General features: G+C 61.0%; 3 protein-coding genes across 5 annotated transcripts; all 3 read left to right on the forward strand.

Moving 5' to 3' along the window:
* Positions 1–20,831: 20,831 nt before the first annotated feature.
* Positions 20,832–28,951, forward strand: SEPTIN5 (septin 5; the record flags this gene model as incomplete). Of its 3 annotated transcripts, XM_079718101.1 has the most annotated exons (12): positions 20,832–20,874; positions 21,026–21,036; positions 25,269–25,365; positions 25,468–25,554; positions 25,793–25,916; positions 25,995–26,129; positions 26,235–26,352; positions 26,441–26,542; positions 27,337–27,433; positions 27,518–27,653; positions 27,771–27,873; positions 27,982–28,951. In XM_079718101.1, the coding sequence occupies 12 exons, from the start codon at positions 20,832–20,834 to the stop codon at positions 28,036–28,038; spliced, it is 1,110 nt and encodes a 369-aa protein (XP_079574227.1). In that variant the 3' UTR covers positions 28,039–28,951. The 3 variants fall into 3 exon arrangements, with proteins under 3 accessions (XP_079574227.1, XP_079574228.1, XP_079574229.1); XM_079718102.1 differs by lacking the exons at positions 20,832–20,874; positions 21,026–21,036 and adding an exon at positions 24,576–24,662; XM_079718103.1 differs by lacking the exons at positions 20,832–20,874; positions 21,026–21,036 and adding an exon at positions 24,582–24,668.
* Positions 28,952–29,120: 169 nt separating this feature from the next.
* Positions 29,121–30,287, forward strand: GP1BB (glycoprotein Ib platelet subunit beta). Its single transcript, XM_079717952.1, has 2 exons — positions 29,121–29,216; positions 29,454–30,287. The coding sequence occupies exons 1-2, from the start codon at positions 29,207–29,209 to the stop codon at positions 30,059–30,061; spliced, it is 618 nt and encodes a 205-aa protein (XP_079574078.1). The 5' UTR covers positions 29,121–29,206; the 3' UTR covers positions 30,062–30,287.
* A 29,235-nt stretch (positions 30,288–59,522) lies between these two features.
* TBX1 (T-box transcription factor 1) lies at positions 59,523–67,004 on the forward strand. The gene is made up of 8 exons (XM_079718242.1): positions 59,523–60,122; positions 61,298–61,658; positions 63,490–63,591; positions 64,273–64,444; positions 64,835–64,990; positions 65,609–65,676; positions 65,759–65,859; positions 66,142–67,004. Exons 1-8 carry the CDS (start codon positions 59,939–59,941, stop codon positions 66,606–66,608), a joined length of 1,611 nt encoding a protein of 536 aa, XP_079574368.1. The 5' UTR covers positions 59,523–59,938; the 3' UTR covers positions 66,609–67,004.
* The last annotated feature ends 1,276 nt before the right edge of the window (positions 67,005–68,280 follow it).

Here is a 68,280-nt window from a genome sequence, read left to right on the forward strand (position 1 = left end):
ATACGGGGCTACATCAGGGGAAGTAGACTTAAAGGCAGAGAAAATTACTGGGAAAAGAGACTAACATTATGTAATAATAAAGGGTCAATCCACCAAGAAGACATAGCAATCCTAAATGTGTATGCATCAAACAACAAAGCTACAAAATATGTAAAAGAAAAACTGATACAACTAAAAGGAAAAATAGACAAATATACAATTGCAATTAGAGACTTCAACACTCTTCTGTCAACAATTGATAGAAGAACTGGACCAAAAAATCAGCAAGGAAATAAACAGCAACAGCATCAACCAACAGGAGCTGACTGACATTTAGTGAACATTTTATCCCAACAATAGCAGAATACACATTCTTTCCAAGTGCCCTTGGAACATACTCCAAGAGAGACCATATCCTGGGTCATAAGACAAACCTCAACAATTTCCTAAAGTTTGAAGTCATGAAGAATAGATTCTCCAACCACAGTGGATACAAACTAGATATCAATAAGAGAAAGAATAGGAAAACCTCCAAACACTTGGAAATCAAGTAACACACTTATACATAATCTATGGGGGAAAAAAAAAGAATCTCAAGGGAAATTTTAAAAAGTACATTGAACTGAGTGAAAATAAAATACCACAGGTCAAAACTTGTGAACAGATAAAACAGTGCTAAAAGAAATTTATAGCACTAAATATATGTGTTAGAAAAGAGGGAAGGTCTTAAATCCATAATCTAAGCTCAAACCTCAGTATGCTAGGAAAAGAAAAACAAAATAAACCCAACACAAGCAGAAGGATGAAAGTAATAAAAATAAGAGCTGAAATCAATGAGATTGAAAACAAAAATAATAGAGAAAATCAATGAAAAAAGAGTTGATTCTTCAAAAAGATCAATAAAATTGACAAAGCTCTAGCAGCACTGACAAAGATAACACAAATTGCCAATATCAGGAATGAAACGGGACATTTCTAGGATGCTGCAGACATCAGAAGGATAATAAGAGAATATTACAAACAACTCTATACACATAAATTTGACAACTTAGGTAAAATGAACCGATCACTTAAAAAAAAACAAAACCACAAACTACCACACCTTGCCCAATATGAAACAGATCATTTGAATAACTCTATTAAGGAAATTTAATTCATAATTTAAAAACTCCCCAAAAAGAAATCTCTAGGCCCATATAGTTTCAATGAGGAATTCTAAAAAATTGTTAAAGAAGAATTAACACCACTTCTATACAATCTCTTCTAGAAAATAGAAGAGGAGGAAACACTGCCCCGTTTGTTTTATACTGCTTGAATTACTTTGCTCTCAAAACCAGACAAAGACAATACAAAAAAAATAAAATCACAGAACACTATCCCTCATAAATAATCCTTAACAAAATATTAGCAAATAAAATTCATCAATGCATAAAGGTAATTATAAACATCATAACCAAGGCTGGTTTATTCCTGGGATGCCAGGCTGGTTCAATGTTTACAGAGCAATCACAGTAGTCCACCCTATTGACAGGCTAAAGAATAAGAATCACATGATCATAGCAATTGATGCAGAGAAAGCATTCAGCAAAATTTCTCTGCAATTGATGCAGAGAAAGCATTCAGCAAAATACCACACTCATTAATGATAAAAATTCTAAAAACAGAAATAAAGGAGAAACCTCCTCAACTTGATAAGGAGCATCTACACAATACCTACAGCTAGCATTATGCTTAATGGTGAAAGACTAAGTGCTCTTCCTCCAAGGTCAAGAATAAGACAAGGGGGTCTGCTCTCACCACTCATTCAACACAGTGCTGGAAGTAACAGCCAGAGCAATGAGGCAAGAAAAGGAAATAAAAGGCATCCAGATAGGAAAGGAAGAAATAAAACTGCTCCTGCTTGCAGATGACCTGACTGTAGATAGAAAATCCCAAGGAATCTAAAAACAAACAAACAAATAAAAATCCTCCTAAAACTAATACTTGAGTTTGGTAAGGTGACAGGACATAATATAAACTTTCCAAAAATTAATTGTATTTCTGTACATTAACAATAAACACATACCATTTGAAATTCTTCACAGGGACTTCCCTGGTGGTGCAGTGGTTATGAATCCACCTGCCAATGCAGGGGACACGGGTTTGAGCCCTGGTCTGGGAAGATCCCACGTACCGCAGAGCAACTAAGCCTGTGTGCCACAACTACTGAGCCTGCACTCTAGAGCCCACAAGTCACAACTACTGAGCCCATGCACCACAACTACTGAAGCCCGTGAACCTAGAGCCTGTGCTCTGCAACAAGAGAAGCCACCACAATGAGAAGCCCGCACACCACAAAACAAAGAATAGCCCCCACTCGCCGCAACTAGAGAAAGCCTGCGCACAGCAGCAAAGACCCAACACAGCCAAAATTAAATTAATTAATTAATTAATTAATTAATTAATTAATTAAAATTCTTCAGACGATGTTGCAAGTCTAACAAAACAGATACAGAATTTGGACACAGAAAACTGTACAACACTGATGGAAGAAACAAGAAATGAGTTATTGATACGCACAACCACCTGGATGAGTCGCCAGAAAATTATGCCGAGTGAAAAACACCAATCCTAAAAGGCCGAATGCTACAGGCAGACCTCAGAGATACTGAGGGTTTGGCTCCAGACCACTGAAATAAAGAGAATATTGCAATAAAGTGAGTTACACATATTTTTGGTTTCCCAGTGCAAATAAAAGTTATGTTTACACTGGACTGTAGACTATTAAGTGTGCAATAACATTATGTCAAAAAGACAACGTACGTGCCTTAATTTAAAAATACTTTATTGCGGGACTTTCCTGGTGGTCCAGTGGTTAAGACTCCACGCTCCCAATGCAGGAAGACTGGGTTCGATCCCTTGTCAGGGAACTAGATCCCACATGCCTCAACTAAAAGATCCTGTGTACCGCAACTAAGATCCAGCGCAGCCAAATAAATAAATATTTTAAAATAAAGATAAAAATACTTTATTGCTAAAAAGTGCTAACCATCATCCGAGCCTTCAGCAAGTCATAGTAGTAACATCAAAGTTCACTGACCACAGATTACCACACAAATATAATAATAATGAAAAAGTTTGAAATATTGCGAGAATTACTGAAATGTGACACGAAGACAAGAAGTGAGCAAATACTGTTGGGAAAATAGCACCAATAGGCTTGCTCTACACGGAGTTGCCACAAACCTTCAATTTGTCAAAAAAAAAAAAAAGAAAAAAAGCCGTATTTCACAAGTGCAGTAAAGCGAGGTGTGCCTGCATACGATTCCATTTCCATTTATATACTGTTGAAATGAAAATAATTATAAAAATGAAGAACAGATTAGTGGTTGCCAGGAGGTAGGGAGGGTGTGGGGACTGGAGGGAAGCGGTCGTGGCTATAAAAGGCCACAGCAGGGGTCCAATGTTGATGAACCGCCTTCTGTCCCGATGGAGCCAACATCAGCATCCGGGTTGAGATGTCACCACAGTTCTGCAAGATGTAACCATTGGGAGGAGCTGGGTGAAGGGTACCAGGGCACCCGAGGGATGGCATGGCACGGGGGTCCTCGCCTTGCACAGGGGCTGCTCGGGCAGCTGCCTGCCGGTCCCCCTCCCAGAGCCCGGTTATCTTCTAATCTCAGTGCAGGCCTGGCTCCCTCTTGGGTCACAGTTGCCAAAGAAATGCATTACAGCACAGCAAGTTTTCCACACATCTGAAGAGTGGGGCCCTCGGGGGCAGGGACCTGCTGAGGGGGCTGGGAGGTGCTTCTCTGCATCCCAGTCTGCACACCTCGCCACCAGTCGCCTCTCCGGGCTGGCGCTCCCAACATGCCCTGTAGAGAGAGACCCTGCCTGCCTGCAGCTGGGTGGACGGTGTGCACCAGAGGGGCCCTCTGCAAGGGCCGGTGGACAGACCCCCCCCCCACCGGTCGTCCGAAGGAAGTTGGAGGAGTGGGGCATTACAGCTACAGCGCCCTTGAGCCTGCAGTTTGCTTTTCAGTTTGTGGCCACAGCCAGCGAGTGTGGAAACCACAGCAGGACGGGCTCGAATGGTGCGGCCCAGGGAGTTGCTTCACCTCCGTGTCCTCACTCTGCATCTTTCCCTCCTTCCTGCCCTCCTTCTGTCATTGGCCCCTCGCCCTTTCTTCCCTAACAGCCCAAGGACCCCGGCCGTCTGCAGCCTACTGGGTGTGAGGCATCTCCCTGGGGATCTGGACGGCTGCTGACCCCACTACACTGTTCCCCCAGGACACTGGTCTGGTCATTCCACCCCCACAAAACCACCCTGGTTTCTTTCAACAAGTTACAGTGGGACCCTTGACCTCTTCAGGGCAGCTCCCCACCAACCCCACACGAGCGGCTCTGGCACCTGGGACTTTGTGCTGTTTCCAGCCACTGCCCTGCCCTCGGCCATCTCTTCAGCCTGCCCTTCTCCAGGTTTACGTGTCACGTGCTACATCAGGGAAGGGAAGCTCTGTCCCTGACCCCTGACCCTCTCTTTTCTGGAGCCAGGGTTTGCTGGCACGTCTTATCCCCCAGAACCAAGCCTTCGAGGCACGCCCCCGTCTGGGCTACTGCTCTGCAGTTCCAGATTGTTCCATGCTTGCAATGCCTGGTAACGAGGATGTCTGTCCATGCGTCTCCCCATTGCTGGAGATGTGTCCTCAGGACACATTCCCAGAGGTGGGGTTGCAGATGCCAGCGGAAAGGGATATGCAGTCTCGTTAGATCCCTCCTGACCCCTCCACCCCCACCGTGTGCAGCCCCGGCCTATAGGCATGTGAGGCCCACCTGTCCCCGCAGCCTCTGGCCGTGAGCTGTCCACCTCTGTGTGTCCGCTTGGCACTTCCTGGGTGTGAGTGAACCTGGGCCTCTGGCCCATTTTTACGTTGTGTGTTAGGCATGGTCTGTATTTTGCCCATTCTCCTGTTTTCCCACCTTGATTGTTAAGAGTCTTTATATGTTCGGGATATTGGCACATAACCCCCAGATGTGCCCTCCCCACTCGTCATTTTCATTTCTTATGCTCCCCTTTTTCATGGGCAGGATGCGATTTTATGTCACTGAATTTGTGTCTTTTCTTTTATTGTATGTAGAGTTTTGAGTCCCCATACCCCGCCTGCAAAGGAATTCACCCACATTTCAGTGTTTAGCTCCTGTGTGGTTTCATTTGTTAATTTTGATATGGTCCATTGCAGTTTCCTTTCGTAAAGGTGTGAGGTGTGCATCTAATTTTAGCTGTTTCTAAATGACTTCCCAGCTGTCCCAGTGTCATTTATTTTTAGGAAGCCCATCTTTCCCCTGATTTGTTATATATTGAATCTCCATGTTATATATTGAATCTCCAATTGAACTTGGGTCTGTTCCTGAATCTTTTATATCAATGCAAGCCACGTGCATAATTTAAAATTTTCTAGGAGCCATGTTAAAAAAATAAAGAGAAACAGGTGAGACGAATTTTAATATGTTTAACTTAATATATCCAAATATCACTTCAATGTGCAGGCAGTATAAACACATGATTAATGCATTGGCTGCCTTTTTGGCTCACAAGACTGGGTGTGCTATTCTCCATCAGGACCACCACATCCCAGGGCTCAGTGGCCGAGTGGACATGCAAGCGGCCGTGTGGACACGCAGGGATGTGCCATCCTGTCCCTCCCGCCCATCTGCTCGGGGCCCACCCTGCGCTGTGATCATTGTGAGAGTGTAGTGGGTGTTTGCGTGTCTGGCGGGGCCATATTCCTCTCCACACTGGGGCTGCCTACTCAATGCCGGTGCCTCTCTCCCCAGAGGACATTCTCATTCTCCAGAGGGAACTGTCTTTTGGAAGCACTGGGGGCAGCTGGCATTTTGGTGAGAAAGCATGAGAAATTTCTATTTGTTTGGGAACTTGTTCTAGGAAAATTTGTCTCTCTCGTTTTGCTAACGGAGGTCTGTTCATCTGCTAGATTCCGTGAGATGACTTCTTAATTTGAATATTGAATTTTCTTCCGATTCTCAAACCAGCTTTGAGGTAACTTCTTAGGAAATTTGACAAACTGTGAAAATAAGAATAGAAGCCAGTAATATACCTTATTATTGCTGTCTAATTACGTGAATGTCTGGCTTCCTAGGCTGCTGGGATGTAATTCTGAACAAAATTGGCTGTGTTTTTCTTTTTAGGACTCTGTGTCTGTGCTAATATCTCTGACTTTACATGCAGCAAACTTTAGTTGCCTTTCTGCAAACCCTGGCTTTTTCTGTTTGTTCCATTTCACTCTTTCCACCGTGGATGATCCTTCACTGTAAGACTCCTGCCCAGCCGAGCCCCAGACGTGGTTTTTGGCAGGGAGTTTGTGCTCCGGGCCTGAGCATTGCCGTGGGAAGGCCAAGTGCTTCCTGCCTGCCTCCTGCTCTGAATTCCAGACTCTGGTCTGGCCACTGGGGCGACCACACAGCTGGACCTCTGTGCGAGGCTGTACGAGGAAGGAAGAGGAGGGAAGAAAGCCCAAACTGACCGGGTTTGCAGACACTCGTCACCATTAGTCAGCTCGCTGCAGAACGGGACCTTCAGGTTCTCACCGAGAGTGGGGCTCAGGGCAGGGCTGCTGCGTCTGCACAAGGAGCTGGTTTGGGGCAGGGCCACTGGCTCCTCCCTGCCCAGCAAACGCCCCTCAGCTGGGTGGGGCGGTCTCGTCCCTGGGCTCCCTCTCTCTTCCTCAGCTTGGCCTCCAAAGGCGATCTAACCTAACCCTAACCCTAACCGAGTCCCAGGATTCAAGCTTCCAGAACATGAAAGTTCCCACGTCGAGAATCCCTTCCTGTTGCCCACTGATGGGCAGCTTCTCGGTGTCCCTCTGGGGCTCCTTATGCGTGTGCCAGCACAGATGTGCATGCATAAACATGTTTTCTGTTGGGCTGCCTTTTCTGCCTACAGGTCTGCAACTGTTTGTCTGGTTTTTTTTTTTAATTATTATAACACATCATGAGATCTGCCCTCTTAACAAATGTTTTACAGTTTTGTTAACTATGGGGACATCGTATAGCAGGTCCTAGAACTTAATCATCCTGCAAAACTGAAACTTTATACCCATTGAACTATTTTTTATTACTTATTTTTTTTAAAGAATTGTAGCAAAATACACATAACACAAAGTTTACCATCTTAACCATTTTTAAGTGTACCATTCAGCAGCATTAAGTACATTCACATTGTCGTGCAACCATCACCACCATCATCTCCAGATCTTTCCATCTTCCCACACTGATACTCTATACCTATTAAACACTGACTACCCCCTCCCCCAGCCCCTGGACCCACCATCTACTTTCTATCTCTGTGAATCTGATGACTCCAGGGATCTCATGTAAGTGGAATCACACAGTATTTGTCCTTCTGTGTCTGGCTATTTCACTATTTCACTGAGCATCATGTCCTCAGGGTTCATCCCCGTTGTAGCCTGTGTCACAGTGTCCCTCCTCCTAAGGCCCCACAATATTCCATCGTATGTACAGACCCCATGTGTTCATGGTGCTCCTGGCAGGACTCAGAGGTGAAGGAGTGGGGAGCGGGGAGAGGAGCCAAAAGGCCGTGCAGAGAGCAGCCTGAGGCCCTGGGAGCTGAGGGGGTGTACCAGGTGTGCCCAGGTGCACCCAGGCGCCCTCCTCTCCCTGGGGCCAGCCCAATCCTCATCCCACACACAATGGACACAGCCCCTGCCCTCATGCCTCCTTCCTCCTAGATGGAGGAGATGGACAGTAAATCCAGGTGATCAGGGAAACAGAGTGACCTTAGGGTCCAGTAACTCCACTCCGCTGGACATTTACCCCAGAGGAGCAAAAACATGTGTCCACACGAAGACATATCCTGACTGCCCGTACCAGCCTGTTCATAATAGACAAAGAGTAGAGACAACCCAAGTGTCCATCAGCAGACGGGTGGACCACAACGTGTGGTCCATCCACACAATGGAATGAAGTTCTGACACAGGCTGCCTCGTGGACGATCCTTGAGAGTGGATGCTCAGTGAAATAAGCCAGACACAAAGGGCCACATATCATGTGATTCCATTTATAGGAAATGTCCAGGGTGGGCAGATCTGTAGACCTAGAAAGTAGATTAGGGATTCCCAGGGGCTGGGGGAGGGGTGGGGAGTAACTGCTAACGGGTTTCTTTTGGGCGATGGAGAATAGTGATTGATGCACAGCTTTGGAATGTACTGAAATCCACTGAATTACACCCTTTATAAGGGTGGGTTTTCTGGCATGCAAATTATGCCTCAATAGGACGCCTTCTAAATGTGCTTGTGGTGATTGTTGCTCAGCCCTGGGAATGTCCTGGAAACCTTTTAATGGTGCACACTAGGTGGTGAATTGTGCGGTAGTGAATTGTCTCAATAAAGCTATTATTTAAAAAAAACATAGGCACACGACGAGGGGACTGGGGCGAGCTTGGTATGTTTAAGGGGAGGCGAGGAGGCCTGTTGGCTGAGTCTGGCATGAAGGAGGAACTGAGGCAGGCGTGGGAGCTGGGGCTCAACTCCTCCTGCAGGGCTGTGTGCATGGCAAGGGTGGAGCCTGAGGCCTGAACCATGGTTCTAAAGGGCCCCCACTGCGGGCAGGGGTGAGTGTGGGCCAGACCCAAGGCCTGCGCTGGGGTGATGCAGACGAGGGTTGTGCTGGGTGCTATTACGGGCTGAACTGTGTCCCCCAAATTCATATGCTGAAGCCCTAACCCCAGTGCCTCAGAATGTGACTGTATTTGGAGACAGGCCTTTATTTTTTAATTTTTTTCGGCCGTGCCACTCAGCTTGTTGGACCTTAGTTCTCTGATCAGGGATTGAACCCGGGCCTTCGGCAGCGAGAACGCAGAGTCCTAACCACTGGACCGCCAGGGAATTCCCAAGGTGGGCCTTTCAGGAGGTGATTAAGGTAAAATGAGGTCACTTGGGTGGGGCTCTCACCCAACAGGACTGGTGTCCTTATAAGAAAGGAGATCAGGACACCGACACACACATGCGAGGACACAGGGAGACTACGGTGTGTACTCGCCAAAGAGAGAGACCTCGGGAGGAGCCAGTCCCCGACAACACCTCCTCAGCCTCAGGCTTCCAGCCTCCAGACCGCAGGGAAGTGGATCCCTGCTGTCTAAACCCTGGGGCGGTGGTGCTTGTTACAGCAGCCCCAGCTCACTGCTTCAGGGCTGACAGAGCCAAGTGAGGCTTCATGAATGCATTTCAGGAGCAGAATCCATGCTGGATGTGGAGGGAGGGGGAGGGGATGAGCAGTGTGATTTGAGATTCAGATTTGAGCCACTGGTGGGTGGTGGTGACGCCACAGGTGAGACGGGAAAGCCGGGCAGGAGCGGAGCGGGCCCCTGAGAGTATCACTTGCTGCTGCCGTAAGCCGGACGAGGACACAGCCGGCCCTGGGCAGCCCCGAGCTGAGCTTGGTCTGCAACCCCTTTCACAGGCTCCCAAGCCAGGGTGAGGTCGCCTCACTGCCTGCACTGAAGCAAATGAAAACAAAAACTGAGAGGCACCCTTGGCCAAGCAAAGACCCTGCAGTGGGAAGGGAAGATGGCAGAGCCCAGGAGGCCGCCAGAGGAGGTGGGGCCGGTGGTCCCCAGACCATCTCCCCCATCCTGGACTGGACCCAAAATGCCAGGAGTTTGCTGCACGCAGCATGGTGTCTTTGGGGAGGGTCATGCAACTTGACCCCCATCAGCAGTGAGTCTGAAGGGTCTCCTTGGATCTGTGAGTTGGGAAGGGGAGGGGGCCGTGAACGCAGGAAGAACACTGAGACGGTCTCAGATTCTCTGGGCCCAGGAGGCAGAGGGTGAGGGTGTCAACGTCTTGGAGAGAGCCCCCGAAACACAGCCAGTACCCCCTCCGCAGCTGCCCAACAGCACTGGGCCTGTCCTCGGCAGCCAGGCGGGGGCGTGGCCGCCAGCACGGAATGCACCCCCTCACTCAGCGTCTCCCAGAGCCTGAGACGCTGTTCTCAGCTCTGACGTCCTCCACGGGAACCCTGGCCAACCCAAACACGCCTGTGTGGGGCTTTCTTCCTGAGTCAGAGCAGTGTGGCCGCAGGCTTTCCTCCTCTGTCCCTGAGCCCCGTCACCCACCCAGTCCTTAGCAGTCCTCAGCCCCCGGACCCGTCCCCGTCCCCATGGGGTACAGACTCTGGCACCCAGCACGATGTCTCAGAGGCACATGGGGGTCACAGGTCCCCACCCCCACGCCTGACCACACACCTCGGACGGCCACTCCTCCCCTCTGTCCCGCCCTCGTCCTGCAGGCTTCAAGGTAACTCACCTCGACGGGGGAGTCTCCCCACCCCTGATCCAGGTCACCCCCAACCGCTGGCCTAGAGACAGGTCAATATTGATTATCCAGGCTCTGAACAGAGAGAGAAAGCATTGGCGGAAAAAGATGAGCTTTTACAGACTGCATTTTCCAGGCAGTCATGACATGTCTTCCAGCCCACATGCTCTCCTGGAGCCTTGATGCCCCCTTGAACGTAAGGGAACTTATCTATATCATCGACAGTGGGTCACAGCACAAGTGATGCTGCACAACTTCCAAGGCTGGGGACTTGAGGCCCCCACAGTGTGGGATGCCAGGCCAGCCCCCTGCAGAGATGGGAAGAAGCTCCAAGACTTCATGGAAAGGGAGGCGTCCAGACAGCTGCTCCAGCTCTAGACCCTGCCTGAAATCACACGAACTACCCAGCTGAGCCCTCCTGAATTTCTGACCCATAGAAACCATGGTAGATTAAAAAATGACTAAATTGATGTTTTAAGTCACTATGTTTTGAATTGTTTTGCAACAACAGATAACCATTTCAGAACAGAGCCCAGAAAAGAGATCTACAAGAGAGCCAAAATCTTGATTTTCATCAAAGGTATCATGGCAATTCAATGGAGAAAGTTAAATGTTTTCAACAAATGGTGCTAGAACTGTTGGATAAACTTGGGTGGGGGTGCATTATGACCTCTACCTAACACCATACACAAAAATTAATTCACGATGGATCACAGTCCTAAATATAACACTGAAACTATAAAGCTTATAGAAAAACAGAAAAGAATATACTCATGACCTTGGAGTAAGTAGGCAAAGATTTCTTGGAGAGGCCAAAAGAAGCTTGAGATAGAAAATGAAAAATCCATAAATTGGAATTTATCAAAATTATAAACATCTGTTTCTTAAAAGACATCATTAAGAAAATGAAAACTGGGACTTCCCTGGCAGTCCAGTGGTTAAGACTCCAAGCTTCTAATGCAGGGGGCATGGGTTCAATCCCTGGTCGGGGAACTAAGATCCCACAGGCCGTGCAGTGTGGCCAAAAAATTAAAGAAAGAAAGAAAACCAAGCCACTGTCTGGGAGAAAATATTTGCAGTGAACATACCTAGCATTGGACTTATACCCAGAATATATAAAGAACTCCTGCAAATCAATTCTAAAAAAAATCCAATTTAAACGTGGGCAAAAGATTTGAATAAACATTTTATAAAAGAAGACATACAAATGGCCAATAAGCACCAAAGAGACACTCAGCATCATTAGTCATCAGGGAGATACAAATGAAAAGTACAGAGAGAGACCCCTATGTGCCGATTAGAATAGCTAAAATAAGAGACTGATAAGTGTTGGCAAGGATGCAGAGCAACTGGAACTCTCATACTCTGCTGGTGGGAATAAAATGGTACAACCCCTTTGGAAACAGTTTGACAGCCTCTTATAAAGTTAAACATTCAGCTATATGATTCAGCCATTCTACTCCTAATTATGTACCCAAAAGAAAAGGAAATATATGTCCAAACAAAGATTTGTACATGCACGCTCATTGCAGCTGTATTTGTAATAGCCAGAAACTGGAAATAACTCAAATGTCCATCAGTGGTGAATGGATAAAAAATTGTGGTATATCTATACAATAGAATATTACTCAGCAGTAAAAAAAAATAATGAACTATTGATACACTTATCAACATGGATTAATCTCAAAATAATTATGCTGAGTTAAAGTCAGATTTTAAAAATACATATTATATAATTCCCTTTATTTGAAGTTCTACACAGGCAAAATTAATCTATGGTGACAGAAAGCAGATCTGTGGTTGCTTGGGGCTTGGGGGGCTGATAGTGGTGGTGGGATTGACTGGGAAGGGGCACGGGAAACTATACGGGGTAATGACAGTGGGCTCTTGATTGAGGTTTCAGTTATATAGGTCTATACATTTGTCAAAATTCAATGAACTGAGCACTAAGATCTATGCATTTCATTGCATGTAAATTTTACTTCAATAAAATAATTTAAAATAAGCCAAAAAAGTGAAATGAGTGACCAATCTGTTAAATGGGTTAAAATAACAATGTTAGCTATTCTAGTTCCTTTGCTTTTCCATAAAAATTTTAGAACATCCTTGTCCATATCTACAAAAATTCATGCAGGGATTTTGATAGTTTTATATTTTGATATATAGGAATTTGATAGGAATAACTATGTATCAATTTGGGGAGAACTAACATCTTTACAATGTTGAGCCTTCTTATCCATGAACATGGTACGTCTCTCCTTTTCTTTAGATATTCTTTGATTTCTTTCGTCTGCATTTTGCTGTTCTCAGCATATAGATCCTATACATGTTTTGTTAGATTTACACCTCATTTTTTTGAAAGATTGTAAATGGCATTTTATTTTTAATTTTGGTTTCTTTCTTTTTTTTTTTTTTTTTTTTTGGCTGCACCATGAGGCTTGCAGGATCTTAGTTCCCCAACCAGGGATTGAACCCAGGTCCTCGGCAGTGAGAACAGGGAGTCCTAACCACTGACCACCAGGGAATTCCCTAATTTTGGTTTCCATGTGTCCATTGCTAGTATATAGGAACACAATTGATTTTTGTATGCTGACCTTGTATTTGGCAACCTTGCTGAAGTGAGAAGAAACAGTTTACCTGATTTCTTTACATTCCATGTATGTATATATATTCTATAGCCAAAGTTATTAAAACTGTATGGTAGTAGCAGAGGGATAGACACTTAGGCCAGTGAAACAGAGTAGAGTATCCAGAAATATCTACACATGCCCAGGTGATTTTTTTTTTTTTTTTTTTTTTGCGTTACGCGGGCCTCTCACTGCTGTGACCTCTCCCACTGTGGAGCACAGGCTCCGGACGCGCAGGCTCAGCGGCCATGGCTCACGGGCCCAGCCGCTCCGTGGCATGTGGGATCTTCCCGGACCGGGGCACGAACCCGCGTCCCCTGCATCGGCAGGTGGACTCTCAACCACTGCGCCACCAGGGAAGACCCCCAGGTGATTTTTGACAAAAGTTCAAAAGCAATCAAGGAAGGAGGCAACAAATGTTGTGGGAGCAAGTGGACGTTCACAAACAAACAAAAACTTCAACCTAAATTTTGCACTTTATATAAAAATTAACTCAAGGTCTTCCCTGGTGGTGCAGTGGTTGAGAATCTGCCTGCCAATGCAGGGGACACGGGTTCAAGCCCTGGTCTGGGAAGATCCCACATGCCACAGAGCAACTGGGCCCATGAGCCACAGCTACTGAGCCTGCGCATCTGGAGCTTGTGCTCCACAACAAGAGAGGCTGCGATAGTGAGAGGCCCGCACACCACGATGAAGAGTGGCCCCCACTTGCCACAACTGGAGAGAGCTCTCGCACAGAAATGAAGACCCAACACAGCCATAAATAAATAAATAAATAAATAAATAAATAAAATTTAAAAAATTAACTCAAAATCATGGACTTAAATTTAAAATGGAAAACTAAAATTTTAGGGAAAAAAGAGAAAAGCTTTAGGATTTAGGGCTAAGCAACAAATTCTTAGATTTGACCCCCAAAGCATGAGTCATGAAAAGAAAGGTGGGCAGGGTGGTCGAAGCAGGGACAGTTAGGGTATCGTGGCACCCAGAAGGTTCTCTGAAGATGGTCCAAGGTCCAGGGTGTAGGGCGGCCCACGGGGGGCTGGGCGTGCGGACCAGGTGTGGCGAGGCTGGGATGAGGTGGGTCTCAGGAATCCTCAGCCAGCTCCTCTTGGGAGAAACATCAGTTCAAGTTCTTTGCCCTTTTTGAATTAAGTTGTCTTTTTGTTGTTGATGGTCTCTCTTTTTCATTCTCAAAATAACCTCGAGGACTAGGTGCAGCTAAAACAGTCCCACTGGGCACTGGGAAACTGACGCCAGCCCGCTCCAGACCTCAGGACAGCTGGGCCACAGCATCCGAGGGCTTGGAGGGGCTCTGGTTGGACCCCTGGTTAGACTCGGGTTGGTTGTGGGACCTGTGGACCCAGGCCCTGGGCAGGAGGTCTGGCAGAGCCTTCAGGGCTGTCTTGGCAGCCAGGCCCAAACCTGGTGTGCTGGGCCCACTCCCAGCAGCATGCAAGTGGAGGACCAGCCCAGCAATGCCCCACGATGCCCTCACCCTTCTCTGCTTTTCTGGGGCCCCCCTACCCTGCTCCAGCCCTCATGCCCAGCCTCTCCTCTCTCCAGGCCTGGGTCAGCATCTCACGGGGGCCTGTGGCCTACTGGCCCCCCAGTGTGAAACCCAGGGAAGGAGGGAGGAACCCCCACTTCCTCCTACCTGTGCTGCTGTGTGATGCAGCCGGGCAGGGCAGCAGCCGCGGGGCAGGTGAGTGGCACAGTCCTGCCCACCCAGTGCCCTCCGCCTGTTGGGAGGACAGGGTTAGCCATCAGTGGTACCTCCTGCCTAGGAGACCAGGCCCAGCTGTCCATCAGGTGAGAGCTGGTGGGTGAGAGCCTGGGGCAGGAACCCCCCCAAGAAGGTGCTGGCACCCAAGGGCACTTATGAAGAGTCATGGTTGCAAAGATGAGCCTTTGGCAAGAGCTTGAGGAAGGGGAGTGAGGCCCGGTGACTCCTTTCTCCCTCGTGGTCCCTTTGGGTGGCCCCAGGTCCAGCTCCCAAATGCACCCTGGTGATGCTTCTTTGGTCAGAACGTGCTCGCCCAGCCCTGATGGGATGCTGGCTGGAAGCGTTCAGGCTTGTCAGCTGAGTGGGTCCTTCTCCCTCCATTCCGAGCCACTGGTGATTTGAGGCTCAGGGGCTCCTGTCGCTGCTCCCCCACATAGAGGGGACCCCGGCTGTGGTTCCCCTCAGCCTTGGAGCAGCCCCACGGTCTCAGCAGTGTGTGCCTCGGGTGGGCAGAGTTCTGCAGAGGAGCCCCTGGCGGCCTGCAGCCAGAACCAGGGGTGGGGAGGGGAATGAGCTGAAACCCTGGATCCTTACCATTCCCTGGAGTGGCCAGGGCCTGCTGCCCGTGTGCTTGGGGCGGGTGCTGTGGCTGGGCAGGGGGAGCTGGAGCCCTTCCCACAGCTGAGTCCATCCTGTTTACTCCCGAGGGATTTTCTGACCTGTCTCTGACCTGACGATCACATGACAGACAACAGACACGGGGCTGGGATGCCGTGGGGAGCTGGAGCCAGCCTTTGGAACCCCAACACTCGGCCTTCCCTGGTGGAAAGGCGGTCACGGGGGAGGGCGCCGCCTGGCTGGCTGCCTCGGGATCTGGGTCACTGTGCACTGCCTTTCGCAAGTGTGTGCTCTCATGGGATTTTTAAATGCATGAGCACCTCTGGGAGCATCTCCGTGTTAGCGCCATTTCCCATCTCCACCTCTGCCACTCTTGAAAGCCCAGAACTGCACCGAGGACAGACAGAGGTGCAGCATACAGTGGGGGAGGCCCTAGCCATCCCCCGGCCACTGCCACGTGCATCCCTTCAGAGGGCCAGGGGCACACGGTCAGGCAGCGCCAACTTGCTGAGTCACGCGGAACTGAGCATCCTCTCCCAGGGACCATGTCTCATCGTGAGTGGACGGAGTCCCCCCGACCCTTGCTGGAGAGGGGACGCCCACTGCTGCTCTGGGTCCCTCGGCTGGCCCACTGCCGCCGAGCACAGGCGTCCTTTGTCCCTCTGTCCAGCTGCCCAGTGAATGGGGAACGTGGTGTGGACCAAGGCTCTGCCCCCTTGGAACCCTGCTCTGTCCCCTGCAGCACATGGGCTGCTGTGGCAGGGCTGGCAGTGCCCTCCTGGCTGGGCAGCTGCTCTGGACTGTGTGTCCCTTTGATGGATGGGCCTGTCGTCCACCGGAGGTGAGAACTCACTTGTCGTGACCCCGTTACACCGATCTAACTAGAGATGAAGGAAAGCGTTCTCCTCAGCCCCTCCCTGCATACACGTGTCTCCCCCCAACCCCGTGCTCTAGGCAGCCGCCCCCAGGGCTCCCTGGGCAGGGCTGTCTGGGCAGAGGGCACCTGAGGCTCAGAGCCATGGGGTGCACCCACCAATGCGGGGTAGAAGGTGCAAGCAGGGGAGCCCAGGTGCCCAGGTGGCTGAGCCAGGGCAACAGAACTAGGGAGGTTGGGGTGAGGGAGCAGCGCCCGTGAGCAGTCAAAGGCAGGGGCGGAAGGCGGAAGGGGTGAATGGGGCTGCTTGACAGCACAGGTCACATCCCTCTGGGGGCCGAGGTCTGTGCTCTGAGGTCCCCATTCAGCTGTTTGCTCTCGCTGTGCTCTGAACCCCGCTTCCTGGTCTGTGCACCAGCACAATGCCCACTCCCAGCACATGGCAGGGCTGCCTAGAGAGGGCCGTGTAGGTGGGAGGTCAGGAGAGTGCCCTGTGCCTGCCCCCTCGCCCCCTGTGGAGTTGGGGGTGGGAAAGGTGACTCACCTTCCTGCACACCAGGAGCTACCCTGAAAGAGGAGGACCCCAGGACCCCAGCCTGGGCTCCCCCATGGCCCCAACATCACACACTGAGGAGCAGGGGCCTCAGAGGGGACAGTGCCCGAGCCAGAAGCGGGTGGACACCGCCCAGCAGTGTCCAGGATAGCGTGGCAGGCGAGGCTGGATGTGGAAACTGGCCAAGCAGGTGGGGGTGGGGGGCAGATCATGGTGGGTGCTCACCACGGGCGGGGCCCTGAGCAGAGCACCTCCCATCGACCAGAGCGGCAGGTCCTCCTCTTGGGCTGACACTGAGCTTGACCTGGGCCTGCTCTACACACTAGTCCCAAACCCGGCCACAGATTCCCAGGAACAACCCAGGCGACCACCTTGGGGCCAGTTGGGGTGGGCTGTGGGAATCACAACCTTGAGCCTTGTCTAGGGGAGTGGGCCTCCCCGTTGCTGGGGCTTCTCCAAGGGCTGTCGGAGCAGGAGGGCTGTCTCCAGGCTCCTGGTTTTGGGAGCCTCACGTCCCGGGAAGGGCAGGTCTGTCTCAAGCCCCACGCCGTCACCATGAGGACTGCAGTCCCAGCCACGTGGGGTCTGAGGCTCCGAGCAGGTCCGGATGCAGGGATGGGGGCGAGGTCGTCACTGCACATCAGGAAGTTTTCTCTCAGTGGATTAACTCCCTTTTGAGTTGACTAAGGTCCTTCCTTGTCCCCCTGAAGGGCAGTGTGTTTCTCCTCTTCCCGTCATGGCCCTTTCTTCAAAGAGGTGGTCTGACCTCCTCGGGCTGGCGTGACCCGCAGGCCCTTCCCTCCAGCCCCCCATGAGGGGGTGTCGATGACAAAGCTGCGTCCAGCTCGGCTTCTGCCCTCGTCCTTGGCCTCAGATGGACTGTTCTGGAGCTTTGTCACCAGTGGCCCCTGCTCCACCTGACACCCGTGTGTCACCTGGACAAACTGCTTACCTGCATTGTGTTCACGTCACAGTGAACCGTCGCCGTGGTTCACATGGAGGCACGAGCTCCTGTCTGTCCTATGTGACCACAGATGCCCACGAGCCTGTGCTGACGGAAAGAGAGATACGGCACTGGCTAAATGCAGCCTCTTGAGAATTTCCTAACTAAAAAGAGGTTTTTTTCTGAAAAGCGTCAAGCTATTTGTAGCCCAAGTTGGTTGAACAGATTTTTCTGGGTGTAGCTTATTTTTTCACTCATTAACTTATTTTTCTTATGAATTAAAAAGTAGCATTTTTCCCACCCAGGAACATCTTCCTTACTTGTCTCTGTACCACAGCCAGCATTTCTGCTCCTGTGGGGGGAGCAGGCTCAGACCCCACCAGGGAGGCTGGGTTTTCCTCCAACCACAGCCCTGAAGTGGGAAGTGCAATGGCTGGGCCACGCCCACCACGCTTCTTCCCAAAGTCACACGTCCCCAGGGTTGTGCCCTTTGATGGGCAGGGGATGTGTAAGTGTTTCACTTGGCTGTCAGTTGGCAGCGTCCAGTCTCGAGAAACCAGAAAAGGCCCTTTTGCCGTCCCACCTGGCAGAGCTGGAGACACGTCCTCTGAATCCGCTGGCCAGTGCCCAGGCTCTTACTTTGCCTGTCCAGCCATGGATGCTGTCACCTGAGGTCTCCAACTAGACGGGGCAGCCCTGGTGTCTGTGGTGGGATCCAGACTGTCCCCTGGACTCACAGTGGTAGGCGACAACAGCCCCAGGGCTCGAAGCGGGCCCCTCCCCCTTCCTGGCCAGCAGCCCGCAGTCACCCCACAGGGATTGCACAGGAGGCCTGACCCAGGCCTACCTTTGACGTCTGCTTCCGGGAGCGGCTCCCCGTCCTCTTTCCATCAGCTCCATGCTGGTTCTCCAGGCCTGAGATGCTGGGCTCTAGCCCCGCTGTGCTTATGCACACACTCCTTTGGATACACTTACTTTAATGAAAAAGACCCTGTTTATGTGGTGCCCCTCACCCTTTCTGGTCCCATCTCCAGGATTGTTTTAAAATCCGTGATTTGGCCAAGCTAGGCCCTTGACCTGCAGTCCAGTCCCCTCAAGGCCGTGTTCAAACTCCCTGACAGGGGGCTGCCTGGAGCCCTCCCCGACCCAAGGAGGGCAGCGCTGTTGGGCACTTTGCAGGGGCACATCTGCCCTGCTGGGGACAGGCTCCTGTCTCTCCTCCTATGTCCCCACAGGCACAAGCTTGCCTGGCTCTGTCTGTGCTAAATGTCGAACTGCCATGTTTCACTGCCCGATTGACCCATTTTGCAAAGCTCCAGGTCCCCTGAGACGGGGTTCTCACCGAGCCCCTCAGGGCTGATGAAGGCTCAGAAGTCCTGACTGGCTCTCAAAGTGTCCCCTCCGGCCCCACTCCTTTATCCACAATTCCAAATTCCCAAAAGATCTGAAACAAAGGTTTTCAAAACTTGGTGGCAAAGCCAGCCTTGAACCGATATACATTTACTAGGATCTTTATTTATTCCAGTTTGTGTGAACAGTTGTGTTTCAGTACAAAAATCTTTAAAAAAAATTTTTTTTAAACATTGTTTGGCCGTGCAGAGCAGCATGCAGGACCTTAGTTCCCCAACCAGGGATCAAACCAGCACGGAGTGAAAGTGCAGAGTCTTAACCACTGGACCACCAGGGAAGTCCCTCAGTACAAAAATCTTAATGTGCCTGATTACGGGGTGCAGCCCCAGGGTCCAATGAGGTATCATGTAATGTATGAGATGTACAAAAATTCTGAATTCCAAACACATGTGGCCCCAAGGCCTGGGTGAGGGGTGGGGGCAGTGGACCGTCCCCATACATTGCAGTGCTGGAGCAGGCGACAGTCTGGTAAAGGGAAATGGGCTCAACCTGGCCCCAGGATTTCGCACAGTGATGGTGCTGCTCTCGTGGCTTTTTCACTTAGAGGTGAAACAACTCTGCCCAATGCTGGTGCTCAGAGGTGGAGGAGCCCACAGGCCAGCAGAGGGAGGAAGGGGTGCAGGAGGGCAGGGAGGGACGGGGCTTCCTGCCTGTGGAGGGGGCAGCAGGCCTTCTCCCACACAGGACCCTCCCTCACCTGGGAAGCTGGTGACCACTGGCCCGACTGTCACCTTCTGTGGGACTGAAAGCTCCAGACGTGCCTCCTGGGGGCACTCTGGGGAGGTCCAGGCCAAGGGCACCTGGGAGTGTGGCAGTGACCGAAGAGACAAGAGGCACTTATGCTGGTGAGTCCTCAGCTTCCCATCTGTAAGTGGGGTGCAGGCCCTGACCTGCCCCGCCTTCGCAGTGCCCTGGGGGGCCCCCTGCAACCCTTCTCAGGGTGCTAGCAGTCTGCCTCTGGGTCTGCAGAGCAGAGGGTGCCGAGGTGAGCATTGGGGGCGCAGGCCTCAGGTTGGGCCCATCCTGTCCAGGATGGCGGCTCATTCCCCACCAATAGTCCTGGACAGGGGGCCGGCTAACGGCGCAGGTGTGTGGGCTTGCAGAGCTGCGCACACAGCACCGAGCAGCTGCAGGAGAGGAGCTGGGGCTGGCCCCCCGCCACGCATCAAGCTTTCCGCACAGTGACCATCACCTTTCCTGCCACGGCCAGGAGCAGGACTCCCCAGGCCAAAGCCTCCGGCGTCCATCCTGATGAGGTGAGGAGGGGCATCCACTGACCTCAGTGGGCAGAGCATGCCGGTGGGGGGGGACCCCAGGGGCAGGCTTTACAGGCGGGCCACACCAAGGATGGCCAGAGGTCAGGCCTGGACTGGGGTCCCACGAAGGCAGAGGAGTCAGCCCGGGTCTGGGCAGGGGGGCAGGTTGTGGGCAGGGACGGGGTGGAGGGCGGGGTACGTGGGCAGGGGCCCGGCAGCGGGGAGGGGAGGTGGGCAGGGGGCGCGGCCGCGGCGGTGGGTGCAGAGCGGGTCTCGCGGTGTCCGGGCGGCTGGAGGCGAGGGCGTCGCCCCAGGCAGCGGGCGCGGGGTCTGTAGGGGCGACTGGGTCCCCGCCCCCGCTGGCCGCGCCGGGTCGCGCGTGGGCGCGGCGGGCGCCGATTGGCTGGCGGGAGCGCGGGCGGGGCGGGCGGCGGCGCGGAGGGGCCGGTCACCCCGCAGCCCGGCCTCGGCCTCCGCTCGTCGCCGCCCCGCCCGCGCGCACGTCCCCCCGGCGGCCACCATGAGCACAGGCCTGCGGTACAAGAGCAAGCTGGCGACCCCAGGTGAGCCCGGCGCCCGCCCGCGCGCGCGCGCGCACTCCTTTGTCCCCGCCGCCCGCACGCCTCTCACCGTGTGTCTCGGTCTTTCCCCCGCCCGCCGGCCTGGGCCCGGACCCCGACCCGACCCCCGACCCGACCCCGACCCGACCCGCAGAGGACAAGCAGGTACGTGTGCGCCGTCGCTCACCCGACCCGCTGTCACCCATTGTGCCACCAACGCGCGGCGCCCCAACGCGACCGCGCCCCCGCCGGCCGTCATCCCGCTCTGTCGCGATAACCGATAACCGATAACCGATTGTCAGCCTGGGCAGTGCCGCCAACCCGGGGCTGCAGAGGGGAGGAGCGGCCGCAGTGCCTCCGGGCCTGGCTCCTGACCCTCGAGGCGTGGCGTGCGCTCCTCCCCGATGGGGGATGGGCCGGGTGCCCCTCTCCCACTGGTCCAGCACCAGCCTCTCCTTGCTGACCTGGCCCGTGGCCGTGTGCTGGGGGTCCTGTGTGAGGCCATGGTCATGAAAGGCTACGGGCTGGGGGAGGGGTCCGAGTCCACCAGCCAGGGCCAGTCCCTGAGCAGCCCCACAGGGGAGCCTCTGGCCACCCCACCCACTTCTCTGCATCTTATGCCTCCTCTCCGCACACACCAATGTGAGTGGGCTGATCTGTGGCCAGGCCTCTTCCCCAGACTGGGAGCCTCCAGGGCCTGGTCTGAGTCATCCCGGTGCCCAGCACCAGTCTTCAGATCTAGGGGGTACAAACTGATTTCTCAAAGGGCTAGCCTGGACCCCAGCCTCCAGGAATAGAGGGCCGGACAGGAGGCTGGCCTGGGCACTCGCTGTGAACCTAGCTGAGGTCAGGTTTAAACAGCTAGGAGACCCCAAGAGGGCGTGGGGTGGGTAACCGGGGGGAGCTGGGGGTTCTGGGGCAGCCCTGCTGGGGGCCTCTCTGGCTTGAGCTCAGCCATGTTTAGGGCAGAAAAGAAGAGCCCAACTCTGGCACCAGGGTGGCCTTGGCAACCCTCATCTGGGATGGGGGTTCACACCCTGGGTGGATGCTGGGTGGAACCCAAAGTCTTGGCCTAGGTGCGGCAGGCGGGCCAGGAGTGGCCCAGCAGGTGGGGTGGGGGCTGGGAGTCACTCCTGCCCAGTGCCAGGCCCCTAGCAGGGATACGCCCCACCCTGGGACGGGTGAGGCTCACAGGGAGGGGCCGCGACCACCTCACCCTGCTAGCAAGGGGCTCCCCGGGGAGCCTGGGCCAAGAGCTGCCTCCCCATTGTGGCGGGTCAAACAATGAAGGAGATGCAGGGACACACTGCCATCAAGCTATTGTTCAAGGGAGAGAAAGAGCGAAGGCCTGGGAGACCGGCCCCCCCCTTCTCCTGGGCCTGCGGGCACTCAGGGATCCCCCTGCTGAGGCCCGAGCCCCTTCAGGCCTGTCTGCCCCTCCTGGAGCTCAGCTAGGACCAGCCTTACCTGTCCCCTGCTCCCAGGACCAGAGGGAGAGAGCATTATGTGGGTGGGGTGTGGGGTCCCCTGGGAGCAGGGCCAGGGAGCCCGGTGCTTGGGGAAGGCTCCGCATGGGTCTGGGGGAGCCGGAAGCCTGCAGTAACTTTGCTGTTCCATTGTTGGTGTTACTGAGCCTCAGCCTGTCTGCACTCTGGGAAAGGGGGCAGGGGAGCTCTGTGGGCCCCCTCTGTGCCCACCCGTCTCAGACTGTGGGGAGGGCTCTGGTGGTCCTCTGTGCCCCCTCCCCCAACTCCCACCCCACCTCTAGCAGTGGTGGGGCCTTCATTGGCTCTGGCAGCTGGGGTGATGATTCTAAGAATGGAAATGCCTCGAGAGTGTCAGGCACCAGGAGGAGGTGGGGAGGAGGTGGGCGCAGCAGCGTCTGTGGCTCGGGAAGTCCTAAGGAGTATTTGTTGTGCCTCGGGGGCCAGAGAAAGGGAGTGGAAAGGCCCCTTCCTTGGGGATACCCCAGGGAATCCCCAGGCCCCATCTGGACGAAGTCAGGAGACAGGGCAGGCAGGCAGGGAGCTGGTCTTGTCCCCCTGACCCGGACCTCCACTGAGGCTGTGCCTTACCGATGGGGAAACTGAGGCCTTCTGGGGGCAACGAGCCCATCAGGCACCAGGCTGTGGGGTGCCAGCTCTGTCTGTCCTCCTGGAGATGCCCTGGGCCCGAGATGTCAGCCTGTCTGGGCAGGAAGTGGGCCGAGGGGCCATGTCTAAATTGGAGCGGGGGGTGGAGGCTGGGTGGGACTCAGCCCCAAGGCCCCTCGCAGGTCCGCGTGGTGGAGGGCTGAGGCCAGCGCGGAGGCTTTCTCAGAGCCAGGGCTGGGGGCGGGCTGGAGAGCTGGGGCCTGTGGCTCCCCCCACCTCTTCTCGGATGAAAGGCTCCCCTGTTCCCAGCAGTGGGCCCACCCCTCCTCCCCAGGTGCCAGCGGCCTCCAGGCCACACAGCAGCAGCATGAGCCTAGACAGGGGGACAGAGGCCCCTTAAGCGGGGAGCCAAGAAGGGAGGGCCTAGGTGGGGGAGAACTGTGGGGCCTCCTGTTCCCAGTGACGCACAGTCCAGGGACACGTCTCTTTGGATCCCCAGCTCCTTTGCAGGCCTCCCTTGCCACAGGGCTGGTGCTGGCTTGTTCAGATTCTGGTGGGTCCTGTGGGCAGGGTCAGTGAGGAAGGGTTTGGGGGCTCAGGAGACCCCTGTAGTCCCTGGGGTGGCCGCACAGGTGTGAGGGCTGAGCTGGCTGGAGCCCTCCAGGCCCTGTGTTGCCCAGTCCTGTAAGTGAGAGCAGGGTGGAAGCTCAGAGGGAGTGTCCCCCTTAGGGGGAAGGGTTCACTCCAGCACCCCCTACCTCTGCTGGCAGCAGCTGTCTGGGGGCAGAGGTGGCAGCGCAGGGCTGGCCGGCGGGTTTGTGGAGCTACGCACTGGCCACAGCTTCCAAGTTTGCAGAGGTGGGGGTAGGGGTTGGGCATCTAGTGGTCTGATCGCTCCCTTCCCCCAACGTAAGCCTCCGCGGGCCTGGGTGGGGAGGTGGGCTCTGCCCTCGCAGGTTCCCCACTTCTCTCGGCGGCCACGGCGGTAAGAATTCTCCAGACACACGCGCACACACGCGAGGGGCGGGCCGTGCGTCGATGGGTAGCTGGGGGCGCCTCTGTGACACCGCCGCGGGAAAGTAGGGGGACCGGGCAGGCTCCCGCGGGCGCGCGCGTGGATGGGGGCGTACTCGGGCGCCCTCTGGCAGGCGGGACGCGGCAGCGCAGACCCGGCCGTGGACCCGGCCCCCCCGCCCACCCGGCTGTGCAGTCGCTGGACTGACGGCCTGAGCCGCGCCGCTCCGCGCGCAGCCGCCCGCCAGCCCGCCGAGCTGGGCCCTGCCCTCCTCCGCTCCGTGGCTCCGCCCGCGCGGCCCAATTTCCAGGCGACTGTCTCCCGGAGACCGCGCGCTCCTCTCCGGCGCGAGGGCCCGCCTGTGCCAGGGGCAGGCCCGCCTGGGGCCGGACGAGGCTTGGTGGCCTTGGGATCCCGGCATCGCGTGAGCGCCGCCCCTCCGGGCTTCGGTTCCCGCTCCCGCGTCCCGTAACCCGTAACCCGGGGGCGAGAACAGGGCCTCGGGGCCGCACAGCGCGCAAGCCCCTGGCGCACGGCTACGCCGGGTGGGCCTGACGCACACTGGGCCCCAGCGCAGTGGGCAAGGTCCCGGGGTCGCTGCGATGGACTCGCTGGCGGCACCCCAGGACCGCCTGGTGGAGCAGCTGCTGTCGCCGCGGACCCAGGCCCAGAGGCGGCTCAAGGTGTGTGTGGAGAGGGGAGCGGAAGGTGGGTCAGCTGTGCGCCCGCCCCCCGCGCACGGACTGGGGATGCGACGGGGACCGCAGGGCCGGGGTCCTGGGGTGGGCGCCGGAGGCCGCGGGAGGCTGGGCGCCGCTGTCTATAAATAGCCCCTGCTCCGCCGTCGCCGCAGCCAGCCACCCCCGCGGCTGGATCGGGGCCAGACGGGGCCTCCCACCCCTTACACTCGGGAGGGGTGAGTATTGAGGTGGGGGCTTCTCCAGCCTCTGAGGGCCTTGGGCGTGTCTGAGGGGTCTGGGTCCTGGTGCCCTCTGCGCACCACCCAAGGGGGGACACTGCCTTGCCCGCTGTGCCTGCCACCCCCCTCCACACGCACACAGACTCCATCTCGGTCCCTGTGAAGCCCTCGCGGTCACCTCTACCCTCCACCCCCACCTGCCTTCCACCTCCAGGGCCTTTGCCCGCAGGCCCTCACCCACTTCTGCCATTGAGATGCCCCCTCCCTGGGGACCCTGCCCTGCTGCCCCCTGGCCTGAGCTGGGTAGGGGCCAAGGCACCGGGCTGCCCCAGGAACCCCAGCATGCCCCTGACCCGCCCGCCCCTGCCAGGACATCGACAAGCAGTACGTGGGCTTCGCCACACTGCCCAATCAGGTGCACCGCAAGTCTGTGAAGAAGGGCTTCGACTTCACGCTCATGGTGGCAGGTGAGTGGGCCGGCCTCCGGGGCGGGGGGGTGGGGCACTGGCAGCCAGGCTCTGTCTGGGGCCTGGGACCTGACCCAACTTCCTCACTGCACCTGAGGGCAGGGGAGTCGGGCCTGGGGAAGTCCACACTGGTCCACAGCCTCTTCCTGACTGACCTGTACAAGGAGCGGAAGCTGCTCAGTGCTGAGGGTGAGTGGGCCCCACGCGGCCCTGGCGCTGCCACCATCCCCTGCTGGGTGACCTCTCCGAGGGCTCCTTCCAGGTCCAGCCCTGCTCCTCTGTCCCCGAAGCATGGGTCTCCCGTTCAGGGTCCAGATCACCGCTGGGCCACATAGCCAGGGATGAGAACGAGGGTCTGGGCTGCCCAGGGTGGGAGTGAGGGTCACAGAGGCTGTTCCAAACCATCCCCCCACCCGCCCTGCCACAGAGCGCATCAGCCAGACAGTCGAGATCCTGAAGCACACGGTGGACATTGAGGAGAAGGGGGTCAAGCTGAAGCTCACCATTGTGGACACACCAGGCTTTGGGGACGCCGTCAACAACTCTGAGTGGTGAGGAAGCCCTGCCCGGTCTGCCCTGGCCCCCGGCCACCAGCCACCAGCCTGGCCTCATGTGCCCCCTGCCCCCAGCTGGAAGCCCATCACCGACTACGTGGACCAGCAGTTTGAGCAGTATTTCCGGGACGAGAGCGGCCTCAACCGCAAGAACATCCAGGACAACCGTGTGCACTGCTGCTTGTACTTCATTTCCCCTTTTGGGCACGGGTAGGTGGCTACCCTGGGCCAGGGGTGCGGGTCCTGCCCATCCCTGCGGCGCCCCCTCCCACCACCCCTACCCCATGAGCCCCTCGCCCCGGCTGCTTTCCACAGGCTGCGGCCAGTGGACGTGGGCTTCATGAAAGCCCTGCACGAGAAGGTGAATATCGTGCCCCTCATTGCCAAAGCCGACTGTCTCGTCCCCGGTGAGATCCGGAAGCTGAAGGAGCGGGTGAGCCTGTGCGGCCGCGGGGCGCAGCCGGGACTCTGGTGGGGCCAAGGGCACCAGCCCCTCACCTGATGGCCCTTGCCTGCCGCAGATCCGGGAGGAGATCGACAAGTTTGGGATCCACGTGTACCAGTTTCCTGAGTGTGACTCGGACGAGGACGAGGACTTCAAGCAGCAGGACCGGGAACTGAAGGTGAGGCTGCAGCACTGGTGGTAGGGGACCCAGAGGCCACTTTACACCAGGTCGGGAGGAGGGCCAGGGCCCAGGTCTGACCTGGGGGGCAGGAGTCCTTCGTCCAGGCTGTAGAGCCTTCACCTGGGGCTGGGGCTAGGGCGGCCCAGGTCCCCCGCTGGCTTGTGTAATTGGGTCCCCATGTAGTTAATAGGTCATGGAATGCTTGCCAGGATCTAAAGGCACAGCCACTGGCCAGGCCCCCACCCTGGCCCTGTTTTCAGCCCCCTCGCCATGCTTCACCCGCAGAAGGGACTAGTCCAATGGCCCCAGGCCTGTGCATGTCCTGGCTCCCAGAATTCTGAGCTCTGGGGGGAGGGGGGTGGCTTTGAGTGCCCCAGGGGTTAGAGTGGTGATGGCAAGCCCAAGCTGGGGACAGGTGGCCACCGAGCCAGGAGCAGTGTGGACCTTTCACCCCGAAGTCAGCAGGGGTATCACTAACAGAGGCATGGGCTCTGCCCTGGGAAAGGAATGGGGAGGCACTAGATGGAGTGGCTGTTGGTGGGGGGGTAATCAGGAGGGGGGTACATCTGATGGGCACGGCCCAGCAAAAGCCCTAAGGTGTAAGCTGCACCAGTTCTGGCTTCAGCTGGCAACAGAGAGGCCAGAGGTGGGGACAACAGGGTCTCTTTGGGGAGAGGTTGTTGATGGTGATTCTGGAGGGCGGACCAGGTGCTTAGTGCCCGTGCCCCTCTCCCACCACTGACCCCACACCCGTGCTAACTGGGAGTGAGCCCTTGCACCTGCCCCCCCAGGAGAGCGCACCCTTCGCTGTTATCGGCAGCAACACGGTGGTGGAGGCCAAGGGGCAGCGGGTCCGGGGGCGCCTGTACCCCTGGGGGATCGTGGAGGGTGAGTCAAGGCCTGGGGCACAGCATTTGGGTGGGAAGGCTCCCCTGGGCCGGCGCCTCACCCACTGCCCGCCCCTGCCCACAGTGGAGAACCAGGCACACTGCGACTTCGTGAAGCTTCGCAACATGCTCATCCGTACACACATGCATGACCTCAAGGACGTGACATGCGACGTGCACTACGAGAACTACCGAGCGCACTGCATCCAGCAGATGACCAGGTGCGTGACCCACCCGCCCTCGGACCTGCCCTGACCCCCACCCAGAGGTGTGGGAGCCACAGGGTATCGAGGGTCAGCCCAACCCCCAGCAGCTTATCCCTGGTGTCCACCCTGCAGCAAACTGACGCAGGACAGCCGCATGGAGAGCCCCATCCCCATCCTGCCACTGCCAACCCCCGATGCTGAGACGGAGAAGCTCATCAGGATGAAGGATGAGGAGGTTGGTAGGCAGCAGGGGAGGAGCAGGGGCTGGGGGTGGGGACAGGGCCAGGCCCGTCCCGTCGCACTTCTCACCCCACCCTCTGTTGTTCCTGCCCCCACCCCCCAGCTAAGGCGCATGCAGGAGATGCTGCAGAAAATGAAGCAGCAAATGCAGGACCAGTGACCCCACCACAGCCCCACTTTTCCATGGATATACTGCCAGTTTCCAGGCTGGCCCTTCCCACCCCTGGACCCCAACTGGCCTGGACTCGACCCCGGATTCGTCTGGATCGCCAACAGGCCTGGACACAGCCCCAATTCCAGAGTGGCCCAGACCTGGACTTTTCCCTACTGTTCCTGAACTGACCCAGAGACGCGGGGTCGCAGCCCCCAGCCAGCGCTAATTTATTCTCAGCATCAGCCCCTCCCCTCATTTGTATCTGCTTCCAAGGGGCCTGGACAATGGCCCCCACAACCAGCCCTCTCTGGCCTTGGGGGAGCAGGAGCTAAGTTGGGTGGTGACTTCTGAGATCTCCCCCCAACCCAGAAGGTCACAGCACTTAGATTCCAGGCCCTACTCAGATGGGCGGGTAAACCAAGGCAGAATAGGGGAGCAGGTCCGCGGGATCATGGGCCTATTCCCTGCCCAGTGCTGCAGAGTGAACTTGGGAGCCCTCACTTTGTGCTGAGGTGGGCCAGGTCCTTCTTACCTCCTCACCCACTCACCAAGTAGCTCAGCGGGCAGGTTGGACAGCCGAAGCAATTAGGATCCCTCCAGACCTTAGGAGGCTAGCTGGCTGCTGGGGAGGAATAATGGGGCTGGGATGCTTGTAAATGCCTACGCCCCTCCCCCGCGGCCATGGCCCGGCTCCAGGAGCAGTGGGTGGTGGGCAAACTGGCAACCCCCATCCCTGGACCACCCTTCCCTGTTGGTCGCTGGAGGCCTGTTCCCCCCAGCAGCACTGTTGCCCCGGGTTCCTGAGCCCTTGGTCCCCCATCCCTCCACCCGCATGATCCCTGCCCCCAAGCCCCATTCTCCAGTTTGTTCAGTTGTGAATGCTGCGTCCTGTCCTGGTGACAGGAGAACAATGTTGGTGAACGTCGAAGAGGGTGTCCGAGTGCTCCGTGCGCCCCTGGGAGTGAGTGGGGCGGAAGCCCGGTCGGCCGGCAGCCTGGCGATAGCGCTCTATCTGCGCTGCCGGCTTGGCCTACGGGTTATTTCTGAAGGGCGACGGGGCTGTGGTCGGTTCGGCGGGTGCGCCGGGGCCTGGCAGGGGCGGGGCGGCTTTATCGCCCGGTTCTGCGGCTGCTGCCTGGCGCTCCAGAGCTAGCTGGACCGCTGTCCTCTCGCCATGGGCTCCGGTGAGTCTGGGGTCTGCCCGGGCCCGGCCGCTCCCTGAGTAGAGTCCGGTGGGGAGGTGCTCTGTCCTCTGGGCTGTAGTCGGGAGAGGTTTGGGTCAGACTTCGAGGGCACTTCCAGCCGGTGTGCCAGGCTGTCGGGGTGGACAGGCTCGCGGGTGATGGGGGGGACACGCGGGTGCCCCGGGACCCCGCCCAGGAGCCCCAAGGGTCGGGCTCACCGCGGCGCTTCCCTTCCAGGGCCGCGCGGGGCGCTGAGCCTAATGCTTCTGCTGCTCGCGCCGCCAGGCCGCCCGGCCGCTGGCTGCCCGGCCCCGTGTCGCTGCGCGGGGACGCGCGTGGACTGCGGGCGCCGCGGGCTGACGTGGGCTTCGCTGCCGGCCGCCTTCCCGCCGGACACGACCGAACTGGTGCTGACGGGCAACAACCTGACGGCGTTGCCACCGGGGCTGCTGGACGCGCTGCCGGTGCTGCGTGCCGTGCACCTGGGCGCCAACCCCTGGCGCTGCGACTGCCACCTGGTGCCGCTGCGCGCCTGGCTGGCAGGCCGGCTGGAGCGCGAGCCCTACCGCGACCTGCGCTGCGCCGCGCCCCCCGCGCTACGGGGCCGCCTGCTGTCCTACCTGGCGGAGGAGGAGCTGCGCGCCGCCTGCCCGCCTGGCGCGCTCTGCCGCGGGGCGCTAGCGGCGCAGCTCCTGCTACTCTGCCTCGGGCTGCTGCACGCGCTGCTGCTGGCACTGCTGCTGTGCCGCCTGCGGAGGCTGCGCGCCCGCGCCGCGCGCCGGTGGCCGCTGACTACCCCGCTGGCGGCGGAGCCCGCGACCCCCGAGCCGAGCGACTGGCGCTGAGCCATGCGGCCGGCCCACTGACGGCCCCCGCTCCGGCCGCGTCCTCCGCCCACACGATCTCCCAGACGCGCCCCCCCGCGGCCGCGCGCAGGGGCCCCACTGCTGCGCGCGCACCGCTGGCGACACGCACACACACCCTGGACCTGGATGCCGAAGCGGGCCCGGGGCGAGCCGCTGCCCAGACCAGTCGAGCCCCCCACGCCATCTCCAGTGCGAATAAACCCTGCTCCCCATCCGACCGATCTCTGCACCGTGCGACTCGGAATCCCCCCCTCAAACCCAGAAAGAGCTCCGGGGATGATTCAAGGGGACACATCGCATGTTCATACACCCAAAATCACCTTCTGGTGCGCGTGCAAGGTCTGGGAGTGAACTCACCTGCCACCAACTCTCCCAGAAGTTCTAGTGAGAAGGCACAGAAGAGCTGGAAGTACAGTGCTCACACTGGCGGGAGTGAGGACACGGGGGACAGTGAGGACAGTGGACAGTGAGAACACTGTGGAGCAGTGAGGACACTGGACAGGACAGTGTGGGGACGGTGAGGACCCCACAGGAAGTGTAGTTGCCAGAAAGAGCAGATGCTCAGAGTGGCGGTTTCCGGGAGTCAGTCAGGGTCTTCCAGGTGGCTCTGAGGACAGTCCAGGGTGTGAGGTTTCCCTGAAGGCAGTGACTGCGCCACACAGGCAGCTTTCAGGGTATCAGGGATGCACTGGGGATGGTGAGGGCGGTCGGGTGGCCCAGCAGATGCTTCCTGGGCATATGAGCGAGAAGCTCTGGAGGGCAGGTGAGGAGGGGGCAAGCGTTGTGAGCTGGGGTCCACGTAAGTTCCCTGCAGGGGTGAGGAGGCACCTGGGGTTGCAGGGTCTCTGAATCGTGTCCTCCACCTGGCTGCCGCCTCCTGCAGGAAGGCACCTCTGTTTCTCAGTCCCTGTCTCCCTGTCCCAGCCCTGGACCCAGGCTGAGCCACCGGGGCCTGGAAATCCTCTGTGGGTGTCCCAGTGAGGCTCAGGCTGCTAATGAGGGCCTGGCGGACCCAAAGAGGGGCTGATGCATTTCCCACTATTGGGGTCCTGCTCCCACCCTAGGTGTGGCCCCCACCTGTCTGGCCCTGTGAACAATGAAGGCTGCTTGCTGTTCACCCCAAACAGGACCCTGACAAGGAGCCTCGGGCCTGAGCCCCAGCTGCCTGGCACAGGAAGGCCCCCGGCTCCTCTGACCGGGTCGGGGAGGCTGCCACTGACACGGCCTTTGTCCTGGCCTTTGTGGGACAAGACAGATGGCCCTCCGGTCAGGCTGATGCTATCTCAGGGCTGCCGGTGGGACGTGAGGCAGGAGCCACCCCCTCCTTTGTGGGCAGGTGCATGGCATCCGGCCCATTGTGGGCTGCAGTTGACTGTCTGGCCGTCCATCCAGCCTTATCACCACATCTGGGACAGCGGCCCCTTTTGTACAAATAAACTGCCACCCTACCTCCCCCAGGGAGTGTCCCAGAGCCCCTGGTGGGGGTCAGAGGTAATAGTCATTGTCAGAGCAAGGTCCACAGGCCACCCCCTAAATTCAGCCCCAATGTGATGCAGGAAGGGGGTGTCACCCCTACTTTCTAGAGGAGGAAACCAGATCCCAGAGGAGGGTCTCCCTGCTGGGCCCCAGAGCTTTCTCCATGGCTGCACTGGGAGCAGAGCTGAAACCAGGCCCCTGGGACCCACTCTCCTCCTCACTGAGGCCTTTGGGGGGCAAATGCAGGGCCCAGAGAAAGTGGCCTTGGGGTCCTAGGTGACCCCAAGCAAAGAGAAGGAGGCCCCCCTGGGCCATGGGATGAGGTCCCAGCAGGAGCTGTGAGAAGTGGTGAGCAGGAGCCCAGCTCCACGGCCAGTGTCCTGCTGAGAGGGTGGGCATGAGGGCCCTGAGGGCCAGGAGATGCAGAAGACGGGAGCTCCTCTGAAAGAGGGAAAAGGCTGGCATCACAGTGTGGTCAGACTTAAGGAAGAACTTCCCACTCAGACAACGGGGCAGTGGAACCACATGGTTTCTCCAGGCTTGCCCCTCCGTCTTGCCAGTTCTCCATGATTTTGATGGGCTCCAGCCAAGGTACTGACCACAGGGGGATGCGGGCCTGGCCTCGCTGGCTGACCTGGCCCAGCCTGCTTGGAGCCCCCAGTCCCAATCCTGACCCTAAGCTGACCCTCCACACACTAACCCTGGGGCCTCAGCCTCCAGAGTGTGGGGAATTGGAACAGTCCCAGCTCAGGGACACTGAATGAATGGCCCTGTGTATGGATGGGGAGTGGACACCCCTCCCCCAGCTCCAGGGCCTATGGTGCCCCTCCCTCCAGCACTGTCCTCCATCTCATGGATGACACACCTGCCCCAGGGTCCCTTCCCCACTGATAGGCTGGTCCCCTCTGGGGCCTCAGACTCCTTCCAGATGGGAACAGGTCAGGGTCCAACTCAAAGCTCTGCCAGGGCTTCCCTGGTGGCGCAGTGGTTGAGAGTCCGCCTGCCGATGCAGGGGACATAGGTTCGTGCCCCGGTCCGGGAAGATCCCACATGCCGCGGAGCGGCTGGGCCCGTGAGCCATGGTCGCTGAGCCTGTGCGTCCGGAGCCTGTGCTCCGCAACGGGAGAGGCCACAGCAGTGAGAGGCCCGCATACCGCAAAAAAAAAACAAACAAAAAACAAACAAACAAAAAAAGCTCTGCCAGCCCCTCATACCTGCAGCCCCCAGGCTGGCTGATTCAGGGCCCCCTGCCCTGCAGCCCCAGGATCCTCCGACCACAGACTGGCCCCCCAGCTTCCCGGGGGGTAGGGGGTGGCCAGTGGTGTGGCTCCCAGGACCGCCAGCCTTAGATCAAGGCCCAGCCCTTCCCAGGGCAGGCATGACCTTCCTGCTCTATGTCCTAACTATTCAAGGCCTCCACTCAACATGCCCTCAGCAGGGCGCGTTCTGGCCCTGCTCTGCCCAGACACGTGGTGCAGGACCCTAAGGCTGCCCCGGGGCTCAAACCACATCTTGGCTAGTGAGCGACGACCGAGGGGTTGCATAGAGTGAGCCCGGCAGGGCCAGACGGCGGTGCAGTTAGACAAAACCCTGACCTGCACGGGGAGCCTTGGTGTTTTCATCCCTGAAATGGGCTGATGCCTGTGTCTCGTCCTCCCCGGGCGCGCGACCCCAGCCCGGCAGCAGAGGGCGCTCGCGACCTGCAGGAGAGCCTGTGCGGGGCGCCCGGGGCGGAGGGGCGCAGGGGCGCAGGGCGCAGAGACACCAGGCTCGTCCGGGAGCGGTGCTCAGAGCAGGACCTGCCCAGGCTGGAGGGGGCGGCGGGCCCCGGGATCCGCAGATCGCGGCCGTGGGGGCGGGGCGGGGAGGGGGAACGAGGGGACGCCCCCGCCCCGCGCCGCCGCCGCGCGCTGACAGCCGGTCGCGGGGAAGATAAGGGACCTCTTCCGCCGGAGGGGAGTCGGGGGGGCGGGTCAGCCCAGGTGAGCCCTCTGCCCTCCACCGCTTTTTGGCTCCGTAAACACTTATTGAGTCCCTGCTGTGTGCACCGGGCGGACGGGGGTTGCGAGGCCGCGTGGAGGGGACCGTGAGAGGCTGGCTGGCTCCCGGATGCCCAGGGAGTGGGACATGGGATCCACCACCTCCTGACCAACCTGGTCGCGGAGTGCGGGTCCCCCGTGGGCGCCTCCTGCCTGCGGAGGGGCCGGCCGCTCGCTGGGCTTGGACTCGAGGGGCCCACGCGGACGAGGCCCTGGGAAGGGCTGGGGGCCAAGCCCTGGCCATGATGGGGGGTGGGCGCGCCGCCCAGACAGAGCAACAACACTGGCGTGGGTGGCGGGGCCCTGGGGGCCCATAGCTCAGCGCAGAGTCTGCGCCCACCCCCAGCGTTTCCGATGGAGGACAGGCAGCGGGTGATAAATCACCAGCTCCCACCCCCACCCACCGGTGCTGCCATGGAGAAGGGGGGCTTCGAGCGACAGAGACAGAGCCCGAGGCAGACAGAGACAGGCCTAGAGACAGAGACAACCCCAGAGACAAAGGCAGCTACAACCGCCCAAGGACACTGCCAGGTCCCCTTACCTCCCACCCCCAGACCCCCCTCCACCAGGCCCATCTGGAAACCAGCTGAGAGCCACCCCACCCAGCCTGCCAACCCCCAACACGGAGGAAGAGGAGGAGGGAGCAAGGACTTTGCAGCCATAACTCCCCTCCCCCGGAGGACCATAAATCAGCAGGGGGCTCTCGGGAAGACCTCCCCTCCAGGTTGAGGGGGGTCTTTGGGGTCACTGGCCCTGGTGACTGGGCCTGGCCCTCGCTGTATCCCTCCCTCCTTTAACAGTCCTTAGGGGATCCCCCTGCTCCAGCTCTCTCTTTCTGCAGCCCAGTCACAAACCCAGAGCTGTCTACACCCAGTGCTGTCTACACTGGATGCGCAGTCCATCCTCCCTCTTCTCTCTGTCCGCAGACAGGAAACGTCTGCAGGGAGACGTCCTGTCCTATCAGGAGACCCTGGGCTGGCCCTGCAGGAACTGGGGTCAGCGGTCCTCCCCAGCGAAGCCTCCAGGGGGTCCCCTCTGCCCCAGGGGAAATGCTATCTGTCCCTCCTTCCATCCTGCTTTCCTGTCACCACCACTCCCAGCTGCTGAGGGCCAGCTGGACAAAGGGTGCTGAGAGATGGGCCAGGTGGGCCCCCGCCACAGGTGTGAGCACCCCCTGGGGTCAGGCGAGGCTTGAGAGAGCCCACAGGATGCTCCCATGACCTGCAGGGTGGGCCCAGACCCCAATCCCAGCCGGACCAGCCTCAGCAATCCCTGCCCTGGGCGTCTGTCCTGCAGACAACCCGCTGGACCCATGTGGCAGAGATAAGGCCACCTGCACACGGGGAAACCCACAAACATCCACCATGACATCTTCCCTGGCTTGTCTCAAAGAGTGGTAGGGGCGAGGACAGGGACTTTCTTGTCTCAAAAGATCTTCGGAGCTCTGGGAATTCTGTGCCTGAGAGAGGCACTGAGTGTCCTGGGGGCTGGCCTGGGCCTCGTCATGCGGATGGTCCCCTTGACCCTCAGAACAAACCCCCTGAGCCCTGGGACGTCAAAAGCACTGACCCGGTGTGTGGAGGTGGGGAACGGGAGGGTCTCCTGGAGATGTCCAGGAGCTGCCTCACAGGGGAGGATCCAGAGAATGGAGGGGCAGGAGGTGCGCTGGGCTCAGCCCGTGGGAGGGAGGGGGTGCAAAGGCCCCCTCCCCCGAGCATGCTGGGGGAGGGGGGACGCGGTCCAATCCTTCATTCATTCTCAATTGTTCTCCCACCCGTGCACCCATGTGCACCCCTGTCTGGAGGCTGCCGGCTGCATGGGAGAGGGCTGGGGTGCAGGGCCCTTGGTCCCCAGACCTCCACCCAGCAGAGCCCCCCACCCCCCAGCCCAGGTGCTTCTCTCTCTGCCTCTGTGCCAATCACACAGGACCCTGGGACCATCCCCACAGGAACCCTCAGAGGTGGGAGGGGCTGGAAGGGGATCCTTCAAGCTTTACCTGATGGACTCCCGTGGTGTGGGCATACAGACCCCAGGGGAAGTAGAGTGTTCCCATGGCAGCCACTTCTGCCCAGGTGTGTGGATGGGCCGGGCATGCCCACCCCTGAAAAGGAGGCTGCAGCCTGGAGCTGGGGGTCCCGGCAGTGTGGGCATCACCCTGGGAATTGTATGCCCTTGGCCTCTGAAGGGCTTCCTGTGGGCGGCCTTGCTTCTACGTAGAAATCTATTTTGATGTGGTTTGTGTTGGGGAGTTTGCTTTTCTCTGTGCTTTGTTTATTTAAAGATGCTCTTGAAGAATTCCAGCCCGTCTGCAGATACTGAGGAAAGGGCTTCTGTCTGGGCAGGGTTGGGAGGGGCAGGGTCCCTGACAGCTGCCAGTCCCAGCACGCCCACCCATGCCCTGTGCCCACCAAAGGTGTACCAGCGACAGACCTAGAGTAGGCAGGACCCTGGGGATGCCGCCATCCAGGGATGTCACACAGAGGGGCAGTTCAGGAGGCTTTATGAGAAAAGTGGGGCAGACATGTTTGTGCGGCCCTGGGTCTCCTGGCACTAAATGCCTCACCTGGGCAGACACTTCTTTGTGGGTCCCTGGTGGGGAGGTCCCTATTTTATGGGTCTTTCTGCTGCAGACCCCTCATCTGGGGCCTCGGCTCTGCAGGTCTCTTCTCTGTGGGTCTCTGGTGTGGGAACCTCTGGCAGGGGGGATCAGTGCCACCTCTCCTTGTTTGGGGTGACATGGCTCTGCCACAATGGCCTCTGGGTCATCCGTCAGACCCTTCTCCCTGGGCTGAGGATCCACTGCCACCAGAATCCCTGGGGCCCACACTCCTGAGCCTCTTGTGGCGAGGCCAGCAGGAGCGACTGGAGCATGACTGTGTCCCCAGATCATCCATGGACAGGTGGAAGGGCATCAACGGCTAAGGCTGACCTGCAGCCTTGACTCCGTGAAGTTCCCTAGACCTCTTCAGCAATGCCGTTGTGAGTCCACTGAATCCTCCCTAAATCCTTCCTGAGTCTCCCAACCTTCCCTGGGCCCTCCGGGTCCTCTCCAAGTGCTCCCTGAGGCTCCCAGACCCACCTGCATCTCAGGCTTGGGCTACTGTACCCGGATTGGTCCTGGCAGGTAACTGAGGTTGGTGCCAGTGGAGCCCGGAGCCTGGCACCACCCCATAGGGTCCTGGTAGACAAGGTGGGCGGTGGGCACAGTGGTCTCAGGTGTGGCAGCAGGACCATGAAGGGGCCTCCTGAGTTATAGCCTCACTCCATTAGCGCCCGCGTCTGAGGTGTGTTCAGTGGCTGGACAGGCGGTGCCCCTGGGCCTCAGAGACAGTCAGAGCAGGTGGGCCCCAGGCACGAGTGAGGCGTCACCACCCCATACCTGTTCCCGATCCGCCTCCTCCCAATTCGCTCGCCCTGTGTCCTCCCCATGCAGCGGCCTGGGTCCCCTCCACCAAGACCCTCCTTGTGGGCTGTCTGGGGGTGAGGGAGACCCTGCACAGAACCTCACGTGCTCTGGGTGGCAAGCCGTGTCTCTGAGCAGCCAGGCCACGTCCTCACGTGTGAGTGTGCTTGTGTGGACGGGAGTTGGATGGTCCTGACTCCCTGAGTGAGCGGGTCCGCGTCCTCACACCTCCCGCGGGCACGCGTCCCACCGGCCCGCCGTGCCCCTGTGTGCCCTCGGCCGCCGCCCCTCCCTGCCTGCCGCGCCGTGTGTACACAGGCTTGTTTTCCCTGCCTCGCGGGCCAGGGGTGTGCTCGTAAATCGTGCAGCCGATGACACATTTATCCCGCGGGCGGCTGGCGGTGTGAATTTATGGCTGCCCCTCCCTCCTGGCCGAGGAGGGACAGGGGCCCGAACACCCCACAGGCAGGCACTTAACGGGCCGCTAGGCCAGCCGGGCCATTGTGGGGGCCACCAGGAGGGACTCAGGAGTGCTCTCAAGATCTGGCCGGCTCAGAAGCCCTGCAAAGTCAGGGGACAGATGGCAGCTGAGAGGCTGGGTGGGCTCTGCCTGGGTACAGGCTGCGGTCGGGGCTTCTAACCTGCCCCACCTCCGCCTCCCACCTATGAACCAGGCGGGACAGGAGGGGCTGCTTCCCTCTGTGTGGACTCAGCCCACCCACTGCTACTAGGCCTGTTGGAGGCATCGAGGTTCGGAGAGGATTGTCTGGAAGGGTGGGGACCCCAAGGGCAGCTGGGGCTGCCTACAGGGAGAGGGGAGGTGTGGAAAGTCAGGACGGGGGGCCCAGAGCACCCCGCCCTCCTCCTCCTTGTAAAGATGGGGAAACCGAGGCCGAGTGAGAAGGGCCCAGATTCCTGCTTCCCAGCATGCAATGCGGGGGTCCCAGGCGCAGCCCCCTCCCAGGGCCCTTTGTCCAGCGCAGTCTGCGCATTACGGGGGCAGACAGGTCCGAAGACGGGAGAGACGATGGAACAGTCAGGTCCCCTTGGGCCACAGCGGGGGATTGGGGCCCACTGCCTTCCCTCTGTCTGTCTGTCTGTCTCTGAAAGGGGTCGGGTCTCCAGGGGCCCCTCTGTCGGCTCTCATGCTTGCCCCCACTCTGGTCCTCGGTCCCCCACCCCCTACCCGCCGGCCTGTCAGGATGAGCGATGGCGGTGCCCCTCCCCAGGCCCTCAGCCCCAGGCCGGTTCCCGCTCATTAGCCGCTGACACTGTTTGCTTTCCCGCCCGGGACGCCCACCCCCGTCACAGGCCATTTCTCCTGGCGCCCCCCACCCCCGTGGGCCTGCCCGGGTGTCCAGGGTGCCGGGCGGACCTGCATTCGGCTCCCAGAGAGATGGCCAGACACAGCCCAGCCCCACCCTCACCTGCAGGCACCAGAGGACAGACCTGAGTGCAATAGTCAGGCCACAGTGAGAGTGAGACTGGGCCATGCCTCTGAGCCTCAGCTGGCCCTGCGGTGACACTCGGGCTGGGTCTCTGGTGACAGGCTCACACTCCCGTCTCTGTCTCTCTTGATCATTCGTCCCTATTTCTGTCTTTGGCTCTGGTCTTGCCCCCAGCCTCACCCCATGGAATGACCATTGAGCCACCATCCCCATGCAGAAGGCACCTCTCTACCTGGTGTCCCTCTGTCCCCCAAGCAGCCCTGGCACACAGTGTGTGGGTCAGAGGGTGAATCTATGATGCCAAGGCTTGGGGAAGAAGGCAGGCGGAAGGGTGACCAGGGCATAGCTGGGGGTGCCCCCTGGGCCCTGCACCCCAGCTCCAGAGGGCTCCAAGCAGGGGAGGCTGCAGATGGACCAGGGTTGGGGGGTTTGGCGTTGGCTCAGCCTCCAGGGCAGCCTTGGGGGCACGTCGGGGGTGGCAGGCCGCTTGCTGGCCCCCCTGCTCCCTCTCCATACCCTCCCTTAACGTCAACCCCCACCCAGTGTGGCCACAGCTGGGCGGCATCAGGGCCCACAGGCCGGTGGCAGCCAGTCCTTCACTTAAAAATGTGTTTGTGATTTTGGCGGCGGGGCAGATAACGGTGACGAATGGCCCGCCAGCCCCATGGGGCCCCCAGCCCATCTGGTTTGACTTTGGCCTGTCGTAGGGTGCCCCGGGGGCCCCACCCCTGCCCTCGGGCAGTAGCCTCCGAGTGAAGCCCGGGGCCAGCGTGGGCAGCCCTGACATACCTCTAACCTCTGCAGACATTGGTCCCTCTGCTGGGAACACCCCTGTCCTCCAGCGAGTGTCCCACTGGGGCGACCCTCCTGCCCCGGGCCCGTGGGTACTGGACACTGGCCGGTTCGGTGTAGAGGCCACGCCCTGATCAGCTCTCTCTCCTCCACGGAATGGGGAGCAGTGGGCACCTGGCATGAGGGTGATGGAGGTAGAGAGGCCTGTGGAGGGGGCAGGGCAGCCAGGGTGGGGCCTGGCTGCCTGGCCCGACGGGCAGCGCATGTGGTCATCGTCAGGAGGGATTTCTGACAGGCGTCCCGACCCTCCCGCAGCCGCTGAGGCCCCCAGACCATCGATTATCCCTGGAGGGCAGCTTCCGGGTCCAGGCCTGTGCTCGGCTGGGGGGCAGTGAGGTCGAGCCGAGCCCCTCGGCCCAGCCCCTCCCTTCTGCCCCTCTCTGGGCTTCTGGAGCGGGGGCAGAGGTGGAGGGCGCCTGCTCCTCCCCCCACAACCATAGGGGCACCCTGGGCCATCTCAGCCCAGGCCCTTGGAAGCAGCCGGACATGTGGTCGGGGTCCACTTGGTCAGTGCGACCCCAGAGACACGGGCTCCTGCATTCCCAGCGAGCCTTCCCGAGCCCCCCTGCCCAGGTTACAGACAGGGGGTGGACCCTGCTCTCAGTGAGGAGATAGGGGAAGGGGGCGCTTGGAGGTGCCCCCACCCATCTCAGGGGCGGGGGGGGTGGAGGTGGGGGTGGGGTGGGGGAGGGCATTGCAGGCCCAGGAGCAGAGCTGGGGGCCATCCCAGAGGCGCAGCCTAAACTGCTCTGTCCCCAGGAGCTGCATCTTCCAGGCGGCCCTGGGTGGGGACAGCTGGGGGGAGGGAGAGGGGCAGCGCTGCATCAAGACTCCTGCCCCCTCCCTCCAGGCCGGAAAATCCCTCTCCCTCAGTATCACATTGTTGAGAATTAACTTTGTTGAAATAAAAATTGGTCTTGGTATTAACTCGGCCTCGAGGATTTTCTCTGGGATCCTGGAGGCTGCAGAGGGGTCAGACGACCATTCCCAGAGCTGGCTGCTGGCTTGGGTTTCAGGGGCGCCAACGACCTCTTAAACCTCTCTGGGCTGTAACTCCCTGCCTCTTGGGGACACGGTTCCTGGGGCTGGGGGGAGGGAGGAGCTGCTCTGGCCCTGCCTCCCCTGACCCTGGCCATGAAGCTGGACAGCATGGACAGCGAGGATCTTGGGGGTCCGGCCCTGGTCCCCCCCACCCCTGATCCTCCCCACCTCTCCCCCATCTTTCCACATCACTTGGCAGCCGTGGCTGATGTCCACGGGACTCCTCCTCCACCCTCAGGGTTCTGCCACAGCCTCAGTTTCCCCCCCATAAAATGGGAGGCTTGGCCCAGCCTGGGTGCGGGAGGCCCTGCAAACAGATGGGCAGCCTGGTGGCCAGACGCTCAGAGGTGGCCCTTCTGGGAGGCGAAAGCCCCGATGTGTGGCCGTGGCCGGAGTCCTCTGGGGGTGGGGATGGGGAGGGGGCGCTGAGGGCTCATGGCCGTTCACAGCCTCAGCCTCAGATGGCATTTGGCGGCAGGCCGTGCACATGGCTGGGGTGTGAGGACAGAAACATGGGGTCACCCAGACCAGCTCCCAGGGAGGCAAGCAGAGACATGCGTACCACTGCAGCCACCAAAATGGTGTCTGTCTATACCCGCGCAGACCTGTGTGCAGCTGATCCGAGAGCCGCTGGGGGCCTCACCTTTCACATGGCCCCCTCTGCCTGGTGCGTCCCCCTGGGGCCTTCCACTCATCTGGAGGGTGTGTCTGCCCACAGGGATGCTGAGCCCAAGGACAAGAGCAGAGGATGGGACAGGCTGGGAGGAGCCTGCGGGGGCATCCAATTCTCCCCTCCCCCATCCCCCCACCTTCTGACACAAGGACACGTCTGTGCCCTCATAGTCGGGGGTAGGCAGGATTTCCCAGCCGGTGGTCCCCTCACAGCCTCCTCCGACCACAGCCCGAGCCGTGTGTTTTGGGGGGGTGGGGTGCAGCCTGGGAACAGGTTGGGATAGGGGCCTGGGAACGAAGGCGGCGGCCCCTGGGGACGCTCGAGCAGGGCCAGCTGTTGCTGCCTGGCTCCAATTCCCGCTCTGTGCCGAGGCTGGTCCCCCGGGCCAAGGCCGGTGGTCTGCCTGGGAGGGAGTGGGCAGGCTGGGGGGCCTGTGCCTTCTTCTAGGCGGTGGTTCCTGGGACAGCAGAAGTAGGAGGGAGCCACCTTCATGCTGTACCAGTCGTTCAGAAGGGCTCCCCTGTCCCCCAAGCAGCAGGTCCTGAAGCCTGAATCACCCGAGCCCCCCACCTTCACCTCACCTGGAGCCTGGGCCGACCACCTGCCGGAGCCTGTGTTCCATGCCCCTCGGGGCCTACCCCCAGGGCCCTCCATTCTACTCCCCAAGCCTGGCCCCAGCCTGAACACTCCAGTCTGGTCCTTCTGTCCAGGGAGCCTAACTACCAGGACCAGGGCCAGCCTAAAACTCCTACTCACCCTTCAGGACCCCATGCAAGTGTCCCTGTCCCTGGGAGCCACTTGAATGCTGGGCCCAGCACCAACCTGGTGTTGTCATCTTTTCAAGACTCCTTCCTAGTGGCCCTGCCCCTGCCCCAGGGCTGGACGCCAGGGTGGACACACAGCTCCATGGCCGAGAGGGAGAGGCTTGCTCCCTGGGCGTTGGTTTCCCAGCTGAACAGTCTTTGGCTAAAAGATTCCATGGGTCCTACTGGAGCAAGTTTGTCCCTCTAGGGGGACCCTGAGGCTGCCAGGACCTGTCCCTCCCCCACCTAAGTGTTCTGAGGAGGTAGAGGGGCTCCAAAGAGGTGGGGTTTGCTGTGGGCACACTGAGGGTTCCCCCAGCTGGCTGTCCCCCAGACACTCGGTTGGCTTCAGCTGAGGCCGAGGGCCTGGCATGGAGGCTGCTGGGTTGAGGCTGGGGGGAATCCTCTTATTCCTGAATCCCTCCCGCCTGCCTGGCTGCCCCCTGGGAAGCCCCGTGATCCAGGAACCTGATATTTTAAGACTTAAAGCAAATGTTTCTGGAGCCCAAGCTGCACTGAGGCGCCCGCCCGGTCCTTATTGGGGGAGGGCTAGCCACAGAGGAGAGGACCCCCCGCCCACAAACCAATCCTGCCCCTCCCTGGGCCACAACTTCTGGTGGCGGGAGGGGCTATGAGGCAGGAGCCCCCTTAAGGGGCCAGAGCCAGGGCCAGCTTCAGGACTGAGGTGGGGGGCCTGGTGTTGACCTCCACTCTGCTGGTCCCTCTCTCTGGCTTCCAGCACTCTGTGAGGCCCATCAGAAGCCCTGAGCCCTCTAGGGCTGGCCTTCCCTGACCCGGGAGCCGGGGATACCACTGAACTGCCCTGCTCTGCCACCATCAGGGTGGGCAAGTCCACGCGCTGCTCTGACCCACAGGCAGAAGCCACCTGGAGCTCAGGTGGGAAACCCGAAGTTTCCTGGTCCGTGGAGCAGGAGATCTGGGATGGATTGGCGATGTCTACCTGGGTTGCAGGTGTGAGAGGGGGGATCCATGGGCTGGAACGGGTTTGATGAAAAAGCAACACGCCCAGGTTTCTTAACCTCAACACCAGAAGGAACTCCCCAGTGCCTGGATGACAGAGTGGCCTGAGGCTCGGCTCAGGCCCAGCAGAGCTGGTCAGGGCAAGGCCCAGGCTCTAGGCCCTACCTGGACTCAGTGGAGCCATCTTCCTTTGGGAGAGTCTCCGAGGGCTTCAAGGGCTGGAGCATCATGGGTGGAGGGCCCAGGTGGGTGGGCGGACAGTGCAGGGCAGGGAGGCTTGGGCCTTGTTAGGGCAGACAGGGATAGGGCCTCCTCTGTAAGGAGTGTTCCAGACGCTGGACCAGCCCAGGCCCAGCTGGGAATGTGGGGAGTGGGGGGCAGATGTTCTGGGGATTCTTCCTGGGTTATCCCCATGACCCCAGTCAGCCGGGCCCCTAGCCCTCAAAGTACCTGTGCTGAGTCCCTGGACTGGTCCAAGCAGATGGGGCTTGGCCACACCTCCCTCCCCAAGCCAGCGAGCCCATCAGGGCCAAGAGTCTCCTCGGAGTCCTTCAACCATTTCACAGATGGGGGAAACCGAGGCCCAGAGAGGGAACAGGCCTTCCACGGCCACATGAGAGCCTACAGCCAGCCCCGCTGCGTGGACTTCTTCCCCCCGACCAGCCCCTGAGGCCCTCTTGTCTCGGCCTGTAGGAGGGACGGCACTGTGGACAGCTGTGGGAGTTCAGACCTGACTGTGAATCCCAGCATCCTGCCTCCAGGGCCTGGGTGCTGTCTGCTCACCCTGAGCCACGGCTCCCCACCTGACCACAGCCCTTCTGCCCTGGCGAATTCCTGTGCACCATCAAAAACCCAGTGGGGCCTGAAACTTGAGCCCCAGAATGTCACACACACACCCATCTCCATCCCTAGCTGCTAATTCCTCTCCCCTGACAGAGGAATTTCTGTGCCTGGTGCCCCCCTGGGAGGCCAGCAGCCCCCTTAGGTATTCCCAGGTCTGGCCCTGCTCCCTTACCTCAGTGGACAAGCCACCCTCACTGCCAGGCCTGGATTCCTGCTGTGAGAACAGACACACTGTCACCATGCCTTGGTTTCTCCAGCTCTGAAATGGAGATGTGGGTGTCAGTGGGTGATGAGCCCTGGGTGTCCTGAATGCTCGGAGGGAGATCAGGGTGGGCTGCCTGGAGGAAGGGCAGCCAGCTGCTCACTAGGCCCCGGTGTCTGCAGGCAGACCCCTGCCTAACAGCCCTGCCAGGTTGTGGGGCTGGGGAGCTGTGCCCACCGGGGTTGAAGCCTATAGAGCAGCCCCTCCCAGGAATCCCGGCTGCCCGGAAGCCACTGGCTCCCGGTGGTCACAGCCAGCACCTGCAGCTGCTGCCACCGGCAGCCCAGGAGAGCTCCAACCACCCCCTCCGTCACTGCTTCAGCTCAGCGCTGCCTTCTATTCCTCGGGCCTCGGTTTCCACGTGCATCTGGGAGAGCAGCAGGCGGGCAGGATTTGGGAGAGGACAGGGCGTCCTGGGCATTTAGGGTTAGAGTGGGGACAAGAGGTGGGCCATGGGGGGCCGGGAGGCGGGAGGAAGGAGGGAGACACTATCAGTCCCCTCCAGAGGCGTGGAGAGGTCCAGGGCCCCCACAGGGGAAGCAGAGGAATCCAGTTTTAAATCAAAGGGAGACTGATGCCGTGTGGGTGGGAGGTGCCCCCAGCGGGAGCTCCACATTCTGGGGCCTCGAGCCACTGCCCACTGCTCCCGAGGGAGCCAAGAACCAAACCCCCCTGTTTTCTGGAACTTGCCCACACTCCTGACCCTGTGACCACAGAAGCCCCATGGAGGCTGGGCCCCGGGTTCCCTGTCTGGCTTGCAGCCAGGCCAGTGGGTGGAGGCGGATGGGCGCAGGACCAGGCCTCCTCTGGGATGCCCATGGGGTGACCCCAGTGGCTCAGGGTGGAGTTCCCCCACCTGTCTGCAGGTGAGGGCAGGTATGGATAGGAGGTGGCAGCGAAGCAGGGCCCAGGGATGGCCTCGCACCCAGCCCAATCCCTTCCCTTGGCCACACTCCTACCAGGGCCCCCTCCTCCCTCACCCGCATTCCCAGGCCCCTAGCCCTGCTTGGGCTCCCAGGCTCCAAACCAGAAAAACGAGATGGAGAACAAACAAGCAGGCTCAGGCTGCAGCCTCCAGCACATCCAGCGTCCGGCACAGGTCTGGCCATGGAGCCGGGTCCCACCCTCCTGGGGCACTGAGGGTCAGGGTGGAGGGTTCGCCTAGGAGATGCAGAGTGCCGTGCCCCTGAGTCGGCCCCTCCTGCCTCCCCACCCTTCCTGCTGCCCAGGCAGCCTCCCCTGCACTGGCCCCGCTCAGCTCTCCAGGGGCAGGCTCTTGAGAGCTGCAAAGCCCACTGTCCTGGCTGCAGTGGGCTCCCCAGGAGTGAGCTTCTTGTCACTAGGGGTGTGCAAACAGGGCAGCCGGGGGCTGCAGAGGGGAAGTGCAGGCTGGCAGGTACCGCCAGTTTCCCGAGGTCCTTTTCAGATGGAGAGTCCTCAGACCCAAAACTCCCTCCTAGAACCCGAGGTTCAGGATTCTGACCTCTGGGACCGTGACGTGTCCCATGACGAGTGCAGTGCTGGCCGTGTCACAAATGCCTGCTTACTCCAAGGGGTCCAGGGGCAGCTGGGTGTCTCCATCTCCTCAGCCGCCACCCCCCTCACCCAGCTCCTGCCCCTCCACGCCCACCTCCTCCATGGGTCGGGCCAGACCATTGGACCCTGCAGAGGCCCCGGACAGGCCTCCCACCAATGCCTGCCACTCCTGCCCCAAGGGCCTTGCACAGGACTTCAGTCAAGCGAGGGAGAAACTGTGGGTTTGGATTCCAGCAACTGGGCTGACCCCAGCAGAAAACGAGGAAGAATCCATCTCCCCGAGACTGCTTGGTGTGTGCCAGTATACTCCAGATTCTTGGTTTGACCGTCTCCTCTCTACAGAAAGGAGTGGGAGGCAAGGCTTGTGCTTTAAGGGAATGGTAGAGGGGCCAGCTGGGCAGAACCACCTCCAAGGGTGGGCTGGTGGGTGTCCAGGACTCGCCCAGCCGGGAGGAATGTGGTGCTGGGCTCAGGACACAGGCCAGGGCAGGGCCTGGGGCCTAGGACTCAGACTGAGGGGCTGGGGAGGGCAGCCGAGAGGTTGCGGGGAGCACCATGGACTAGGTCCCTGGCTGAGCCCCACCTGACTCCCTGGGAGCCCTGACTGCAGCGGTGTGGGGCCGGACCTCACCTGTCAGTCTGGAGCAGCTTGAGGCTGGGGCAGGAGGTGAGGTCTGGAGAGGACTCCAGAATCAAGCTCAGAACAGCCTGGAGAAGAAAGGTTTTGGGCGGGTGGCCGAAGAACAAACACAGGGCAGGATGGGGCCTGAGGGTGGAGGGCACAGGGGATCCTGCAGGAGCAAGGGACATAGAGACATTGGACAGGGCTAGACAGTGCTCTGAGCATCCACTCTTAACCCCACATGGATGGATGGATGGTCTGTCACCACGTGGGGCCGCAGGCCCAAGGCAGAGGCTGTGGAGGCCAGAAGGTGCCCAGGGCAGAGAGGTGCGGTGCAGGGCAGGGCAGGGCAGGGCCGGGTGGTGCTGGGTGGGCCCAACCTTCCCAGGGACCTGGCAGCACCTCAGACGTGGGGTGGGGGAAAGGGTAGAGGTCGGCCCTGAGCAGGACGGGACGGGCACCCAGCTGTCCTGTGAGGACATGCTGCCCCTCCCGCCCCCAGGCCTCGCCACCGGACATTCACATGACCCATGTCTGGCTGCCCGCCCAGCCAGCATCCCTGCCAATCATGCTGACCTTCCTCCCACTAGCACCTGCTGGGGACTGACAGAGGTCTCTATTCCCGGCCAGGCGCCTGCTCAGGTTATATTTAGGCCATGGGTCGGGGGGAGGTGGGCACCGGGCTGCTGACCCCCTCCTGGGGCCCAGCGCAGGGCAGCTGGGCTGGGCTGCCTGCCCAGGCCCAGCCTGGTGGCTCGGGCTGAGCTCTGAGGAGCAGGTTGCTGCCTGCGAGCCCTCTGTCCATAGCTGGGAACAGGCTGGGGCCACGGGCTCTGCCATGTTTCCGGTGGGAGCTCCCGGCTGTGGGAGAGTAAGGCTGGCGGTGCTGGAAACTCGGGGAGTCCAGCCTCAGGGGGGGCGGGCAGGAGCTCCAGGTCAGAGGTGGGAGAGGCCCAGCTGGCCTTTTAGTTCCAGAGGCTCTGATGTCCATGAGGTCATTCCCTCCTGGGACCTCCCAGGGCCCTGCCTGAGGGGACGCCTAGCCCCAGGCCCTTCCTGCCTCCCCGGACTGAGCCCTCTTCCCTCCTGCTGCCCGGCAGGATGTTCCCAGGGAGGAAATGGCCCCTAGGAGGCCACCCCATCCCTGCTGGAGCCCAGGGCCACTTCCTGCCCCATGTGGGCCTTGGTCCTGCCCCCAATTCTGCTAGCCCAGGCCAGACCCAGACTTCCTGCCCCCAGCAGCGTGGAGGGGCAGGGCCATCCCAGCTTCACCCGGGCCAGCAGAGACGAGCCAGACTCCCCGGACCCGAGGGCCTGAGAGCCTCTACCTGGGACTGCGGGACCCTGACCACAGACCCCCCCCACAGACCCCCCCCATCAGACACCCCAGCTCTGGCATTACCTGCTGCCCCCACAGCCCACCTCCACGGGGGACTGTGACCTCAGCAGTCCCCAGCCCAGCCCTGGAAGCTGACAGCTGCTTTAGAGCATCTCCCCGGCCATGGCAGAGGTGGGTCCATCTGGCACCACAGGGCTGGCCTTGAACCAGCGGGCTTGCCTGGATCTGAAGGGTCCTATGGCAGAGGTCATGACCCTGCTCCGTGGGCAGCCTCATCTCCAGGGGAGGCCCCTCCTCGGCCCAGCCCTCCCTCTCCGCCCAGGCCCCTCACACCCCACTCGAAGGGGTTTCCTGGCCCTGCTGACCCCAGATCAGAGCAAGTTGCCGGCCACCCCCCTCCACCCTCCGCCCCAGGAAACACGCAGCTGGGGGTTGTGGGGCTTTGGGGCTGGGTTGAAGGAATCGAGGGCAGGGCTGGGGGCTCTGGAGGGAAATGGGCGGCCCCAGCCCAGCCCGCTCTGAGGTTCAGGAAGTGGGGGTCTCAGAAGCTTCCTCTTGGCCAGACGTGCTCCCAGTAGGGCTGGGCAGCCAGGGGGTCAGAGGCCTGGCCCCAGCTGCCCCTTCCTCTCTAGCCGGCCACCAGCTGGGTGGCCTGGGCTGCTACAGGCCTCGGGCTGGTAGCTGAGTGTCCCTCGGGCCCTGCAGGTGGCCGGCAGTCAGTGCCAGAAGGTCTCTGGGCCGCCCAGGCTGGAGGCGCGTCAGCACGGCCTCTGTGAGTCCGTCGGCACACCCGGCCCTGCCTGGCAGGAGTCGCCATCAGATGGGTGTGGCAGGAGTGCCCAGCAGGGCCCACCCCAGCCCCGGCCTGTGTTCCCTCCTGCTGGAACTCCCCCGAGCCTTGGTTTGCCCATCTGTACAACAAGGTGACAATCCCTGCCCGGATGCAGACAGAGAGGGTGCCAGTAGAGGCTGGAGCCCGGACCACTGGGGTAGAAGACCTCGGGCCCTCCGGGGCAGTGCCTGGGTCCCTGCCCTGTCGCAACCCTGAGACCCGGGGCCCACTGCCTGCCTCCCCCCCACCCCAGTGTGCCTGCCACACCTGCCCTGAGTGGGCTTCCCGAGCTGGCACCAGGCCCCACGCCTGCTCCCTGGCACGCACAGGGGCTGATAGAGGCTTCGGAGGAGCCCAGTCCGGCCAGGCCCTGAGTGCAGATGACTGAGGTGGGAGTTCTAGCCCTCTGGGAGACAGGTGGGCACCACGGAGGGGCCGGGGAGGACCCCACCCTCAGATACGTTGGCTCGCACCCCGCCCACAATGGGGGCCCGCGTCGGTGGGGAGACCGAGGCGGGGAGGAATGACTGGCCTGGGAGGGTCTCAGGGTGGGGTGAGGCCAGCACCGCAGCTCATGAGTGTGCATCTGTGGCTGTGTCGCAGGCCTCACTGGCCCCCACCCCTGGCCCACACATGATGGGCGGTCGTCCGTCAGCAAGGCCTGCCCCTCTGGCCATCCATCACCAGCCGTGGCCACGGGAGGAACGGCCTGTTTGTTTTGCCAGCTCCGTGTTGCTCCCTGGGGCGTGAGCCGGAGGAAATGGCTATTTCTGCCTGGGCGGGCGGTGGACAGCAGAGGTGTGGAGGCCACCAAGGGCGGGGTCAGGCTGGGCTGTGGTAGGACCCCTGGCCAGGCAGGGCCCCTCATAGGTGCCCAAGGCCTTGCCTTGCCCTGTGCCTCAGTCTCCCTCTGGCACCAGGGCGAGTGACACTGGGATTTTCTGACCGTTCCCATGGCAGCTGTCTCCAGCCAGGTCACTCACTCCTGCCCTTGCCACTGGGTGGGGTAGGCTCAGGTGTCAGCTGCCACCAGGTGGGGGGGTCCCTTTGTCAGAAATCCAAGACACTTGATGCTGGATGTCCACACTGGCTGCTGGGAGCTGCTCTGGGGCTGGGTTCAGGCCATACACCGATCGGTGGGGTGGGGGTGGGGCTGCCAGGAGGTCTGGAAGGTTCTAGGCACCTATCTGGAGATGTCCAGCCTCAAGATCAGATCCAGGGACACTTGGGGCCACATTAAAAGAGATAGCACATGTAGAATGGAGGAAGTGACATGCCGTACCAAGAGGACAGTGTCCAGACCCCAGGGCAGCATCCTCAGCAGCTACAGAGTGACCACCTCTGCCTGGTGAAGTATATTCATACAGGCGACACAGTGGCATGGTGCTCGGCGCCCCAGTCACCCATCTCTTCTCACAACAACCCCCAAGGCTCCAGCAGCCGGGCTGGGATGTGTCTTTCCCTGGTGCAGCCTCGGACCTCTGCCCTTATCCACGATGTATAACACGGTCACTCCTCACTGCCCGGCCCTGGGCTCCCGCTGGACCTGTGGATGAGGGAAGCAGGCTCGAAAGGCCACAGTCTCAGAGCCACGTGGCGTGGTGCCCGGCTTCCAGGGCAGGCGTCTCGCGAAGAACAGGCTCATGCTGTATCTGGAGGGCCTCGTCTGGAAAGCAATGCTAGAAGCCAAAAGCTGGAGTCAGGAAAATGCCCTCCAGACCCCATCCCCTCAGCCTTCCTCCAAGGTAGTCCTGACATCCAGACAGTTCTCCATCTGGGAGCAGCAGTCTCCTTCCAGAGCATTCCTCCCTTACACCCGGCTGCTCCCTCTGCCCAGGCAGCCTGCACATGTCTGCAGGGCATCACTGCCTCCTGTCTCCCCTGAAGCAAGGCGTTGGCTGGTCTTAGCAGATGTTAGGAAAGAATCTGCAAAAATTCCCTCCAAGGTGAGCGTGACTAATAGCGTTCTGTCCTGAGCGCGCAGGGAGGGTAGAGGCGCCCAGGAGAAGCCACGTCCGAGGCCACTTGAGGGGACTCTGGGTGCTGAGTTGCAGGGTTCTGGGGAGAGGAAGGCTCAGCAGCCAGGCCCACCTTCCCCACCAGCACAGGGTGACTCCTGGGTCCCAGCCCAGGGCCAGCACACAAGGGCAGGCTTAGCCCCACTTGTGCGTCACCTTCGTGTCTGGTCTCACTGCCCCCCATGCCCGGCCTGGATGGGAACAGTGACATGACCAGCAAATGCCACCCCCCCGCCCCCCAGGCTGAAGGACCAGGCAGAGCAGCAAAGCAGAGCGCAGGGCCCAGCAAGCACAAGGGGGGCAGTCCTGAGGCGGTGTGTTGGTCGGTGGGGGCAGAACCAGGGCACAGCGCCAGGAAGGAGGGGACACGTGCCCGGGACCTGGGCAGGCAGGCGCTCTACAGAGGGGCCGGCCATGGAAGTTCGGTGTCCCTGCGCCATGCTGGCTTTGTCGGGGCTGCCTCGGTTTCTCCAGTGGGCACCTCTGAGGCTCCCATTGGCCCCAGGGCCTGGCTGTTCTCAGTCAGGCTTGAGACAGCCTGTCGCCCATCTACACGCCGCCCAGCATGGGGCGGCCAGTGTGTTGGGTTCTGGCAAACACCCTGGTGGGAGGGGCTGGGTTGGCTTTGGGGCACCAGTGAAAGCTCACATCCGTCTGTCTGTCTGCCCAGCACAGCTGATGCCAAGTCCGCACTTAGCAGGACAGGGCCTCCCTCCTGCCCCATAGCATGGGGCCAAGGCCAGTCTCATCCACCCCTCTTGGCCTCAGTTTCCCCATCTGGGAGGTCCCTCCCCTCTGCTCTGGTCCCCGGGTTGCCCACCACTGGCACCACCTTGGGGCCCCAACAGCTTAGTGGGTTCAGGGAACCCAAGAGGGGGCTTCAGCAGAGGCGAGATTGACCCAGCCCCTGCCTTGCCAGGGAAGACAGCGGGAAGGGCCAGGCCACCCCTACATGGATGCAAGCAGGACCCTCTTGGCCACACGGGCAGAAGGGGTCGGGTGGGGGGGCTTCGGTGTCAGAACCAGCTCCGAGCAAGTCCAGGCCAGGGACTGGGGGAGTGGGCCCACGGGTAGGGGCCTCAGGGCCGCCAGGCCGCCCCCTCCCCGCAGCTGTCTCCTGCTCCTCAGGCTCCCACCTCCCCCGCCGGCTGGGACTCCTATTTCACTGAGGAGATTAAGACCACCTGGCGAGAGCCCCCTCCGGCCCCTCCCCTCGCCCCAGCCCTGCCTCCCAGCCCGTCGGCCCCTTGAGGTGCCCTCCTGCCCCCCTCCCCACCCCCACATTCCCACACGGCTTCGCTGCCCGCCTCTGTGCCTGGGATCACCCCGGCGCATCGATGCTCTGAGCCCCGAGCCCTCCAGTCCTCACCCATTGGGCTCCACCAGCCCTGCCTGGTGGCCCCGGCACCACCGCTGTCCCCACAGCGATCCCTGTCCGCGTCCTGCCTGCCAGGCCTGGGGTCCTTTCCGCTCAGCCTGTGCTGCAGCCTCCAGCAGTCCTCACAAGGTCTCGAGAGGGACCCAGGCCAGCCCCGCGCTTCAGGACAACAGCCTCTGAGCCTGGGCCCCGGGGGCTCAGGCGTGGGCCCTGTCCAGCCTGCCATGGGCGGCCGGCTGGGCCTGACGCTACCTCAGACAGACAGGAGGAATCTCAGCTCCTAAAACCGCAACTCTGAGCGTGCCTGTTTGTTTGCTTTTGAGAAATTCCAACCTGGTTCAGCAGAGCCGAGGAGGAGGGAAGGGATTTGTCTGGCTGGGGCGGGGCGGGGCTGTGCTCGAGGACACGGGAAACAGAGGCCAATGTGGACACCTGGGCTGGGCAGGGAAGCCAGGCAGAGCGGGCCCAGCTGGACTTCCTGGGGGCACGGCCAGCATGCCCCCTCCCTGAATCCCCGCCAGGTCCCAAGGCCCCACAGGAGCACAGAGACAACAGCTGCCCTACCCACAGTCCTGGGGGACCAGCTGGGCTGGGGGGCGGCCCAAGGAGCCTGGGGCAACTGTGCCATCGGCTGAGGAGCCACGTTCAGGAGCTGACGGGAGTTCGCTTAATCCACGCTGTGGGGCTTCCAGCTCTCTCCCCATTTCTCAGACAGAAACATTGAGGCTTGGGGAGGACACAGAGCACTGCAGGGTGAGGCTTACGGCTAGCCCAGCTTATGATGTCTGGGCCACACCATCCGCCCTGGCTCTGCCCGTTCTGAAGGGCCCATCTCCTCCAAAACATCATCCCCACCTTCTTCCCAGCAGCTCCTCCCCTAGAAGGGGAGTCCAGACAGAGCTGCTGGGGAGGGACCTGGCTGCCTCCCCTGGTCTCCCCAGGCCTCGGCCTCCTATTTGCCCACAGGGTCCTGGAGGTGGACCTGCCGAGGGTGGTGGGCAGAGGCTCTGGACACCAGGTTGGTGGTTCTGGGCTGATGGGGTCACCCAGCAGCCCTGGGGGCTCCGCCAGGGAGCAGAGGGGATGGAGAAGGGCTCGGGCACGGAGCCAATCCTCCATTGCCTCAGACCAACTTCTACCCGGAGCTTCTCCAAAGAGAAAGCTGGGCTGTCACAACGAAAACGTGGACAACTTGAATTTTTTTTTTTTTTTAATAAATTTTATTTATTTATTTATTTTTGGCTGTGTTGGGTCTTCTTTGCTGCACGCGGGCTTTCTCTAATTGCGGCGAGCGGGGGCTGCTCTTCGTTGCGGTGTGTGGGCTTCTCATTGTGGTGGCTTCTCTTGTTGCGGAGCACGGGCTCTAAGCGCACGGGCTTCAGTAGTTGTGGCTCACGGGCTCTAGAGCACAGGCTCAGTAGTTGTGGCGCACAGGCTTAGTTGCTCCACAGCATGTGGGATCTTCCCGGACCAGGGCTCAAACCCGTGTCCCCTGCATTGGCAGGTGGATTCTTAACCACTGGGCCACCAGGGAAGCCCCGAATTTTTTTTTTTTAATAGATATCTAAAGAGAGGCATCTTTTTTTAAAAATTTATTTATTTATTTATTTATTTTGGGCTGTGTTGGGTCTTCGTTTCTGTGCGAGGGCTTTTTCTAGTTGCGGCAAGTGGGGGCCACTCTTCATCACGGTGTGCGGGCCTCTCACTGTCGCGGCCTCTCTTGTTGCGGAGCACATGATCCAGACGCGCAGGCTCAGTAGTTGTGGCTCACGGGCCTAGTTGCTCCGCGGCATGTGGGATCTTCCCAGACCAGGGCTCAAACCCGTGTCCCCTGCATTGGCAGGCAGACTCTCAACCACTGTGCCACCAGGGAAGTCCGACAACTTGAATTTAAATTGCTAACTGAATCAAGCATTTAATGGAAATTCCAAGTCTGATATATTCGGTTATTATAACTGCTGTATCTTGAAGAAGAGACACGATACATCCTTTGATTATGGGGAGCTTGCCCTGGCGAGGCCCCGTTAACAAAGGTGCAGGAGTCCCCAGCTTGGCGGTCATTGCTCATGCCTCTGGCCCTGCCCCCGTGTCTTCCTTCCCAGAGCTTCCTTGCTCATCTTACCCACCAAGCCCGACTCAGGGCTGGGGTCTGAGCATGGAGACTGACCTCCCAGGGGATCTACCCAGAAGGGTCCCCGCTGAGTGAACTGTTATGGCAGACTCTTCCTGTCCCCAACGTCCAGGGCATCGTCCTGGCTATCGGACCTTCTCCCAGGGGCATCATTTGAGGGTGTCACTTTCAGGAAATAATCCCGCAAGAGCAGACTGAAACATTTTGATCTTCATTGTGCAGTGCCCAAGGCTTCACATGGACCTCGTCCAAGCCAAGTAAGGCTGAGGACCACCTGAGTTACTGAGGTGAGAGTCCTCAACATTGATGACTTGCTACAGGGGTCACTGTAGGGGATGCACATGCACGCGCATGCGTACCTGTGTATGTGTTCTGCACGTGCCTGTATGTGCACTCTGGCCCATGTTGGTGTGTGCATGTGTACGTGTGTATGGTGTGCTATATAAGTGTGTGTGCATGCACTTCTGTGGGTACGTTCACGTATGTGTATGGTGTGTGCATGCATGTACACTCGTGCCGTTGCTCACAGTCGTGTGTGTACCCAGTCAGTGTCCCCTGCCAGCCAGAGGAACCTGAGAAGAGTGTCTGCAGGTGTCCAGCTTCTGGCCTCTCACCCTCAGCCAACACACCCAGGGGCTTTGAGGGCCTATCCCTTTCCCTGGAGAGTGTGGATCCCCCTGTCCTGACCACAGAGCGGAAGCTGTGGGCGGCCTAAATCTAGGTCACCTGGGTCTCTGAGCCCCACCTCTGCCTGACAGCACCTGGGGTGGAGGGGCCAGTGTGGCCAGTAGATGGACAGACAGATGGACAGCCGGCTCCCCATGTGGCTGGGTCCTCCCACCAAGTGGGCAGCTAAATCAACAGGCTGAGAAATTGGAGAGGGGCCCAGGACCAGGCTGTGTGTTGGGCCGTCTGTTTGTTTGTTCTAGAGCTGTGGGAACTTCCAGCCTGCAGGGGGCCCTGGTGCCCTGCAGGGGGCAGGGGGTGCTATCACCCAGGCCCGACCGACCGACAGCCCCATCCGGTCCGGCCATCCCCTCACTGTCTCCGCCCATCTGTCCTCCTGGGCACTGGGCCCAGAAGACAGCACCCTCAGTGAGGGGAGTACAGCCAGGCCTGGGGCGGATGGGAGGCTGCACCCAGCTGTGCATGGCTGTGCAGACCCTGGCCCATCCCTCCCGGCTCGGAGGGGCTGGTGTCACAGCAGTGTGTGCCTCTGTTCTGCCTTCTCTGTCACCCCTCAGGTGACACCCTCCCGTGTCCGTGTCTGCCCCCTCAGTTGCCCTTTGTTCAATCTGCAGTCATTGGCCCCCCGGGGTACAGGCCCTTGGATCAGGAGGCAGGTGGCACTGGGGACCAGGAAGAGTCCCAGGTGATGCCACAGAAGGGGCGAGGGCGCCAGCCCCTTCCCTGGGCATGGCTCAGCTCACCCACCCAGCGTCATCTCCAAGCCACCAAAGAGCACACGCCAGGCTGTTTCTGGTCCCCAGCCTTTGCCAAGAACTCCATGGGTTCTGCCTGGAGCCTCCTCACAGTCTTCAGTCCCCCACACATGAACCCCACTATGCAACCGGGGCTCAGGGCCCAGCACGGGGTCCCCCACCAGAGTTTGGGGTAAGAGCCCACCACCAAGGAAGAGGCCTGGGTGGGCTCGCAGGGACTTGTGCTTCAGTTGGGGGTACCCCGAGGGAAGGGCCTGGGAGCAGTTAGGGGGCCAACAGAGCCACTGCTAGTCCAGGTGCATGGAGCCCCCAGGCTGGGGAGAGGGAGTCGCCTCCTTCAACCTGCAGCCGGTGTCACAAGAGACCAGGCCAGTGGGGTAGGGGCAGGGAAACCGCCCCTGCCCGGGATGGATGCGGCCTCACTACCAGCTCCCACAGGCCCTGGTCCCAGCCCAGCACCGCCCCCCCACCAGCCTCCACACCACCCAAGGGCCTGCAAACCCACGGTAGATCGCGCAGACCACGCTGGAGCCAGTGGGGCCACGAGCTGGGCGCGCAAGAGCCACCGGCGCAGACAGCGCCCGTTCCTCCCCGCCTCTTGGGTGGAGTCCATGAGTCCTCTTCGGCTCCCCAGCCAGGGGCCAGGAGATGGAGGCCACCCCACAACGGCCCCACCCGCCCACCTCGGGGGGTCGGGGTCGCTGCCCATTCATGCCCAAGCGGGCCACCCAGAAAGCCGCGTTTGTCGGCATTGCGGGCCAAGTGCTTTCGTTGGATGGAGGCAGATGAGACGCGCCTAGGGGCTGAGGTCCTGCGCGAGGCGCCCACTATGGGCGGGGAGTGGAGAGGAGGAATGGAGCTGCGAAGGGAGAATGGAGCTGCCCTGCGCACCCGCCTCTCCCGGCTCCACCAAAGTTCACCCCCTCCCGCCTCCCGCCAAGGCTTGGCCCCCCGGAGGCCCAGGCTCCCGGGCCACGGGGCCGGGGAGGAGCGGCTGCTGGCGGCAGAAAGGCAGGGTGCGGGCCGCTCCCGGTGCGGCGCCTGCCTGCGAGAGCACCGAGGCCCGTCTAGGCAGGCCCTGGAGGCATGCCTGTTCCCGGTGAATCGATCCTGAAACGAATGAACCGGGTCAAGAAAAGCCCAGCCCCTCTCTTTCTGAACCTCGGGTGGGGGAGATGGCTCTGCCCCGCTCGGTGCTCTAGTTCCTGGGGGACGGGGTCCCCAGTGCTCCACGCACTCACATCCTCCAGCCGCCCGCTCAGATCCATCTGTGTGCGCCTGTGCCCCAGATAGCGGGAGACCCAGGCTGGGGGAGCGGGTGGTGCCCCACCTTGTCTCGCGGAGCACTTGAGCACAACAATCGGTGGGCTTGGCGCCCACCAGAGATGCACAAGGGCGTGAAGGTCCTTCCAAGGGTGGGAACAGAGACGCCCAGAGTGAATTCTGAGCGCTAGGCATGGCACTGTCGAAGTGCCTTTATGGTGGTGGCAGAGTGAGGAGTGGGGTCCCCCCCAAAGCTGTGAGGGCTCCAGTCTTGAGGGCTGCCCTGAGGAAGCCACGTGCGCTCCGGGGAGGCGGAGCTGGGTGCAGCAGTGCAGCCCGACTCTCCAGGGGCCTCCTTCTGCGCGCTGGGGAGAAAACCTCCGAAACAGCGCTTGCTTCGGGCAAAACTCTGAAGATGCTGGGGCGGGGGATGAGAGAGCCTCCAAACGCAAGGTGCCAGGGGAAGCGCTGGGATGCATCCCAATGCCCACGTGGGACCCAGAGCAGGGCCCTCAGAGAGAAGCAAAGGCTGCAGCCCGGTCTGCACCCAGGATGGGCGGCTGCCTCGGCTCCATCCCGCCCCTGCCGCCTCCTGTCCTCAGCTAGACTTCTGGTCCCCGTACCTCGGGGAGGCCGGTCAAAGCCGAGCCTCGGTTTTAGGGCCTGTAAAGTGGTCTCATCTTAGTTCCCCCTTCACTGCCAAGTGGCGCAGCGAAATGCGGGTCTTGTCTTCAGCCCACGACCCCGGCGGAGGGGCACGCCGCGCCCTATGGAGGTAGAGTCCGAGCAGCGCACGACCCCCGGCAGCGCCCAGCCCTTCCGGCCCGGTCGGGCCGGCGCCCAGCCAGGCCTCCTACCTCGCGCTCCCGGAGGTGCGGCCGGCAGGGGGAGCGAGGCGGAAGGGAGCCGCGGCCGCTCCAGGTGAGGGATGAGGACTTCCCGCAGGCGGCGGCGCGCGCGGACGCGGTGTGCGGGGCGTCGCGGGACCAGAGGGCGCGAGCTCCGTCTGGGCGGTGGGGGCACTGTGGGTGGGGCGGCGGCGGGCGGTGAGGAGAGCAGCGGATCGCCCCGGGAGGGACGGAGGGAGGGTACGAGGAGCTCACCCCGGAGGCGCGGGAGGCGGTGACTCCGCAGCGTTCGTTCGGGCCTCTTTGGGCCCCTGCAGTTGGATTCCAGCAGGCACCGGGCGTTGACAGAGGGGTTTGGGGTCTGCAATTGCTCGGGTGAGTAGCTGCAGCCGGGGAAGCAGGGTTGCCAGTCCCAGGCGGAGCGGCGTGGGGGGGCCCTGACCTCCTCCAGCGCTCTCTCGACCAGAATTGGCCCACTGGCCCATGCCACAGCGTCCTTTCTGCTCCCGCGCTTTTCCCCACCTAGCCTGGCCTCCCAGATCCCAGCTCAGGCATGAAGGGGTTAATGAGGGGCTGGGAGGACCCCGTCTCCTGTCTACCACCTCAGACTCCGAGGGCCAGGGACCTCAGGACAGTGCCCCAGGAGGCTGACCCTGCGACTGCAGAAGCCCCAGGGTTTTTCACTTTCATTTCTCCTTTCTCAACATTGGTGTCTGCCTCAGACTGGGCACCTGCCCACTGTCTTCAGGTGTTTGCCCAAGTATACAAGGAAGTCTCCCCAGGTGCACAGGACACAACCACGGGCACCCCCACATGCCAGGACAACACACATCCCAGATGGCATGCAACCACACACACCCCACGCACCCACCTGCAGGTTGGATGCAGACCACCAGCAAGAGGTACCCATGGTGACCGCCCTGCATGCCTCTCTAGGTGCAGACCCTCAGCACGGGCTCCCCTCCTGCAGCACCACCACAACCTGCCCCCACCAACTCCCCTGCCAGCCAGGCTCTCCCTCCACCAGGAGCATCTCCACCTGGGGTCCTGGAGGCCTGGTGCATCACACCACTCCCTGGACCTGCTCCTGGGCCCCACAGATCACTGTCACTGTCACAGCCCCACATGGCCACTCAGGGTGGGGGGCACACCCTGGCAACAGTTTCCCTTTTCTGGCATGGTCCACAAAGCTGCAGCCACAGCCTAGGGGGTGGGGTGGGGCTCACTGTACTTGAGGTCACACACACCCACCCCAGTCACACAGCAGGGCCCACATGCTCACCGACTTGACTCCAGCCTTGTATCTTTCCTGGACCTCAGGCCCGGGAGCCAGGCGTTTCCCGCTGGAGCCCACTCCCAGGTCCCCAGTTTCTGGGACTTCCTGCCTCAGAGCCAGCATCCCCTCCAGCCTGGGATCTGAGGCCCTGGGACTGTAAAAACCCCGAGAGAGGCTGCTGCCTCCCAACCCCATCCAGGCAAGCGCAGGCAAAGCAACAGAGGCCTTGGAAATGGAGGCCTGACTGCCAGAGCCTCAGTGCAGGGCCAGAGAGGATCCTGGGAGCAGGGAGGCCTGGCGCCCTGCTGGGGAGACTCTGGACCGGAAGGCCATGGATGCCCTGAACTGGGCAGAGAGGCCTCAGAGGCAGTAGGTGTGCGGAAGCGCAGGCCAAGTCAGGTCTTAGCGTCTGGGATGCCTGGGCCTGAAGGCCCAACTGGGCAGCAGGGCCTTCCCAGGCGGGCAGGCTGGCTGTGGGGTGGGTGGTGAGCGAGGGGCAGCATACGACCGGCCTGCGGCCTGAATTCCTCCGACGTGTCCTCGGCTCCCTCGGCCAGTCAGGCCCCGCCCCCGGCCCTCCCTGCACCCGGCCGGTGCGCTGGGAGGTCGGAGGAGCGGGCACTGCCCACCCTCCGGATGTATAAGCGTCCTGGCCAGAGGCGGGCGGTGCGCGCGGGTGCGCGTGACGCTCGGGCTCCCGGGCTGCTTGGCCTGGGCGGCGTCCCTCTGCTCAGGGTCCCCAGCCACGACAGTGAGCCGACCGAAGAGGGCTGGGGGCCGCTTGCTGGGCTGGGTCCTGTCCCTGAGCACCGAGGAAAGGACGACGCCGTGGCCCTGGGGCTGTCCGCCTGTGGCCAGTGCCGGAGCCCGGACTGCCCTCTCCTCACCCAGGTGCAGGGGCAGCCGGGGAAGAGGAGGCGGGAGGAGCCGAGGGCAGGGGCAGGGCTGGTGCCCCACTGCTTCGGGCTGGGGCTGGGCGCTCCCAGCGTCCCCACCTCCCCTCGGGGGCTGGGGAAGCTGATGGCTTCGCTGTACAGAGGGAACCCAGGCCTGGGGAGCAGCGGGATGTCCAAGGGGTCCTGGTCATGGAGGCCCCTGGGAGCAGAGGCAAGGGGCCCGGACCTTGAAAAGCAGGAGGGCCCACACCCCCAGGGCTCTCAACCCATCAGGGCCCCTCGGCTGCCACCGGCCCAGAGTGGGGGGCCGTGACACCATAATCCCCTGGGCCCAGGGCCGGCGGCTGTGAGTGGCACCGCAGGCCCCCGCCCCCGGGGCCCGAGGGCTGGGCCGGCCTCGGTGGGGCCGGGTGCACGCAGTCGGAGGCGGCGCCGGTCAGGCCGCCGGGCGCCTATGGACGCACGGAGCCCGCTGTCTCCCCGGGCCAGCGCGTTCAGCATTGCCTCTCTGGTTGCAGCAGAGGCCGCAGAGCACACCGCTCGCCTGGGCCTTGGGTTCTCCGACCTGGCGAAGCTTCTCAGGCTGCTGGGGTCCCCGGCCGGGATGCACTTCAGCACCGTCACCAGGGACATGGAAGGTGAGCCTCCTGCTGCGTCTACACGGACCCACCCGCCAGATCCCCTGCCCCTGCTGCCGTGGGGCCCAAGCATAGAGGGTTGGCAGGATCCGGGCAAAGAGCGGGTGGAGGGAGCTCCGGCGGGGTTAGTTCCAGGCTTCTAGCTTGGACTCTAGGGTGGAGAGGAAGGGGGGCATCCTGCCCAAATTCTGTGCCCCCGTCCAGCCTGGGGACCCTCCAGCCTGGGGACCCCGCTGCAGAGACCCGCACGCAACTAGACACAGGAGCAGAAGAGGGCGAGGGGAGGCTGGGAGGACAGGAAAGAAGGACCAGAGAAAGGCGGTGGCAGAGGGGCCGTGAGCTCAGAGAGGCGGGAGGAAAGGAGAGGAGCGTGAGATTGTCAGGGGACACGGAAAAGGCAGGGGGCAGAGGGAGAAAAAGAAATTGAGAAAAGGAGAGAAAACAGAAAACCCAAAAGAAGAAAGATGAAAAGGAAATGAAGAGGGCAAGAACGAAAGAGAAGAAAGTGGAGGAAAATTTACGAAAGAAAGTTGAATCATAAAAAAAGAAAAAGAGAAAGAGTTCAGTTTTTATTCAAAAAAAAAAAAAGAGTTAAAAGCCATGAATAACACAGAGACGCACGCAGAAAGGAGGGGGACAGGCAGACTGAAAAGAAAGACAAAGCGCTGAGGGGCTAGCAGGAAAAAGAGGAAGAGGCAGAAAATAAAACAGAAATAAGGAGACGCGAGAGAGATAGTGGAAAGAGGAAAGAGGATGCGGAGGGGAGACTTGAACGAGGAAGACAAAGGTAAGGAAATAACAAATTGCAAAGAGTCCGGAGAGAGAAGTGCAACGCGGGAGGGCGGCAGAGCGAGGGGCGGCCGGCGGGCGCTCGCTCGGGGGAGCCGGTCCGGGCGGTCGGGGGGCCGGGAGGAGGCGGGGGCGGGGAGGGGGCTGGGGGAGGCCATTGTCTCGGCGGGGGCGGGGGCGCGGCGCGGGGCGGGGCGGGGCGGGGCGGCTCCGCGGGCGGCGGCGTGGGGCGGCGCGGCCCGGGGCGCAGCGCAGCGCGCGCCCGCCACTCGGCCCGGGGCGCGGGGCAGCGCTCACCTCGGCGGGGCGGCGCGGCCCGCGGGTCATGATCTCCGCGGTGTCCAGCCCGTGGCTCACGCAGCTCTCGCACTTCTGCGACGTTGCAGCCTTCACGGCCAGCAGCCTGAGCGGCCTGGGGGCGGCGGGGGGCTTCCCGGGCGCCGCGTCGCCGGGCGCCGACCCGTACGGCCCGCGCGAGCCCCCGCCGCCGCGCTACGAGCCGTGCGCCGCCGCCGCCCCCGGCGCCCCGGGCCCGCCGCACGCCTACCCGTTCGCGCCGGCCGCCGGGGCCGCCACCAGCGCCGCTGCCGAGCCTGAGGGCCCCGGGGCCAGCTGCGCGGCCGCCGCCAAGGCGCCGGTGAAGAAGAACGCGAAGGTGGCCAGCGTGAGCGTGCAGCTGGAGATGAAGGCACTGTGGGACGAGTTCAACCAGCTGGGCACCGAGATGATCGTCACCAAGGCCGGCAGGTCAGGGCGCCCCTCCCTAGCCGCGCGCCTCGGTCCGACGCACGCGAGCGGGGCCGGCAAGCGGGGTGGGGGCGCGGCCGGCTCCTCCGCTCCCGGGTCCCGGCTCCGGCGACAGCCGCCTGGCGCGCGGGCGGAGGGGCCGGCGGAGGAGCGCGGCCGCCCGGGTGCACCCTCAGCCCCAGGATGCCGGCGCCTGAAGCAGGGGCCGGCTCAGCTCGCCGGGCCCTCCCAGGGGCCTCACCAACTGGCAGATCCCAGTGGATCCCAACTTTTCAGAGGAAACTGCCTTCTTTGGTTCCCTAGTTCAGTCCATCCGGGCTAGATAGAGGCGCAGCCTGGCCATGGGGCAATGGTCTGGAACGTTGTAGGAGAGAGTTAAGACCCTTCAAAACTGTGCTGTGTTTCAGGGGAGATTGCTATCCAGTCTTCTCAGGCCTACGTCTCGGGCGATGGTGGGGCCTGGCTCTGCTGCTGGGGCCGCCGCCTTCAATTGGCCTGTGTTTGTTTTAAGGGCCCAGAGAGAAGGGGAACAAGTTTTGCGATGCAACCAATTTGACCGGCAGACAAAGGCGGGTGCCGGTCTGTGTCTAGTGTACACAGGAGACACCAGCTCTGGGTCCACACAGCCAAGGGGAGCTCAGGGCCTGTTTGCAGAGCCTGCTCGTGGTTTCTCTTTCCGTGCCGCGGCGTCCGCCCTGGGAGCCTGGGGCCTGTGCCCAGCTCCAGATCAGGGGTCTTCTCCAGGCTCTCCTGCTGGCCCTGGGCACTTGGCCTCCCCCCGCCACCCCATGAGGACTGTGCCCCAGCCTCCGGCCCAGTCCAGCCCAGCAAGGGCCTCGGCGGGGCCAGGCTCGCCCCAGAAGCCAGCATTCTGCAGCCCTCTCCGGCCTGCAGAGGCGAGGGCAGGCGTGGCAGGCTTGTCCAGGAGGGCTGGCATCTGTTTTCTGCCCACCGCCCGCAAGGAGTTGCCTGTGAGGGGAAGCTGCAGGACCAGCAGGTGGGGGCCTCATGCTGTCCTCCAGGGCCCAGCGGCCCACACTCAGGGCAAGGCCGGCCCATGGCCAGTGCCCAGGGTAGGAGCCGCAGAATGTCCTTTCCAGAGCCCGGGTCAGTCACCGAGTCGGAGCCCAGGGGAGGGGAGAGTTAGGGGACCCCAAGGACACAAGCCAAGTCAGCCCTGAGTAGCTGCGTCTTGGGAACTTGCGTGTGTCCCCGAGGAAGGTGGGGAGACTCCAGCACTGGGTGGGAGTCAGGGCCTCAGTGTTGGGACTGTGGACTCCAAGGCTCGGCCTCACTGGAGGGACTGGGGAGCAGCCGCAGATCCAGCCGAAAGGGCGACTGGGACTCCTCAGAATCACACGGTCTGCCTCGCTTTCACTTTGTTCGAGCCGGGAGCTTAGGGCGGTTGATTAGATCGAGCAGGGGAGGCCTGCCCGAGGGCCGAGGATCCCGGGGGCCGGCGCTACTGCCAGCTGAGGCTAGCTCGGGATGGGACGGCTGGATCGGCAGTTGCTAGGCTGGGTCTACACTGGCAAAGTTGGCGGAAGAAGCCAAAGGCCTATGTTCAAGAGTGGAGGCTTGGCTTGAGCACTGAGTTCGCCATTGATGTGTTTCTTAAAAGGGGGCAGGGGGCTGTCCTGCCGTCCACTCGCCCTCGGCTGGGCAGGGGCCTGGTTGGGTTAGTCAAGCAGACGAGTGAGGGGAGATGCGATGAGGGGCCTCCCCACCCAGCACAGCGGCCGGCCGGGCGGGGAGGCCACGTCCTGGGCTGGTGGAGGCGGGCCGCCCTGCCCTCCCCCACCTGAGGTGACCGAGGTCCCACCGCCCCCAGGCGCATGTTCCCCACCTTCCAAGTGAAGCTCTTCGGCATGGACCCCATGGCCGACTACATGCTCCTCATGGACTTCGTGCCCGTGGACGACAAGCGCTACCGGTGAGCGCCCAGCCGGGCCTGGAGGGCGGTGGGTTCCTGCCTGGCCAGGCTGGTGAGGGTGGGTGGCCCAGGACAGAAGTGACCGGTGCCCCCTCCCCACTCCTGCCAGACCCCAGACCCACACGCCCCACCCCCAGCAGTTCTGGGGAGCGGCCCTCAGGGGGTCATGCAGGCTGGGCCCCCACCGTCTTGCCCCTCGCACACAGCCCCTGCCTTTTCCGTGTCCCCCTCTCCCGAGAGGTGAGCGCCGGCACCCCTTCCCTTCCCCCACCCCCCGGGAACGCTGGGCCCCAGAGCTGGCAGGAAAGGTGGGGTGGCCAGGAGAGATTATGCAGGGCGGGCCTGGCCGCCCGGACAATTAACAGCAATTAATAAAGAGAACCTGGTCCGCCCTGCGCCCTAGGCCGCCGGCGTGGCCCGATCTGGGCTCCCGCCGCGCCGGCGACACAGGAGGCCCAGAGCAGCGACCCGCGTGCGGCGAAATGTGGCGCCAGGGCCCGGCTTCCTCCCTCTGGTCGCTTCCTGCCGCTTGTGTATCAGGACGGGGAGTTTTCTCTTTCCTCACATTGCCCCTGGAAAAGCTCCCCGTTCACCTGTGGGAACCTCATCAGAGGCACCTTCGGGGTTCCCTCGGCAAGGCCCTCACCCCAGCATGCTGTGGCCCCTGCCCCGGCGTCCCAGGTACGCCTTCCACAGCTCATCCTGGCTGGTGGCCGGGAAGGCAGACCCCGCCACGCCCGGCCGCGTACACTACCACCCCGACTCACCGGCCAAGGGGGCACAGTGGATGAAGCAAATCGTCTCCTTCGACAAGCTCAAGCTGACTAACAACCTGCTGGACGACAATGGCCATGTGAGCGACCCCCCCAGGCTACCGCCCTGTCCCCCAGCAGGCCCTCGGGAGTCCCTGCTGACTGGAGCCAGAGGCAGAGCTTGGGCAGCTTGGGTGTGGATGAGGGACAGGCCGCGGAGAGCTAGCCCTCCAGTCAGGGGCTCGGGGACTGGTGGGTCACGCTGCTTCCCTCTCCCCACTCCTTGTGTTTTGCTGGAGGCTTTTTAACTGGAAAGGATGGGGCCGTGCAGGGTGGGGGGTGAGGGCAGCAGCCTTTGCAATCCAGGCGGTGATGCCCCACGGCCCAGCCTCCTTTTGGGAGCTCAGGGTTCTGTCGAGTTGTTTGGAAGCTCACTGCCCGTCCGGACCTTGGCTGGTTTCCTAGCTCGGCCCTCACCACCTTTCTTCCAGATTATTCTCAACTCCATGCACAGATACCAGCCACGCTTCCACGTGGTCTATGTGGACCCGCGCAAAGACAGCGAGAAATACGCTGAGGAGAACTTCAAAACCTTTGTGTTTGAGGAGACACGCTTCACTGCGGTCACTGCCTACCAGAACCACCGGGTGAGGCCCGGGGTGGCCCGGTCAACACTTCTGGGCAGGGGTGCAATTTTCAGTTGCTGCCTGGGGGACAAGAAGGTTCCATTCCTGGAAACCCTACTCGATGGAGCCCCACCCCCAGAGCCTCAGGCAGCCCCCTCCCCTCTGCTGCAGGCGGGACCAGGCTCCTATCAGGTTGACCTCTCAAGGGGGAACTGTCACTGTGGCCTGAAAGTTTGTTTTCCAAACCATTCCGGAAACTCCCCATCAGGGGCCTGATGCGCGGTTTACCCAGATTCCTAGGGTGCCCCTCCACTCTGGACCACAGCGGAGTGGGGGGTGGAAGTGACTACATTCCCATCCCAGCCGGGGGCGCAGGGTCTCTATCCTAATCACTTGGGACGGAAAAGACAGGTTCCTTAGCGAGAAAGGGGTCTCCCCAGCACCCCTGCCCCAGGAGAGAGGCACAACCCCTGCGGGGGAGGCAGCAGTTGTGGGCCAGGCATTTCTGGTCAGCCGAGAGTAGAGGGGCCCTTCCTGAGTGGGGGAGGGCTCTCCTAACGCTCCCCTCCGCTCCACCGAGGTACGGTGGCCCCAAGAGCAGGGGCTGGAGCCGGGTGTTCAGTGCCCGCTTCCCTGCAGATTACCCAGCTCAAGATCGCCAGTAACCCTTTCGCCAAAGGTTTCCGAGACTGCGACCCCGAGGACTGGTGAGTGTCCCCCCAGGAGACGGCGAGCGCGCGGGCGCCTGGCCGGGCGCCCCCTGACCCGCCGCCCACCTCCCTCCCGCAGGCCCCGGAACCATCGGCCCGGCGCGCTGCCGCTCATGAGCGCCTTTGCGCGCTCGCGGAACCCTGTGGCCTCCCCCACACAGCCCAACGGCGCGGAGAAAGGTAGGGCCAGGGTCGTGGGATTTGGGCAGACGGCAGCGCCCGGCCTCGCCCGCGCCGCAGGGGCGCTCGCGGCCTTCGCGCGCCGGTTGCACAACGGCCGCGGCGGCGGGCAAGCGCGCACTCGCCCGCCCGGCCCGACGGCTGCGCCTGCCCGCCCCGCCCGCCGTCCCGGTGGAGGGCGCGGGCCCCCGGGAAGGGCCGGGGGCTGGGCAGGGGCGCGGAGCGGGGGCGGGCGCGCTCTCGCGGGCCTCTCCGCGGCTCAGCCCTCGGCCCTCCCCGCAGACGCGGCCGAGGCCCGGCGAGAATTCGAGCGCGACGCGGGCGGCCCGGCCGTGCTCGGGGACCCGGCGCACCCGCCGCAGCTGCTGGCGCGGGTGCTGAGCCCCGCGCTGCCCGGGTCCGGCGTCCCGCTGCCCGGCGCGCCCGGAGGTCGGCCCAGCACCCCGCACCCCGAGCTGCGCCTGGAGGCGCCCGGCGCGTCGGAGCCGCTGCACCACCACCCCTACAAGTACCCGGCCACTGCCTATGACCACTACCTCGGGGCCAAGAGCCGGCCAGCGCCCTACCCGCTGCCGGGCCTGCGTGGCCACGGCTTCCACGCGCACGCGCACCCGCACGCGCATCCGCACCACCACCCCGCCGTGAGCCCCGCAGCCGCCGCGGCCGCGGCCGCCGCGGCCGCCGCCGCCAGCATGTACTCATCGGCCGGGGCCGCGCCGCCCGGCTCTTACGACTACTGCCCCAGATAATGCGGGCGCCCGCCTGGGGGTCCGGTCCACCCAGCCCGGGGCCACCGCAGGCCCCCTTCCCGGGCCTCCAAGCAGTGGGGCCTCCATCCGCCAGCCCCAGAGCTGTCCAAGGACCTGGTTCCCTGGCCCCCTGGCCCCAGGGCCACCGCGGGTCCCTCCTCGGCCCCGAGGGCCCCGGGTCCACACCGCCAGTGCCAAAGTGCGCGGTTCGCGCCGGAAGGAAGTGATATTTATTGTTCTCCGCGAGACCGCGATGTCCCCCGGCCCGGCTGGCAGTTGCAGTGTAGACGACCCGAGAATCCGTCTGCAGGCGGTGTAGATACTTGTAGATATTTGTAGATAACTGTAGATACCGCGCCGGCGCCGCCTTGATAAACGGTTTCGCCTCTTTTGGAAGCTGCCTGAGTGTCCATTTCTTTGCGTCCAGTCACATCGCGCGGGATGTCTCGGGGAGAGCGAGTCCGGGCTGACTCGGGGACTCGGGGTCTCCCTGCAGCCGGGTCCTGGGCGGGGCGGGGGGTCCCTGAGGTACGCTCCGAGCCCCTCCTCCCAGCCCCTTCCAGGCCACGCCTCCCTGCGTCCTCTCCCCGCCCCTCCCAGCCCGGCCAGAGCGCCCCTCCCCCACTGCCACCTTGTGGCCCCAGGTGTGCATCCGGCCTTGTTAAATTCCTCACTTGGCCGTTGTCCCTTTTCTAGGACTTGGGCCCGCACCCCTGGCCTGTTTTCAGTACGGTGCCTGTCCTGTGTGTTTTTCCACGGAAGCTGGTATAACGGTCTTGTCGTGACAGGACACTGTCCGTTGGGGGCTGGGAAGGGGAGAAGCCCTGACTCTTATTGGAAAGACAAAAACAGGTAGTTCTGCTCTTGTAGCATTTCCCTGGCTGGGCCTGGCTCAGGCCTGCGTTTTCCCCTGTTTATTGACTTTATTTGCTGTGAGTGTCCCCACGGAGTGACCTGGACGGGGCCACAATGACAGTGGTCATGAGTCATCTTGAAACCTGCCTGTGAAGCGTTTTTCCCAGGCCAGGTGGTGAGGGACCTATTAGCTCAACAACAGGGATGGGGCCAGAGGAACCCTTTGATCCCTCCCTTCCTGAGTCCAGGCAGGAAGAGCTGACAGCCTGTCAACGTCAAGGCTGCCGACTTGGACACGAGACGGACGGGAAATGCAAGTGGCCGAGGTTTTGTCCCCCTTCTGTGCCTGACCCAGTGTATTTGTGTCGATCGCTGCCAGGAGGCACCACATCTCCAAGGACACAGCCAGGCATTTCCTGATGCCTGCCCTGCGCTGGACTTTTTTCCCGGATGTATTAGTCCTGGAGGTGGAAGTGACCTAGAGCTTAGCAATTGGACGGCAGGAACCGTTCCCTTGAGGCAGGTCTAGGAAGGGAGGTGGTGACCAAGGCTGCTGAAGGGTGAGCTCTGGAGCCAGGGCCCTCCAGAGCCTCATGGGGCACCTGGTGCCCAGGCATGAAGACTTGCAGCACTGCCTGAGTGGCCAGCAGGCTCTGTGGACAGAGCTTCAGGAATGCACTCCTGAGGGCAGCCCTGGACACCACCCCTGATGGACACCGTCTCCTCCCCACTGCAGATCTCCCTCTGGGTGAGCCAGCTGTGCCACTGGGCTCCCCTGCTTGGGGGCCACAAATGCACCCAGCACTCCCTTGTCCTG

Source organism: Hyperoodon ampullatus (assembly GCF_949752795.1).
Source record: "Hyperoodon ampullatus genome assembly, chromosome: 13".
NCBI classification, from domain to species: Eukaryota; Metazoa; Chordata; class Mammalia; order Artiodactyla; family Ziphiidae; genus Hyperoodon; species Hyperoodon ampullatus.

Bases quoted from the DNA above. Each gene is read 5' to 3' on its own strand.
- TBX1 (XM_079718242.1), top strand. From the start codon at position 59,939: ATGGACGCACGGAGCCCGCTGTCTCCCCGGGCCAGCGCGTTCAGCATT. The intron at 64,991-65,608 runs GTGAGGCCCGGG...GCTTCCCTGCAG, and splicing joins CTGCCTACCAGAACCACCGG to ATTACCCAGCTCAAGATCGC. The intron at 65,677-65,758 runs GTGAGTGTCCCC...TCCCTCCCGCAG, and splicing joins GACTGCGACCCCGAGGACTG to GCCCCGGAACCATCGGCCCG.